The sequence below is a fragment of the Amblyraja radiata genome, chromosome 1 (assembly GCF_010909765.2).
Source record: "Amblyraja radiata isolate CabotCenter1 chromosome 1, sAmbRad1.1.pri, whole genome shotgun sequence".
Lineage (NCBI taxonomy): Eukaryota > Metazoa > Chordata > Chondrichthyes > Rajiformes > Rajidae > Amblyraja > Amblyraja radiata.
The window spans coordinates 34,854,535-34,912,533 of NC_045956.1; the positions used below are offsets into that span (position 1 = coordinate 34,854,535).

General features: G+C 46.1%; 3 protein-coding genes across 4 annotated transcripts; 2 read left to right on the forward strand and 1 right to left on the reverse strand.

Annotated features, from left to right (window-relative positions):
• Positions 1-1,710: 1,710 nt before the first annotated feature.
• On the reverse strand, positions 1,711-14,821 carry nans (N-acetylneuraminate synthase). The gene is made up of 7 exons (XM_033020438.1): positions 14,722-14,821; positions 14,402-14,607; positions 8,273-8,488; positions 5,826-5,925; positions 4,310-4,464; positions 3,061-3,327; positions 1,711-2,036 (listed from the first exon to the last, which is right to left on the reverse strand). Exons 2-7 carry the CDS (start codon positions 14,531-14,533, stop codon positions 1,839-1,841), a joined length of 1,068 nt encoding a protein of 355 aa, XP_032876329.1. The 5' UTR covers positions 14,534-14,607; positions 14,722-14,821; the 3' UTR covers positions 1,711-1,838.
• Positions 14,822-24,599: 9,778 nt separating this feature from the next.
• Positions 24,600-26,143, forward strand: LOC116977828 (carboxy-terminal kinesin 2-like). Its single transcript, XM_033028671.1, has 3 exons — positions 24,600-24,712; positions 25,246-25,464; positions 26,084-26,143. Exons 1-3 carry the CDS (start codon positions 24,608-24,610, stop codon positions 26,141-26,143), a joined length of 384 nt encoding a protein of 127 aa, XP_032884562.1. The 5' UTR covers positions 24,600-24,607.
• Positions 26,144-35,884: 9,741 nt separating this feature from the next.
• josd2 (Josephin domain containing 2) lies at positions 35,885-46,192 on the forward strand. Of its 2 annotated transcripts, XM_033020442.1 has the most exons (4): positions 35,886-36,103; positions 40,613-40,738; positions 45,344-45,538; positions 45,750-46,189. In XM_033020442.1, exons 1-4 carry the CDS (start codon positions 35,889-35,891, stop codon positions 45,847-45,849), a joined length of 636 nt encoding a protein of 211 aa, XP_032876333.1. In that variant the 5' UTR covers positions 35,886-35,888; the 3' UTR covers positions 45,850-46,189. The 2 variants fall into 2 exon arrangements, with proteins under 2 accessions (XP_032876335.1, XP_032876333.1); XM_033020444.1 differs by lacking the exon at positions 40,613-40,738 and having other exon boundaries at positions 35,885-36,103; positions 45,750-46,192.
• The last annotated feature ends 11,807 nt before the right edge of the window (positions 46,193-57,999 follow it).

A 57,999-nucleotide genomic window follows, 5' to 3' on the forward strand; every position in this document is an offset into this window, starting at 1 on the left:
TATAAACCTGCACATCTTTGGAGTGTGGGAGGAAACCGGAGCACCCGGAGGAAACCCATGCAGTCACAGGGAGAACGTGCAAACTCCGTTCAGACAGCACCCCAGATCTGGATTGAACCTGTTTCTCTGCCGATGAAGCAGCAGCTTTTCCTGCTGCACCGCTGAAAAGATTTGTCTTGCATGCTATCCAAGCAAATCATTACCACACACGAGTATAGTATTAGTGCAAAGAGAAAACAAACAGAGTGCAGAATATAGTGTTACGGCTTCAGAGAAAGTGCAAGGGTGATGGGTGAGGAGACACGGATGGTAGTTCACTGTTCTTTACAGTTTAACTTTTCCAAGTAAAGGTAGGATCGCTGTAATAAGCTGTGCTCAGAATGGAAAAAGGCCCTGGGGTAATCAGTTAGGATTTAATTACAGGTGTGATTAGAACATAAAAAGGCACATGAGATAGCTTTGGCAGATTAGGTAAAGGAGAATCCAAAGAGATTCTATAAGTATATTAAGGGCAAAGAGAGAATTGGGCCACTTAAAGTTCAGAAATCCAGTGTGGAGCCACAGGAGATGTGCGAGACGTTAAATAAATAGTTCTCATCTGTAGTTACCATGGAGAAAGAATGGATGCAAGGGAATACAGGCACCTTATTAATGATATCTCAGAGGCCCACATTACAGAAGAGGTGCCCAAAGTCTTAAAACACATGAACATACATAAATTACTGGGACCTGATCAAAGGTATCCTAACACAGGGCAGGAAGCTCAGGAAGAAATAACCAGACCTCTTGTGTCATCGATAGCCATGGATGTTGCTGGAAGACTGGAGGGTGGCTAATGTTGTGCGTTTATTTGAGGCAGGCTGCATGGAAAACACTGAGAACTGAAAAGGACAGAGTGCTGGAGTAACTCAGTGGGTCAGGCAGCATCTCTGGAGAACATGGACACAGTGCTGGAGTAACTCAGCGGGTCAGGCAGCATCTCTGGAGAACATGGACAGAGTGCTGGAGTAACTCAGTGGGTCAGGCAGCATCTCTGGAGAACATGGACACAGTGCTGGAGTAACTCAGCGGGTCAGGCAGCATCTCTGGAGAACATGGACACAGAGTGCTGGAGTAACTCAACGGGTTTTCGTTTTTTAGTTTAGAGATACAGCATGGAAACAGGCCCTTCATCCCACCAAGTCCATGCCAACCAGCGATCCCCATACATTAGCACTATCCTACACACTAGGAACAATGTACTATTTTTACTGAAGCCAATTAACATTCAAACCGGCATGTCACTGGAATGTGGGAGGAAACTTGGAGAAAACCCATGCGGTCACAATGAGAACGAACAAACTCCGTAGAGTCATGATCTAACCCGAATCTCCAGCGCTGTGAGGCATCAACTACCACAGTGCCGCCGTGCTGCCATCAGGAGAACGTGGACAGGTGACCTTTCAGGTCAGGACCCCTCTTCAGATGAATTACAGACCAGTGAGCGATCCAGGGCGATCTAGCCAATTTCATTCAAAATTGACATGAGGAGAGGAGAGTGGGTGGTGGTGGGTGTTTTTTGGACTGGAGGCCTGAGACAAAGTGATGTCCTACAGGGAATAGTGGTGGGTCATTATTTACATTAATGAATTATATGTGAATTAGAGATGTTGGTAAATAATGTTAGTAAGTTTGCAGATGCATGAAAAATCAACACCAGTGGATTCAATATTTGAAGCAGCATTTGGTTTTAATTTCATTGATTCATTCAATAATGTGTGAAATGATTGATTTAATTTAAAGACAGATGCGGCGGGATGGAGAGCGAGCTCACTTGGTTTACACACTCCGTGTGCACCTCAAGAGCTGTGCTCTCCCACCACGTCGTCCGTGATCGTTGCATCAGCACCAACGTTTGCCTTCACCCGCTTGCCCACCAGGTTGAAGATGTGGCTGGGGTCCACACCATTGGGCACTGCCACCTTCACGGTCATCATGTCCAGTGTCAGCATCGTTCCTGCTGCAATGGGCACCTTGGCAACAATAGACTTGCCCAGCTGCAAGAGAACAAGGAGGTAACTCAGGGCTGACACGGTGCCTCTGACCCACCTTCACAGGTCACAGCAAGAACGGCAACAACCTATAGGGCCTGAGTTACAGGGAGAGGTGGGGTAGCCTCGAACTTTATCCTCGGAGCGCAGGAGGATGAGGATCGATCTTATAGAGGTGTACAAAATCATGATTGGGGTAGAGTGCATGAACAGAGTCTTGTACTAGATGGACACCGAGTGCTGGAGTAACTCAGCGGGTCAAGCAGCATCTCTGGAGAACATGGACACAGAGTGCTGGAGTAACTCAGCGGGTCAAGCAGCATCTCTGGAGAACATGGACACAGAGTGCTGGAGTAACTCAGCGGGTCAGGCAGCATCCCTGGAGAACATGGACACAGAGTGCTGGAGTAACTCAGCGGGTCAGGCAGCATCCCTGGAGAACATGGATTGGTGAGATTCAGTTGGAATACGTTCCCCCCTCCCCCCCCATAGTTGGACAATCAAGACGAGCGGGCATAGGTTTAGGGCAAGTAGGGAAAGTTTTAATAGGAACCTGTGGGGCAACTTTCTCCACATCGTATGTATGGAACGAGCTGCCAGAGGAGGTATTTGAAGCAGGGACTATAACAACATTTAAAAGGCAGTTGTTCTCCAGGTGCATGGATTGGATAGGTTTAGAGAGATATGGGCCAAACGCAAGCAAATGGAACTAGCTTAGATGGAGCATCCCGGTCAGCATGGATGAATGGGCTGAAGGGCCTGTTTCCGTGCTGTATGATTATATGAATCTATAAATTCTTCCTCAGAGCAGATTAGACATCAGCCAGGTGTGAGGGCTGCACACAAGGACTTTAGGGATGTTGGACTGATGATGCAGCAACACTGCTATAGCTGGGAGGGGAAGGTTGCTGGAACAGTGAGAGCTGGAGGGGAAAGTTGCTGGAACACTGTGAGAGCTGGGAAAGGAGGGGGAGGTTGCTGTAACACTGCGAGAGGTGGTAGGGGAGGCTGGTTGCTGGGCGGTACGTACCTTGTTGTGACAGGCCACCTCGCAGGGCAGCATTTGTTTGAGGGGAGAGCCCATGGCCCTCTCCACAGTGCGGATGCAGTGGACCAGCTCTCTCAGCTCGGCCGGCTCCAGAGACGCCTGGTGGTCACTGCCCTTCCAGCTCTTGTCCAGGGTCACGTGACGCTCCAGCACCTTGGCTCCGAGGGCCACCGCTGCAATGCTGATCGCTATTCCAGTCTCATGCCCAGAGTATCCAATGGGAATGTCCGGGAACTCCTTCTGATATTCCTGATGGGGGCCAAAGCATAGAGCATAGAACAGTACAGCACAGGAAACTCGATTAGCCTAAAACCTTGATTAGTACAGGTGTCAGAGATTATGGGGAGAAGGCAGGAGAATGGGGTTAAGAGAGATAGATCAGCCAATGATGATGGGCCAAATGGCCTAATTCTGCTCCTATCACTGATGACCTTATGACAACATCAGAACATGGCACCAAGTTACACTTACCTCGTCTGCCTGCACGTAATCCATATCCCTCCAACGCCTGCATATCCATAAGCTCTTAAACACCACTATGATATATGCCTCCACCACCACCCCCGGCACTGCATTCCACTGTGTAAAACATTTGCCCTGCACGACTCCTTTAAACTTTCCACTTCTGACCTGAAAGCTGTGCCATCTAGTCTGAAATTTGCACGCTGGAATAAAAGGTTCAGACTGTCTATCCTATCTAAATCACATTTGTCAGGGAACCCTCTCCCTGCCCCATAAACACGCAACTTCAGGTTGCATCGTGGTGCTTTAAAAACAGAGGAGCTGAGGAATGAAGAGGAGAGCCTGGATGTCAGTGGAGACACTGAGATGACGTTTCCTGTGCAGCGGGACAACTGACCAGAGGACAGGGGTGAACCACGAGGTGGTGGTGTTCCAAGGTCACTGTCTGACTGGAGCTGGTGGACAGGAGGAAGAAGGGTAATATGTTGGGAAATTTCGGATGAATGAGGGACAAACATTGAAACATAGCAAATAGGTGCAGGAGCAGGCCATTCGGCCCTTCGAGCCGGCACCGCCATTCAAATTGATCATGGCTGATCATCCAAAATCAGTACTGCGTTCCTGCCTTCTCCCCAAGTGACGAAGTGAGTGTAGTTGTGCATTGTGGGATCAGTGTGTGGTGGCAGGAGGAAGAGCGGCCGGAGGCAGGAGAGGAAGCCTAGCTTGTCTACGTTGCTCTAACGTGAGGTGCCGTGGGCATTGTACTGACGGTGAGGACTCGCAGGTGGACATCTTCAGGCTCCAAGGGGTAGGCACTAGTACACTGCAGCAAGCAGAAGTTGGGGTTGATGGGCTTCACCGTGTGGTACACTTTCCTCATTGTCTCCATGCTCTGCATGCCACTAGAAATTACCATCGGCCGCCCTGGGGACACAAAGACACCAAAGTCAGTGGGAACAGTGACAGCAGGAGGATAGAAGCGTCAGTGGGTACAGTCACACACACACAGTGTCAGTGGGTAGTCACACACACGCACACACACACACAGTGACAGTGGCTACAGACACACACACAGTGACAGTGGGTACAGTCACACACAGTGACAGTGGGTACAGACACACACACACACAGTAACAGTGGCTACAGACACACACACACACACACACACACACAGTGACAGTGGGTACAGTCACACACACACAGTGTCAGTGGGTAGTCACACACAGTGACAGTGGGTAGTCACACACACGCACACACACACACAGTGACAGTGGCTACAGACACACACACAGTGACAGTGGGTACAGTCACACACAGTGACAGTAGATACAGACACACACACACACACACAGTGACAGTGGGTACAGACACACACACACACACACAGTGACAGTGGGTACGCACACACACAGTGACAGTGGGTACGGGTACAGACACACACACACACAGTGACAGTGGGTACGCACACACACAGTGACAGTGGGTACAGACACACACACACACAGTGACAGTGGGTACGGGTACAGACACACACACACACAGTGACAGTGGGTACGCACACACACAGTGACAGTGGGTACAGACACACACACACACACAGTGACAGTGGGTACGGGTACAGACACACACACACACACACACACAGTGACAGTGGGTGCACACACACACAGTGACAGTGGGTACAGACACACACACAGTGACAGTGGGTGTACACACACACACACACACACAGTGACAGTGGGTACACACACACACACACAGTGACAGTGGGTGTACACACACACACAGTGACAGTGGGTACAGTCACACACACACAGTGTCAGTGGGTAGTCACACACAGTGACAGTGGGTAGTCACACACACGCACACACACACACAGTGACAGTGGCTACAGACACACACACAGTGACAGTGGGTACAGTCACACACAGTGACAGTAGATACAGACACACACACACACACACACAGTGACAGTGGGTACAGACACACACACACACACACACACAGTGACAGTGGGTACACACACACACAGTGACAGTGGGTACGGGTACAGACACACACACACACACACACACACAGTGACAGTGGGTACGCACACACACAGTGACAGTGGGTACAGACACACACACACAGTGACAGTGGGTACGGGTACAGACACACACACACACAGTGACAGTGGGTATACACACACACACAGGTAAAACCCTGTCAGTGGGAACAGGGCAAAGATAGCATCAGCAGAACAGTCCCCCGGAGAAGGGCAGGGAATTTGAAACCGCACTCACCTTTCTTGGCAGCTTTCTCCAGATATGGAAAGTTATTGGTGTCTCCAGAACCAACTTTGAAGAAAGGCACATTAAGTTCGTGGAGAAATTCTACCGCCATCTGAAAGACAAAAGAATATTACTGGCTTTGCCTGCGATCACCCAGAACTACCCCGTCTCTGCATTCCAGGGCACCTTCCCTTCCCTCCTGCTCATTGCTTGCTTACTCCCACAGGCCCGGCCTCGACTCATTTCTGTCAGCACCTTGCAGAAGACAGTAATCGTTAACACTGAACTCTTCGGGACAAGGACAGGGAGCTGTCAGCCACTCTATCTCGAGGGCAGTCGTCCATTCAACATCTACCTGGTCACGTCTCGGAGTCAAGACCCTGCACCTTTGGTGTCTGCCCATTCCCACCTGGTCCAAGCTCATTCCCAAAAGAGACACTGGCCACTGTATCTCGGCAAAGACCCGGAGCCTGTAGAAATCAGGCCCCTGAGCAACACCAATACCAGGTAGTGTAGCCACTCACCTGCGTGTGGATTTATACTTTCAGACTGCAGTCATCACGGTAACTGAAAGCACACTTGAGGGGCGGCACAGTGGTGCAGCGGGTAGAGCCGCTACCACACAGCACCAGAAATCCGGGTTCGATCCTGACCTCAATTGATGTCTGTGTGCAGTTTGCACGTTCTCCCTGTGACCGCATGTGTTTTCTCCGGGTGCTCCGGATTCCTCCCACACCCCAAAGGTTAATTGGCCCTCTGTAAATTTCCCCTAGTGTGTAGGGAGTGGATGAGAAAGTGGCATAACATAGAACTAGTGGGTGATCGGTGTGGAATCAGTGGGCCAATGGGTCTGTTTCATGCTGTATCTCTGAACATACATAGTCTCTCGGACAGGGTTTCAATGTAGCGAAGCAGTGCAGGACCCAGCAGGTACTGAGTGAATTTGACTGCAGCGTCCAGTCCTGGCTGCACAGACAGCACAGCCATTAAAGGTGTCCTCTCCACAAACAGGGGGCTCTTCTTTGCAAGCAATTGCAGGAGGTATACAACAACCTAGGGTGGCATGAAACGTTCCAGTGGGCAGGAGCAAGAGAAATCCCAAAGCTTTAGGTACATTACCAGCAAGAGTAGCCAGGGAAAGAGTGGGAGCCACTAGAGCCCAGGAAGGCAACGTGTGTAGCCAGGGGATGGGGACAAGGAAGGCAGCAAATGTCAGGAACGGCAGCAGGGATAAATAAGCCTGGTGATCGCAGGACTCGGAGTGCATCGTCTGTAATAAGGCCGGAGGAACTAGAGGGGTAGGCTTAATCTACACTTGGAAAGGTGGGGATTAAATCAAAGATAGTCCGTGTGGAGGAAAGAACTGCACATGTTGGTTTAAATCGAAGGTAGACACACAATGGTGGCGTAACTCAGCAGGACAGGCAGCATCTCTGGAGAGAAGGTTCGGGTCGAGACCCTTCTTCAGATTGTGTGGGGTTGTACGTTGGCCTGCATTGCGAGAGGATTTGAGTTTAGGAGCAAGAAGGTCATACTGCAGTTGTAGGGCCTTGGTGAGACTGCACCTGGAGTATAGTGTGCAATTTTGGTCTCCTAATTTGAGGAAGGACATTCTTGCTGTTGAGGGAGTACAGCATAGGTTCACCAGGTTAATTCCTGGCATGGCGGGATGGACATATGATGAAAGAATGGGTCGAGTGGTTACTGGAATTTAGATGGATGAGGGGGGATCTTATAGAAACATATAAAATTCTTTAAAGATTAGACAGGCTGGATGCAGGAAAATTTGTCGCGATGTTGGGGGAGCCTAGAACCAGGGGTCACAATTTAAGAAGAATGGGTAGGCCATTTAGGACTGAGATGAGGAAAACCCTTTTCACCCAGAGAGTTGACTGACCTACCAAATAGTCAATTAATCACATATCACAGAATCAGGCCATTCGGCTCAACTATACCACACCAACAAAGATGCCCACCATTTGTCCATGCTTGGCCCTCTGAACCTTTTGTATCCATGTACCTGTCCAAATCTGCGAAATTTTGATATTGTACCTACCCGAACTACTAATATACACCCACCAGTATTTGATTGATTGAAAGATACAGCATGGAAACAAGTCCTTTGGCCCACCGTTAATGCCGACCATCTATGTTAACCCACTTTCTCATCCACTCCCTACACACTTGGGCCAATTAACCTATAAACTCGCCGTCCTTGGGATGTAGTAGGAAACCCAGAGGAAATCCACGCAGGTCACAGGGGGAACTTATAAACTTTGTATAGACAGCACCTGAGGTCAGGATGGAACCAGGATCTCCGACACTGTGAGGCAGCGGCTCTACCAGCTGCACCACTGTGCTGCCCTTCTATTTTGATGTTGGTTTTACAGCATCTGCACCTTTAATGTCGTCATAAATCAGTCACAAAGTGGTGAGCAGTAACCTACAAATAAACCCACCTCATCCATGCCAGATGCTGTGAAGAAGATGCCAACTTCCTCTGCAAACTTTGCCAGCTCACGGTACTGTTGGTGACTAAACTCCAGGAAGCGTTTGTGGTCTCCGTATGTGGCTCCCCACGAGTGCTGCGATGTGTACGGCTTCTGCAGAGCTGCCTTGTTGAACTTGTGCTCCAGCTCACTCTTCTGGAACTTGGCACAGTCGGCCCCGCATTCCTAGAGCCAACAGCAAGACTGGTCAGACAACTAACCTCCCAGACCTGCATCATGTGGGATTACACAACATTCAGGACATTCCAAAGCCCCCCAGTACGACTGTCGTAACGGTGAAGCATCATTTCATCAGCCAGGGAGTAACACTGGCACAATTACCGACAACTGCCTGTTCTTCAAAATAGTCCCAGTGATTGATTGAAAGATACAGCATGGAACAGACCCTTCGGCCCAGCAAGTCCAGCCGACCATCAATCACCCGCTCACACTAGCTCCGTGTTATCCCATATTGACCAGATTTCTTACATCAGACACATCCATATACGACTTAACGTTCGCGGCCTCAGAGCAGGACAGAACCAATTGTGAAGGGAAATTCAATAAAATGCACACCTCCAACAGCGAGGCACACAATGTTTGATGAGGCCACAATTATTGCAGTGGCAGGAAGTCAGGATAATGGACCATACAGGCAGCACCTAAACTAAAACTAATTAAACATCTGTGGAAAGATAATACTTCAGATCCAGGTCTCTTAACGAGAACGGTTTTAGATTAATTTAGAAATATAGCATGGAACAGGCCCTTCGGTCCACCGTGTCCATGCCAACCTCTGACCATCTATTCACACTAGTTCTATGTTATCCCACTTTGTTCATCCACTCCCTACACACATATTTTTGGGTTGTGGGAGGAAACTTGTGCACCCGGAGAAAACCCACACGGTCACAGGGCAAATGTGCAAACTCCACACAGACAGCACAGGGAAAAAAAAAAACAGGGTGGTTTCAGGAGAGAATAATGGAGATGGATTGAACTAAGGGAATCTCTCGAATAGTACGATGAAATGACTTAAAGTGGCAGCAATGTCTGTGTTGTGCTGTGTTAACAGCAGGGCTGTGCAACAGGCAAAGTGCAAATTAACTGCAGTTGTTAGGTTTAATCTGGAGGTCAGCAGCCTGCAGCGCCCAGATGGAAGCAGTTGTTGCTCCTCAAGGGGTGTTGTGACAGCACAGGACGGTCAGAGGGAGTGGGCTGGAGAGTCACAGGGAAGGCAGTAGGAAGCTCGACCGAGAGCAGCACAGTGGGTAGAGCTGCTGCCTCACAGCGCCAGTGACACGGGTTCCATGTGACACGGGTTCCATCCTCACCTCTGGTGCTGTTTGTACCGAGTCTGTACATTCTCCCCGTGACCGCATGGGATTTCTCCCGGTGTTCTGGTTTCCTCTCACATCCCAAAGACTTTTTGTCAAGTTTGTCTTTATCTAACACTAATGCATGGTTAATTAGCCTCTGTAAATTGCCCCCTCGTGTGTAAGGAGTGGATGAGAAAGTGGGATAACATAGAACTAGTGTGAACAGGTGATCGATCGTCGGCGAGGTCTCTGTGGGCCGAAGGGTCTGTTTCTATGCTGTATCATTTAACTAAAAAAAGTGTGGCCCCAGCTGCCTCCACTTTTACTGTGCTGAAAATCAATTACCCTGCTGTGCTGGTGTGGACCCCGGGGTTCTTGAACAGCAACACTGGGTGGGCCATGTAGGTGGCTCAGTCACCAGGAAGGTGTGTGAGGGGAAGGGTGAATGGACACACCCGCTAATACCTGCCTTTGCAGTAGTTCTGAATGTGACCAAACTGGAATCAGTGATTGCAGCCGCAGGAGATGCAATGCCTGTCCCTGTACCCACCACCCCTGCAACTGCTATCCCCGTCCCTACACCACCTCTGTCACCTCCATCTAGGGACCCCGGCAGTCCTTCCAGGTGAGACGAGGTTCACATGCACCTCCTCTAACCTCATCTAATGGGAGTAAGGAAGCTTGGATGATGAGAGAAATTACAGCTCTGATCAGGAAAAAGGAGGCATGGGACAGATATGTGCAGCAGTGATCAAGGAGGGATTTCAGGAACTTGGGAACATAGTTGTGGAAATCATGAGAACAAAAAGGGGGCAGGAGATAGTTCTGGAAGTTCTGGTAGTTCCAAAACCACGGGAGAGAGACATGTGGGTCACGCTAAGGAAGGGCAAGGGGCAGAGGCAGGAACGAGTGAGTACTCCAATGTCGGTACACCTTGCAAATAAGTACTCCTGTTTGAGTACGGATGGGGGTGACAGCCTACCCGGGGGTAGCAACAGCGGACGGGCCTCCAGCACAGAGACCAGCCCTATTGCTCCGAAAGGTAGGGGAAAAAAGAAGAGGGCAATTGTAATTGGGGACTCTATTGTTAGGGGGTCGGATAGGCGTTTCTGTGGACGCAGTCGGGAGACCAGGATGGTGGTCTGCCTCCCTGGTGCCAAGGTCTTAGACGTGTCTCAACGCATCCAAGATATCCTGAAATCAGAGGGAGAGGAGCCTGAGGTCGTGGTACATATTGGTACAAATGACATAGGTAAAAAAAGTGAAGAGGTCCTGAAGGGAGGATTTAGGGAGTTGGGAGGAGAGTTAAGGAAAAGGACCAAAAAGGTAACAATCTCAGGATTACTGCCTGTACCACGCGACAGTGAGAGTAGGAATGGAGCGAGGTGGAGGATAAATGCGTGGCTGAAAGACTGGTGCAGAGGGCAGGGATTCAAGTTTCTGGATCATTGGGACTTCTTTTGGGGAAGGTGGGGCCTGTACAGAAAGGATGGGTTGCACTTGAACCCGAGGGGGACCAATATCCTGGCGGGGAAATTTGCAAAGGTCACTGGGGAGACTTTAAACTAGAATGGTTGGGGCGAGGGACTCAAATAGAGAAAGCTAGTAGACAGAATGGGAGGCAGGAAGCAGAAAAGGGAAGCACTCGGACACAAGAGGAGAAAGAAAAAAAAGGAAATAAACAGAGAAGAAGAGACGGGGGGTTTCTTAAATGTGCAAATTTTAATGCTAGGAGCATTGTAAGAAAGGTGGATGAGCTTAGAGTCTGGATAGACACCTGGAAGTATGATGTTGTGGCGATCAGTGAAACATGGTTGCAGGAGGGCTGTGATTGGAAACTAAATATTCCAGGATTTCGTTGCTTCAGGTGTGATAGAATTGGAGGGGCAAGAGGTGGAGGTGTTGCATTGCTAGTCAGGGAAGATATTACAGCAGTGCTTTGGCAGGATAGATTGGAGGGCTCATCTAGGGAGGCTATTTGGGTGGAACTGAGAAGTGGGAAAGGTGTAGCAACACTTATAGGGGTGTATTATAGACCGCCAAATGGGGAACGAGAATTGGAAGAGCAAATATGTAAGGAGATAGCAGATATTAGTAGTAAGCACAAGGTAGTGATTGTGGGAGATTTCAACTTTCCACACATAGACTGGGAAACACATTCTGTAAATGGGCTGGATGGTTTGGAGTTTGTAAAATGTGTGCAGGATAGTTTTTTGCAGCAATACATAGAGGTACCTACTAGAGGAGGGGCAGTGCTGGACCTCCTGTTAGGAAATGAGACGGGACAGGTGGCGGAGGTATGCGTTGGGGAGCACTTCGGGTCCAGTGATCACAATACCATTAGTTTCAATATAATTATGGAGAAGGTCAGAACTGGACCTAGGGTTGAGATTTTTGATTGGAGAAAGGCTAACTTTGATGAGATGCGAGATGATTTAAAAGGAGTGGACTGGGACATTTTGTTTTATGGGAAAGATGTAGAAGAGAAATGGTGGACATTTAAAGGGGAAATTTTAAGAGTACAGAATCTTTATGTTCCTGTTCGGTTGAAAGGAAACAGTAAAAATTGGAAAGAGCCCTGGTTTTCAAGGGAAATTGGACATCTTGTTCGGAAAAAGAGGGAGATCTACAATAATTATAGGCAGCATGAAGTAAATGAGGTGCTTGTGGAGTATAAGGAATGTAAAAAGAATCTTAAGAAAGAAATTAGAAAAGCTAAAAGAAGATATGAGGTTGCTTTGGCAAGTAAGGTGAAAGTAAATCCAAAGGGTTTCTACAGCTATATTAATAGCAAAAGGATAACGAGGGATAAAATTGGTCCATTGGAGAAACAGAGTGGGCAGCTATCTGCAGAGCCAAAAGAGATGGGGAGATATTGAACAATTTCTTTTCTTCGGTATTCACCAAGGAGAAGGATATTGAATTATGTGAGGTAAGGGAAACGAGTAGAGTAGTTATGGATACTATGAGTTTCAAAGTAAAAGAAGTACTGACACTTTTGAAAAATATAAAAGTGGATAAGTCTCCAGGTCCTGACAGGATATTCCCTAGGACATTGAGGGAAGTTAGTGTAGAAATAGCCGGGGCTATGACAGAAATATTTCAAATGTCATTAGAAACGGGAATAGTCCCCGAGGATTGGCGTACTGCGCATGTTGTTCCATTGTTTAAAAAGGGTTCTAAGAGTAAACCTAGCAATTATAGACCTGTTAGTTTGACTTCAGTGGTGGGCAAATTAATGGAAAAGATACTTAGAGATAATATATATAAGCATCTGGATAAACAGGGTCTGATTAGGAACAGTCAACATGGATTTGTGCCTGGAAGGTCATGTTTGACTAATCTTCTTGAATTTTTTGAAGAGGTTACTAGGGAAATTGACGAGGGTAAAGCAGTGGATGTTGTCTATATGGACTTTAGTAAGGCCTTTGACAAGGTTCCTCATGGAAGGCTGGTTAAGAAGGTTAAACTGTTGGGTATAAATGCAGGAATAGCAAGATGGATTCAGCAGTGGCTGAATGGGAGAAGCCAGAGGGTAATGGTGGATGGCTGTTTGTCGGGTTGGAGGCAGGTGACTAGTGGGGTGCCTCAGGGATCTGTGTTGGGTCCTTTGTTGTTTGTCATGTACATCAATGATCTGGATGAAGGGGTGGTAAATTGGATTAGTAAGTATGCAGATACCAAGATAGGGGGTGTTGTGGATAATGAAGAGGATTTCCAAAGTCTACAGAGTGATTTAGGCCATTTGGAAAAATGGGCTGAAAGATGGCAGATGGAGTTTAATGCTGATAAATGTGAGGTGTTACACCTTGGCAGGACAAATCAAAATAGGACGTACATGATAAATGGTAGGGAATTGAAGAATACAGTTGAACAGAGGGATCTGGGAATAACCGTGCATAGTTCCTTGAAGGTGGAATCTCATATAGATAGGGTGGTAAAGAAAGCTTTTGGTATGCTAGCCTTTATAAATCAGAGCATTGAGTATAGAAGCTGGGATGTAATGTTAAAATTGTACAAGGCATTGGTGAGACCAAATCTGGAGCATGGTGTACAATTTTGGTCGCCCAATTATAGGAAGGATGTCAACAAAATAGAGAGAGTACAGAGGAGATTTACTAGAATGTTGCCTGGGTTTCAACAACTAAGTTACAGAGATAGGTTGAATAAGTTAGGTCTTTATTCTCTGGAGCGCAGAAGGTTAAGGGGGAACTTGATAGAGGTCTTTAAAATGATGAGAGGGATAGACAGAGTTGATGTGATCAAGCTTTTCCCTTTGAGAATAGGGAAGATTCAAACAAGAGGACATGACTTCAGAATTAAGGGACAGAAGTTTAGGGGTAACATGAGGGGGAACTTCTTTACTCAGAGAGTGGTAGCGGTGTGGAATGAGCTTCCAGTGGAAGTGGTGGCGGCAGGTTCGTTGGTATCATTTAAAAATAAATTGGATAGGCATATGGATGAGAAGGGAATGGAGGGTTATGGTATGAGTGCAGGCAGGTGGGACTAAGGGAAACAAGTTGTTCGGCACGGACTTGTAGGGCCGAGATGGCCTGTTTCCGTGCTGTAATTGTTATATGGTTAAGGGAAATTCATGGAGATGTTATGTACGTTAAGGGAATGGGTAGAGGGGTGGGGGCAGGATCCAGTGCACACGTCCCCCAACCTCAGCGTCCCACGTGCCTTCCCCGGACCTCACACACCCCTCCCTCCTCTCTCTCCTCCCCCCCATCCCTTCCCTCTCTCTGCCTCCCCTCTCACCCCTCCCCCCGCTGCCTACCTTGGCCATGCGGATCATGCGCTTGGCGATGTCCAGGTCGCCCTGGTGGTTCTGCCCGATCTCGGCGATGATGAAGCAGGGGTGCTGCCCGCCCACCGAGCGGCCCGGGCACAGCTCGAACTGCAGCGACATGGCAGCGGGGATGAGGGAGATGGCGGGGCCGAGCGCTGAGGCAGCGGGGATGAGGGGGCTGGTGGAGGGAGCGGGGATGAGGGGGCTGGTGGAGGGAGCGGGGATGAGGGGGCTGGTGGAGGAAGCGGGGATGAGGGGGCTGGTGGAGGGAGCGGGGATGAGGGGGCTGGTGGAGGGAGCGGCGGCGGCGGCGGCGGAGAGAAGCAAAGATCTTAGAGCAGAGCAAGATAGGCCACTCCTGCGGAATACAATGGGCTGACGTGTAGTAGCTACGGAGGGGATCCTGGGCATGTTTCCCCGCCCATTTTAGTAACCGGAGCCTACCTGACCCGACCCGACTCGCAGTGTAATCTGTCAGTTCATACTTCTTGTCAAGAATAAAATTTGACTCTGGTAATTGTCTTTTTTAATGTTTTTTAAATCATTTCTTTTTAAATGGCTCACAAGCAGTGTTTGAGTTGATTTTGTAGTAACCAGAACCGACCCGACTCGCAGGGTGATTGACATTGCGGGGGAAGTGTTTGTGTGTGATATAGGGTTAGATTCATAATTCTGTTAGTTCATAATTCTGTTAATTCTTGTTAAAGAATAAAATGTTTATAAACACACATACATGAATGTGATATAATTGTATATAATCATATAACACACACAACTCTGCTCTAAGATCTTTGGAGAGAAGGAGGGAGGGAGGGAGCGGGGCCGAGCGCTGAGGGCACTGATGGAGGGGGAGGGAGCGGGGTCGCGCCTGCGCCGTCGCCCCGCCCTCCCTAGCAACCAAAGATCCTATAGCAACGGGGCCGCATCTACTTCCGTATCCGATTCCGGCTGCTGTTGCCAAGGCTCCTCTATGATCTTTGGCTGTTGCTGGGAGACGGAGCAAAGATCATAGAGCGGAGCAAGATGCTCCACTTCGACGTAAACCAACGCACTGAGGTGTAGTACGTAACGGAACGTCGCGGCCGCCATTTGTTAATGCAAAACGCGACTTCCGTTATGCCTCCCGCTGTGTAATCCAAAGATCCTCCGCTATAGGATCTTTCGTGTAATCCGCTCTATCATCTTTGGTGTAATCAGTGTTGTAGTGAACAGTGTTTGATATAGCTCATCTATCACATCACACACTTCAGTTAATTTTATTGTAAATGTTTTCCCCCTGTTCCCCCATTTCCCTCCACAGGATCTTTCCTCCCCAGGCTCCTCCTTTGCGTAGTTTCCCTTGCATTGTATTGTGCAGTTTCCCTTCTATTGCTTGAATACACACAGGTCTGTGTGGACGAGGTCCTTGTTCCGGATGAGACCCACTATGGGCCATTATGAGATCATGATGACGGATCAGTAGCGGAAAGATGAGGCTGCCTTGAGAAACTTCACCAGGATTCCCCCTGACCTGTTTCGGGAGCTAAAGACACGAGTCGGTCCTCTTCTGCAGAAAACGGACACCTTCAAGAGGAAGGCACTGGAACCAGGCATGCACCTGGCCATCACCCTTTGCTACGTTTCCTGACACATTTTGCATTTCAATGCAGTTCAATGTCTGTGTGTTTTATTTATCTAATAAATCGAGGTTTTTTAATGTGAGATGCATTCCATGATTAGACGTGGTGGTTTCCATATGAGATCAATGCCATGATTAACAAGCTGTTTTTTCCACTACACGAAAAGGTTACACTTTTGCGATAAATACAAAGACCTATGACTTTATAAGAATTAAATTGGTTATTTAGTGCAAGCAAACAAATAACGTATTGAAAAACACCAAAAAACAAAAGAAGGGTCACGACCCGAAACGTCACCTATTCCTTTTCTCCAGAGATGCTGTCAGACCCGCTGAGTTACTCCAGCTTTTTGTGTCTATCTTCATTTTAAACCAGCACCTGCAGTTCCTTACCACACATAGAAAGCAATGAGATGGATGAACAGTTAATCATTTTTTGATGGTGTTTGCTATGGGAGAACCAATGCTGAGGATGACCTTGTTTCTATATTCACAGGGCTGGGGAGTGAGAAATTGCGAGAGACCAAGCCCGAGGGAGGGGGGGGGGGGGGGGGGGGGGGGGTGGGGGTGGTAGGGTGTGGGAGGAGGGTGTGTCCCCTCCCATTGGTACAGAGCTTTTGCAATTTTCAGCTTGAAATTGTGCAATATGGTGCATATTGTAATGAGTCTTTTAACTGACACTTGAATGCAATATTTATGCTTTAAATTGAATTAGCTATGAACAAGGTTGGACTAAATTACATTCCACAGTAGAGCCCAGGCTATGATCAACACTTGCAGCACATGAATGATCTTACCATATTCATGTATGGAAATCAGATTATAATCAAACACTTGGCCCATGTTGACCAACCTGGGTCTCACTGCACACCTGGTACTACTCCAGACCCTGTCTCACGGTGCGAGTCCACCCACGAGTGATCCCGAGTGAAATAAAACTTGTGGTTGTCTACAAGATTCCAAGTTTATGTTCACGAGTTTAAAAGTGTTCCCACGTGTATGTCTAAGTTTGCCGTTTACTTCTCATTTCTGCGATGTACCAAGTTCCTCTCCCGAGTTACTCTTGAGCCAACCAACGTGTGGAAAAATCATCACATGGTAAAAATGATGTCATGCTGTTTTTTTTTCCACTATAAAAAGACCCAGCCTGAAGAACGATCTCGACCCGAAACATCACCTATTTCTTTTCCCCAGAAATGCTGCCTGACCAGCTGAGTTAGTCCATCATTTTGTGTCTATCTTTGGTTCAAACTAGTATCTACAATTCCTTCCTTCAAACTTTTTGAGCAGTTTGTTTCAAGAAACAATCCTTACAAAATTGCATTCAAAAGTCCATTTGAACTGCATTTGTTCAAGGTCTGGCATCAATCATTGAAAGGCATAGGCTGTTTTGTCTCAGGAGGAACTGCAGATGCTGGTTTACACTGAAGATAGACACAAAATACTGGAGTACCTCAGCGGGACATGCAGCATTTCTGGAGAGAAGGAATGGGTGACGTTTCTGGTCGAGTCCCTTCTTCAGACTGAAAAAACATTTCGACCCTTCTCTCCAGAGATGCTGCCGGCTTGGCTGAGTTACTCCAGCTTTTTGTGTCGAGTAAGATTGTTTTATTCCCTTAATTTATCTCTCATCAAAACGTTGCTAAACTTCTAACAAAAAGATTAGGTAAATTGAACATTAACGTTATTTTTACCCCCAACAGCAAGGTCCGTAGACCAGAGGGATAGCAGTGTGTGTCTCTCTACTCACCCAGTACGTCCGTCAGAGCAATGATATAGTGAGAGAGAGCACGGGTTAAAGCTAACTTGGATGACTTGCAGCCTGGTTGCACTTTGAGGCAGTGGGCAGAAACTGATTCTACAGCTGATGATGAAGTGGGAGATACACTATATTGACCCTCGAGAGGGAGCGAGCTCTGTGATTATACTTGACGCACAGATGGGAGAAATATCCTCTCTCTACAGGGGACCTGAGGGCATTTCACAAACAAACTCTGAGGTTATTGCAGATGCAAGGAATTCAGATTCAGATTCAATTTTAATTGTCATTGTCAGTGTACAGTACAGAGACAACGAAATGCATTTAGCATCTCCCTGGAAGAGCGACATAGCAAATGATTTGAATAAATAATAATAAGTGATAATAAGTGTCCGGGGGGTGGGGGGGTGATTGGCAGTCACCGAGGTACGTTGTTGAGTAGAGTGACAGCCGCCGGGAAGAAGCTGTTCCTGGACCTGCTGGTTCGGCAACGGAGAGACCTGTAGCGCCTCCCGGATGGTAGGAGGGTAAACAGTCCATGGTTGGGGTGAGAGCAGTCCTTGGCGATGCTGAGGGCCCTCCGCAGACAACGCTTGCTTTGGACAGACTCAATGGAGGGGAGCGAGGAACCGGTGATGCGTTGGGCAATTTTCACCACCCTCTGCAATGCCTTCCGGTCGGAGACAGAGCAGTTGCCATACCATACTGTGATGCAGTTGGTAAGGATGCTCTCGATGGTGCAGCGGTAGAAGTTCACCAGGATCTGAGGAGACAGATAGACCTTCTTCAGTCTCCTCAGGAAGAAGAGACGCTGGTGAGCCTTCTTGATCAGAGTTGAGGTATTGTGGGTCCAAGAGAGGTCATCGGAGATGTTGACTCCCAGGAACCTGAAGCTAGAAACACGTTCCACCTCCGTCCCGTTAATGTGGATGGGGGTGTGCGTGCCGCCCCTGGACTTCCTGAAGTCTACAATGAGCTCCTTGGTCTTCTTGGAGTTAAGGGCCAGGTTGTTGTCAGCGCACCATGCTGCTAAGTGCTGGACCTCCTCCCTGTAGGCCGACTCATCGTTGTTGCTGATGAGGCCAATCACCGTTGTATCATCTGCATACTTGATGATGGTGTTAGTACCATGTACAGGTGTGCAGTCATAGGTGAAGAGGGAGTAGAGGAGGGGGCTCAGCACACAGCCCTGTGGAACGCCGGTGTTCAGGGTGAGGGTTGAAGAGGTGTGCTTGTCTAACCTAACAGACTGGGGTCTGTTGGTTAGAAAGTCCAGTATCCAGTTGCAGAGGGAGGGGTCGATGCCCAGGTTACCGAGTTTGGTGATCAGTTTTGATGGTATAATGGTGTTGAATGCTGAGCTGTAATCGATGAACAGCATTCTTACGTAAGTAAGAATTGTTCTATCGTCTACGTTAACGGTCCCGACCCAAAACGTTATCCGTCTATCTATGTTCTCCGGAGTTGCTGCTGCCTGACCTACTGAGTTACTCCAACACTTTGTGTCTTTATAAGTAAAGCAGCATCTACAGTTCCTAAGCCACAAGGTGCTGGTGTAACTCAGCGTGCTGGGCAGCAGTATCTCTGGAAAATGTGGGAAGGTGACGTTTTGGGTCAAACAGTCCTGAGTAGGCCCTTCTGAAGAAGGGTCTTGACCCGAAACGTCACCTACCCATGCTCTTCAGAGATGCTGCCTGACCCGCTGAGTTACTCCAGCATTTTGGTGAGTTATGACCATGTTATCAGTAAAAGGTTCTTGTCATTCAGGACTCACCCACTTTGTAATGCAATCTTTGGTAGAATATAGAACATAGTCTATAAATATTATTCATAGAAGCCTTGCAATAGTTCCATATTGAAATAAAATTGAAAGCCAAGCTCACCAATTCCCTCTCAATAAACGTTATTCCCTTTATCCTGTGTCCGTACACTCTGCACGGTTCGATTGTAATCATATATAGTATTTCCGTTGACTGGATAGCACGCAACAAAAAGCTTTTCACTGTACACTAACTAAACTAAAATAAACAAAAGACAGACGCAAAGTGCTGGAGTAATTTGTTCAAGAAGGATCTGCAGATGCTGGAAAATCGAATGTAGACAAAATTGCTGGAGAAACTCAGCGGGTACGCCAGCATCAATGGAGCGAAGGAAATAGGCAACATTTCGGGCCGAAACCCTTCTTCAGACTGGAGTAATTCAGCAGCTACACAAAAATACTGGAGAAACTCAGCGGGTGCAGCAGCATCTATGGAGCGAAGGAAATAGGCAACGTTTCGGGCCGAAACCCTTCTTCAGACTGATGGGGGGTGGCGGGGAGAAGAAAGGAAAAAGGAGGAGGAGGAGGCCGAGGGCTGAGGGATGGGAGGAGACAGCCCGACGGCTGAGGAAGGGGAGGAGACAGCAAGGGCTAACAAAATTGGGAGAATTCAATGTTCATGCCCGCAGGATGCAGACTCCCAAGCGGAATATGAGGTGCTGTTCCTCCAATTTCCGGTGTTGCTCACTCTGGCTCACTTAGTAATTCAGCAGGTCAGGCAGCATCTCTGGAGAAAAGCAATAGGTGTTGTTTCGGGTCGAGACACCTTCATCGGACTCAAAACCATCACCTGTTCCTTTTGCCCAGAGATGCTGCCTGACCTGCTGAGTTACTCCAGCATTTTGTGTGTATCTTCAGTGTAAACAGGTTTCTGCAGTTCATTTTGATACTCCTTAAACTAAACTAAATTATAGGAAGGATGTCAACAAAATAGAGAGAGTACAGAGGAGATTTACTAGAATGTTGCCTGGGTTTCAGCAACTAAGTTACAGAGAAAGGTTGAATAAGTTAGGTCTTTATTCTCTGGAGCGCAGAAGGTTAAGGGGGGACTTGATAGAGGTCTTTATAGAAACTATAGTCTTATAGAAACTTACAAAATTCTTAAGGGGTTGGACAGGCTAGATGCAGGAAGATTGCTCCCGATGTTGGGGAAGTCCAGGAAAGGGGTCACAGCTTAAGGATAAGGGGGAAATCCTTTAAAACCGAGATGAGAAGAACTTTTTTCACACAGAGAGTGGTGAATCTCTGGAACTCCCTGCCACAGAGGGTAGTCGAGGCCAGTTCATTGGCTATATTTAAGAGGGAGTTAGATGTGGCCCTTGTGGCTAAGGGGATCAGAGGGTATGGAGAGAAGGCAGGTACGGGATACTGAGTTGGATGATCAGCCATGATCATATTGAATGGCGGTGCAGGCTCGAAGGGCCGAATGGCCTACTCCTGCACCTAATTTCTATGTTTCTATGTTTCTATGTTTAAAATGATGAGAGGGATAGACAGAGTTGACGTGGACAAGCTTTTCCCATTGAGAGTAGGGAAGATTCAAACAAGAGGACATGACTTCAGAATTAAGGGACAGACGTTTAGGGGTAACATGAGGGGGAACTTCTTTACTCAGTGGTAGCTGTGTGGAATGAGCTTCCAGTGGAAGTGGTGGAGGCAGGTTCGATTTTATCATTTAAAAATAAATTGAATAGGTATATGGATGGGAAAGGAATGGAGGGTTATGGTCTGAGTGCAGGTAGATGGGACTAGGGGGAAATAATTGTTCGGCACGGACTTGTAGGGCCGAGATGGCCTGTTTCCGTGCTGTAATTGTTATATGGTTATATGGTTATATAAACAAAGTTGCTCACATTTCTTTCTATGAACCTGAATTTTTGAAAAGAGTATCTGAAGCGTTTAGCTCGGGGCAGAAGGTTGCATCTGCAAAGAAACTTGCCCTCATACATCATAGACTGGTAGCTGAATCCCCCCCCACCCCTCCCTCCTTTTTAGTCAGTATTTCCTGACTGCTGACCTTTGCAAATTCCAGCCAGTTCACAGGAAAGGAAACAAAGCAAAACAGAGAGTGTGAGCACTGTCACGGACTCTGCCCATTACTAAAGCAAAGTACATTTTTCTCTTGAGGTTTAGTTTATTTTAGTTTAGGATAGAGATACAGGGCGGAAGCAGGTCTTTCGGCCCAGCAAGCCCGTGCCGTCCAGCGATCCCCGCACACTAACACTATCCTACACACGCTAGAGACAATTTACAATTACACCAAGCCAATTAACCTACAAACCTGTATGTCTTTGGAGTGTGGGAGGAAATGGAGCTCCCGGGGAAAATGCACAATGTACATTGTACTGCCTGAGATCAGCACTGTGATGTATATTTCGTTTATTTTATTGTCACGTAAACCGAGGTACAGTGAGAAGTTTTTGTTTGTTCCGTGCTTCAGTCAGCAAAAAGACAATACATAATTAGAATCAGGCCATCCACAGTGCACAGATACAAGATGTATAGTTTAGTTTAGTTTAGTTTATTGTCACGGAATCAAGCGATATGTGGAGAAGGCAGGCACAGGTTACTGATTGTGGTTGATCAGCCATGATCACAATGAATGGCGGTGCTGGCTCGAAGGGCTGAATGGCCTCCTCCTGCACCTATTTTCTATGTTTCTATGTAAATTAACTCTTGCAATGCGGCTTTCCACACACTGCATGGTTCATTCTTTTTGCCACTGTTTCTCAGATCCCCGGTGAGTGCTTTTTGCTCCTTCACTGAAAATTTTCCATTAAGAGCTGACTAATCTTCAACATTTCACTTCTGGCACTCAGGCCAAACCCACGAGTTACTCACGAGTCACTACGGTAAACTCACGGGCTACTACGGTATTACAACGAGTTTAAAAGTTTCAAATTTTTCCTTCAAGAGTAAATTGGACTCGTGGAAATCTTGCAACATGATGAAAAGTTTTCACGAGTTAACAAGTTTCCCGAGTACCTGCCGTTAGCGTTACGAGTCGCTAAGTTACGTCCACGAGTTCCGACGTTCCCGCTACGTTAATTCTACGTGATTACCACGAGTTTGATTTGTTTTTAACTCGGGATCACTCGTGGGTGGACTCGTACCGTGAGACAGGGGTTTTAGTAAGTCATGAGGGCTATTTTAACACCTGTTAACACTCATGATTTAGTTCTAATGCTACTCTAGACTCTAGAAAGCAGGCACAACAAAGTCATTAAAAGGTTAGTTAACTTTAGAATTAACAATTTGTTTTCATTTTCTTGAAGTTAGTACATAGTTTTTTACAAAATAATGTACATTTTGAAATATATCTAATTGAAGTTTCTTGGATGCGGCCTTCTAAGATTACAGCTAACTTAATGCGGCATTCCAACATGAAAAGGTTCCCCACCCCTGAGCGAGGGGGTTTTTGAAAGGCCACAGAGACATCAAAGGGTTGCCACTGACTGGTGGCTTTGTGCCCGGGTGGTGGTGGTGTGCAGAGTTATAGATGGACATGGCTCTGTCACACTGTCTGTATGGTCCTGACTCCATTGACTCCAGTGTATTTAACACCAGCCTACAGACCACTGCAAAAACAAGTCAGAGCAGAGAGAAAACACACCAGGGTCTGGCCAGAGGGAGCAGCCTCAGCATTGCAGGATTGCTTCCTGCACACTGACTGGGATGTGTTCAGGACAGCAGCATCCTATGATTACCTCATCAACATCGAGGAGTACGCAGGGACTGTATCCAGCTACATTGCTAAGTGCACCGAGGATGTCACTGTCATTTAAACCTTCACTGCACGTGGAAATGAAAAGCCATGGATGACAGCAGAGGTGCGCTCGCTGCTGAGGGCCCGTGATGCAGCCTACAGAGCCGGAGACACAGCTGCTCTTCGATCTACCAGGACTGCACTGGAAAAAGGGATCAAGGCAGCGAAACATGCCTATGCAGAGAAAATCCAGGGACACCTCTGTGACACAGGAGACACCAGGAGGATGTGGAAGGGAATCCAAACACTGACGGGGTACAAGGCAAGGCAGCAGGTAACTGACACTTGACTCCATTGACTGGTGGTGTACAGTGTTCTGGTGGCCCAGAGCTCGGCCACACTGGCTGCATGGTCTCCTGTGGTGGTCAGGCTGAGGGACGGGTCAGTTGTTGCTAACATGGAAACGTGGTGTATAATGTGTAATGGGATTTGATCAAGACCTTGTGCTGAGCTGATGATGTTATTCAATGTTCAGCTGCAAACTGAACTTTCCTCATATTATTTCTAAAGTCTCACACTGGGAAAAACCAGAAAGATGTGGTGAAATATGACCAGTTTTGATCACATTTTCCAGCCAGTGGCAAAGCAGGAAGAAGTGTTTCAAGACATCTCTCAGCTGGTGCAGGTAAGTCTGGTGTACACATCATTGCTCCAGTCATCCTGTGTGTATTCCCCTGCTACTCCTGTCAAAGGCTTCAGTCTAATATTGCTCAGTGTCAGTAGACACCCTTCCACAGCATAAGAAGGAACAGCAGATTGATGCTGGTTTAAACCCAAGATAGACACAAAATGCTGCAGTAACTCAGCGGGTCAGGTAGCATCTCTGGAGAGAAGAAGTTGGTGATGTTTCAGGTCGAGATCCTTCTTCAGATCTTCCGAAGAAAGGTCTCGACCTGAAACGTCACCCGTTCCTTCTCCCGAGAGATGCTGCCTGACCCGATGAGTTACTGCAGCGTTTAGTGTCACCCGTCCACAGTAGGTGGGAATGACAGTAACATAGGCACACCGTGGTCTATGAGCCAGTCCCATCCTTGGTGAGGTGGGTGACAAGTGGATGCTGTCTTGTCACCACTGCGTTGGAATGGTTGACATGGGCATCCAAGAGATTGTGGGCATTATGAATGGATGGACTCTCCTGTCATGATGCTGCCTGCCTTTCTCTCCCAGTCTGCCCTGGATACAACGTTTGCATCTTTGTCTCCGGTCAAACAGGCAGTGGCAAGACCTACACCATGGAGGGACCAGATGAGCTGACGTGTGAAACCAAGGGGATAATTCCACGCGCAGTCGATCAGATCTTCGTCACTGCGCGTAAACTGGAGACCATGGGATGGGTGGTGAATATCTGCAGTGTGGCCGGCAGGCAGGCAGGCAGGCAGGCAGGCAGGCAGGAGTCTAGACACTAAACACTTCACAACTGTGGGAGACGTCCAGATCTCCCTCAACCCACTGTTCCTGTGTAAATAGACATCTCCATCTTTGTGTCGACACCCTGGTGGCCCTGAGCTTGGTATCCGGCTGAGTGCAAGCATGGCAGTGCACTCTCACTGCTGTCAGGCCTGCAGTGGCCTGGTGCAGCTGCCACATGATGTCCCTGTCTGCCCCTCTGCCTTAGACACAGCCGTTCCATTGGTAGCTCGTTCCAGGCACCACCGCCTGGCTCCACACACAAGCTGCACCTCACGCAGAGCCCTGTGGCAGCCCCTTCTATTTGCTCTGGGTTCTGGGTCGTGTTGCAGCCCCTGGCTCTGGCTGCTTCCCATGCGAGCTGCACCAGAGCTGTTTCTCGTTGTCTGGTGATGAGTTAAATGTTTCTGGCCTTGTCTGGTTGCTCTGCCGTTTCCCTAAGCTCACTCTGCTTTGGTTTCAGTACAAGTTCACAGCCAGCTTTCTGGAGATATACAACGAGACCATCCGTGACCTGTTGGTGACCAAATCACAGACTGCGGTCAAGTATGAGATCAAGCAGCGGAGTAACAAGAGTGCACGTGACCAACCTGGACCAACCTGGAGTACATCAGTGTCGGCACAGTGGAGGAGGTATGTACTCACCCCCAGTAACGTTACTCCCTGCCCTGCCCACAGGTCCGTGGGAACAAGCCCACACACTCTAAGTGTCACTGAGTGGATGTTGTTGCTCGCTCCTGGCAGCAGGTCACTACCAACCATTCATCTTTCCACTGTTCCTCATTCCCCTTCCCCTCACTGACTACAGTGTGGTACTGTCACCAGTTAGCCTGGCGGGGTGGTTGAGGGAAGTACTGACTCCTGTTTCACCCACACCCGTGTCTGGTGTCCCCAACTTGCACAGTGGGATGACCCACTGGGGACGGACAGGACAGATGGGACGGTGCAGTAAGTGATGGGATCTCTGGCCTTTGTCCACCATCTGCCTGTCTGAAACTCCCCCCCCCCTCCCCCCCCCATGCTTGTATCCAGCCGCCATGCTTTATCGTGGGCGGCTTGCCTTAGCTACTGTGTGTGCGCTTACCCGTGCTCGCGTTTACACGTGCATGTTTACCAGTGCGTGCATTTACCCATGTGTGTGTTTACACGTGTGTGCAGGCTGTACCATGTTCACTGTGCTGGGGTGTGGAGTTACACACTGCTGGACTGCACTGCACACTGTGCCAGTGTGTGGGTGAGGTGTCTAACGGGACTCTGTGGGCAGGGGATGGTTGTGTCAATGGATCTGCGTGTGGGAGCAGGGCTGGGCAGGCTTCTCCATGCGGACTGCCGAGATGCTCACCATGTTCCTGGCCCTGTGAGGGGGGGGAGGGGGCTGTGTGTGACGGACCCCTGTGAGGGGGAACCCTGTGTGTGACTGACCCCTCGCTCTCTTCCAGGAAGCGCATGTCCCATTCAAAGATGTGAGTAGTCCTCTCATCCTCTGCTGTAACTTGTGCCCTGGGTCGCTGCCTCGTTTGTAACTGACACGTCTGTCCTGCAGGTTGATGTTTGTTGCTGGAGCAGGATTTTAATGAATCTCCATTCACTTTGCGGTTTGCAAAGCAGGTAAGCAGAGTGTGACAATGTGTGGCTGCAGGGGGCGGCAGTGAGCTGTACCAGGTTCCCGACATATTAGCCGGGACATCCCGTTTGTTTGGCTAATTGTATGTTAGACAGCCCCCCCCCCCCCATCCCCATCCCCGTCCCGTATTTGACTGCTACTACTCGGGTGGAGGAGACTATCGGGTCGGATCGCCGCTTCCGGCACCGCCTCACCCGTCCCGACGGAGTGCAGCCCACGGAGTGCAGCAGCAGCACGTCGCCCGTGGCTCGGTCGGTCGGCAGCCTGTCCAGCTGTCTGACCTTCGGGCCTTCGCTTACCGCTGACACTACCACCCCTCCTTCTCATGGCCGATCATCGGTTCATGCGTTGGACGGGGCGTCGGACTTTGCGCGCGACATTGCGTGGTCTCCCGGGCCCATCGTGGGCCGACCGCCAGCACTGACGTGGGCAACGGCTCTCCACTCTCTCCACTGGGGCTGAGACATCAGCCACTTTACTGCAGACTGAGCCTGCTGGTACACATCTGACCATCGTGCCCAATCAGAACAATCCACAACTGTGCCAACTTATCTTCCCTTTCCCAAAGCTGAAGGAGCTAATGGCCAGTGTGGAGGTTACTTTTTATTTCAAAATAGACTTTATTCAATTGATAAATATATACAATTCATGAACCATTCGAACAAAAAATTCATCCGACATTTTTGGAGACTATACAAATTTTTTTCAGTACAATATTTTGACATTTGTCAAATTCCACCAAAACTGTCCCCCACCCGTGCCACTCTGTGGCCCCTGTCCAAGTAATAAATATATACAATGTGTGTACAGTTCGAAAATTCTATCCGACATTTTTTGTAGGCTATAGAGATTGTTCAATACAGTTTATGTCTTTTAAATTCCACAAAAAAATGTCCCCCACCCGTGCCACTCATGTGGCCCCCTGGTGTGGGATACCTTCCCTTAATTTAATTTGAGGGGCGTCTCCACCATACCGTTCCCCCCCATGTCCAGCAGCGGAAGGACCCTAGACTGTGGCCCTCCCCCACCGTGCCTTGGCGTTGGCTGCACCAAGCTTCAGCGAGTCCCTTAGCACGTACTCCTGCAGTCTGCAGTGGGCCAGTCGGCAACATTCCCTGACGGACATCTCGCTCTGCTGGGTGGTGAGCAACGCTCGGGCAGACCAAAGAGCGTCTTTCACCGAGTTGATGACCCTCCAGCAGCACTCGATGTCAGCCTCTGAATGTGTCCCTGGGAACAGTCCGTAAATCACAGAGTCCTCTGTGACGGAGCTGTTCGGGATAAATCGTTCCAGGGACCCTTGCATACTTCTCCAGACTCTTTTTGCAAATCCACACTCTGCAAAGAGGTGGGCAACCGTCTCCTCTCCATAGCAGCCGTCCCGAAGGCAGCGTGCGCTGGTAGTGAGGTTCTGACGGTGCAGGAAGGATCTAACTGGGAGGGCTCCCCTCACCGCCAGCCAAGCCAGGTCTTGGTGCTTGTTGGTCAGTTCTGGCGATGAGGCATTTTGCCAGACAAGCTGGGCAGTCTGCTCTGGGAACCACGCCACCGGATCCATCGAGTTCTTTCCCAGCAGTGCCTGCAGGACATTCCGTGCTGACCACTGCCTGATGGACTTGTGGTCAAAGGTGTTGGTCCGGAAGAACCTTCCCACAGACGACAGATGGGGCGGCAATGTCCAGCTGACTGGCATCTGCGCCAGGCCCATCCTTCGCAACACCGGGTACAGGTAAAACCTCAGCAGGTAGTGACACTTGGTGCCCACGTGCCTTGGCTCTACACTCCGCCTGATGCAGCCACACACAAAGGTGGCCATCAGGGTGAGGGCGACGATGGGCACGCTTTTACCCCCGTTGTCTGCCGACTTGTACATTGTGGCCCGTCGCACCCGGTCCATCCTCGAACCCCAGATGAACTGGAAGACGGCTCGGGTGATCCCCGTGGCGTAGGAGGGAAGGACAGGCCACAGCAGCCCCGAGAGCACCTCACACCTGATGACCAAATTTTTTCCGGTTATGGAGAGTTGCCTCCACAGCTCCAGCTTCTTCCCCACCTTGGCTATCCGCTCCAGCCAATTCTTGTTACTCGCCTCAGCCCCCCCGAACCAGATCCCCAGCACCTTCAAGAAGTCAGGCTTGATGGCTTGATGGCTTGATGGTTGTGATAATTGCATAAAAGGTATTATTGTCTAAGAAATTAGGTGTGGAATGATAATCCATCTCAGTACTCATTTAGGCAAGTCCCAAGCTATAGATAGATACTTTTGCCCCACCCCCACTCCCCCTCGCCCGATCTTCATTGAACCTACCATTTGACCAATCTTTTACTCAGCTGCTGTAACGTTTCCTTCCTTTCAAATTTTCTGTGTAGCATCTCTGTCCCTATCTTCCAATTCCCACTTTGAAATAAAATACAACTTTCGACTTAAAAGTTTAGCAGCTGGATCGCTATATAAATGCAAATATATGGTATTTTATCCTAGCATTCCCCCCCCCCCCCCCTTACCACCACACAAGAAGCATAACTTGAAGCGTTTGCATTTGGAGAATGTCGATACGGTCCAGGAATGAAAATTAATAGCAATGAATCGATTAACAGCGAGCTACAAGGTTAGATGGAAACACCTGTCAGAGGGCTAAGAAACAATCCTGAGTTGACGGCGTATTGTTTTAAGTGAGCATTTTGCAGCGACCTCACCTTATATTCTGGGAAAATATTCTTTCCACGGAAATCTCCTATTTCACTTTGAAATTATATTCATTTATAACCGTTTGTAACATCAATAACCACCTTAATGTTTGTGCATTTAGTACCGGGTATGCTTGAAACAATTTATTGTAATGTACTGTATCTTTTTTTTTAAACTACATCAACCAGGTGTGAAAATTACACTGAATCGAACGATGATTGAAAATGCGTGGGAATCGACTAATACTGCTGCGAAATTTTTAAGTCGAAAGTTGTAATTTATTTGAAAGTGGGAATTTGAAGATAGGGACAGAGATGCTACACAGAGATTTTAAACTCTTGGGTGAACTCGCACAGTGGGACAGGGCTTGAGGCAGCATCTATGGAGCGAAGGAAATAGCCGGGTCTGAAGAAGGGTTTCGGCCCGAAACATTGCATATTTCCTTCGCTCCATAGATGCTGCCTCACCCGCCACAACTAGGTATCCTCTCTCCCACACACCAAATCCCGGCCCATATGCTCTTTCAGCTGGGTGTAAAATGCTCACTGCATTATTTGTAGGGCAGCAGTCAGACAAATTATCTGGCCATTTATTACTTGGCTCTCTGTGGAACATGTCTGACTGCATTTGGCTGTTGTACAACAGTGACTACATTTCATAAGTGTTTCATTGGCTGTGAACATCTTTGGCATTTTCTGAGGTCATTAAGCCACAACATCATTGACAACTCCTCTCCTGTATGTGCTGCTCTTTATATCCAGTACACACAGTAGCAATTAATGGTCAGAGTGTTTCTCAAAAGAAGTGCCATTAGGGATCATTGTAATGGCACACTTTTAGCAAATTCATAGTTAAATAGAGAAAAGCACTGTGTAATTCCATAAAACTTGATGATTATCATCAGATGGTACACAAAATTGCTGGAGGAACTCAGCGGGTGCAGCAGCATCTATGGAGCGAAGGAAATAGGCGACGTTTCGGGCCGAAACCCTTCTTCAGACTGATGGGGGGTGGGGAAAGAAAGAAGGAAAAAGGGAGGAGGAGGAGCCCGAGGGCGGGCGGATGGGAGGGTGGGAGGAGACAGCTAGAGGGTGAAGGAAGGGGAGGGGACAGCACAGGCTAGCCAAATTGGGGGAATTCAATGTTGATGCCATAAGGGCGCAAGGACCCCAGACGGAATATGAGGTGCTGTTCCTCCAATTTCCGCTGTTGCTCACTCTGGCAATGGAGGAGACCCAGGACAGAGAGGTCGGATTGGGAATGGGAGGGGGAGTTGAAGTGCTGAGCCACCGGGAGGTCATGTAGGTTAAGGCGGACTGAGCGGAGGTGTTCGGCGAAACGGTCGCCCAACCTACGCTTGGTCTCACCGATGTAAATTAGCTGACATCTAGAGCAGCGGATGCAGCAGATGTTCCACTCTGCACCATAGGTTGAGAATATCTGTGGGATGGGTCAAATCTGCCCAGCCCACTCCCAGGCCCCACAGCACAGGTACAGACAAGACACTGGGTCAAACCTGCCCAGACCACTCCCAGGCCTCAGGCCCCACAGCACAGGTACAGACAAGACACTGGGTCAAACCTGCTCAGACCACTCCCAGGCCTCAGGCCCCACACCACAGGTACAGACAGGACACTGGGTCAAACTTGCCCAGCCCACTCCCAGGCCCCACAGCACAGGTACAGACAGGACACTGGGTCAAACCTGCCCAGACCACTCCCAGGCCCCACAGCACAGGTACAGATAGGGACACTGGACCTGCTGTCATGGTGTCGCCAACATCATGACCCCTCGATCAGGGCCGGCCTTAGGGGGTGCGGGGCCCAATTGGGAAAACTTTTCATAGAAATATAAATAAATAATTATAAATGAGTCACGCGTCGTGAATAATATGACAATTCGGGGGTGAGTTCCTTTCACAGCGTGTGGGGAGTCTAGCCAGGGGTAAAGTTGCGGGGAGGGAAGGAGCGATGAAACATAGAAACATAGAAAATAGGTGCAGGAGGAGGCCATTCGGACAGTTGATGTTTTGGGCTGAAGAGTTGAATCTATGGGGGGCGAGGGGAATGGGGGGGTGGGATTGGTTGATGTTTCGGGTTGATGCCTTGTATCAGGAGTCTTGAACCTTGAGTCTAAGATCCTCCATTAGATTAATTGTTGCTCCAGATTGCAGCATCGGAAGTCTTCTGTGCGTCTGGGGTACGTTCGATATGTGAGAGATTGGAACACCAACAGGCAGATTTAGCAAGTGAGGGGGAGGGCAAGTGTTGAATTTTAATCTCACTGCAATTATGCAAGGCCCAGTGACACTACAGCGTGACTGCTGCATAAAGGTTTGGTGTTTTATCTAAAAAGTGGTAAATTTGGCACAAAGGCAGGGACAAGATTCACCAGACTGGTTCCAGAGAGCGTGGGTTTACTGAGGATAGAAACCTATATATCCTCTGGGAGAATGAGAGGAGATTGAGCTGGAAAATCAACATGCCCTTATAAATAAATAGCGGAGAAGACCCAACAGGTTAGAGGACCATACTAGGTAGTTCAGAAATAGCTGCATTGTTATCATTTGTTGTCTGGACTTGCATCTACTCCATGCCCTGACCCCATATCTTCATAACAAATCTAAAGACCTCACACTGGGATGGGGATAATGTAACAGAATAAATCAGTAACACTTCCCATTCAATCCATTTTTGTTGAGCACATGGTCATAGATTGGTACAACATGCTGACCTCATTGACATATTGGCCTAATCCCATGTGCATGCATTTGGCCCATATCCTTCCAAACCTATCCATATATCCATCCAAATGTACTTTAAAAGTCGCAATTGCTTCTATTGCTTCCTCTGGCAGCGCATTCCATATACGGACTACTTTCTGAATGAAACAGTTGCCCCCAAGGACCTTCTTAAATCTCTCCCTCTCACGTTAAGCCTGTGGTCTCCAGTTTTAGAATCTTTTACCCTGGGGAAAACTTAAGATGTATGGGATTCACAGTGGCGTGCTTGTATGGATTTGGGACTGGCTTAGAAGACAGAGGGTTGTGATGGAGGATTCTGGATGTTGGTCTGTGACCAGTGGAGTTCTGCAGGGATCTGTGCTGGGACCTCTGCCGTTTGTGACATTTTTAAATGACCTAGATGTAAATGTAGATGGGTCGGTGATTAAGTTTGCTGATGACATCAAAATGGAGGAGTTGCAGATAGTGAGGAAGGCTGTCAGAAGATTAAGCAAGATATAGATCAGCTGTAGAAATGGGCAGAGAAATGGCAGATGGAGTTTAACCAGAGCAAGTGTGTGGTGTTACACTTTGGGAGGTTGAATGTATGGAGAGAGTATAATAATAATAATAATAATACATTTTATTTATGGGCGCCTTTCAAGAGTCTCAAGGACACCTTACAAAAATTGAGCATGTAGAGGAAAAACATGTAAGGGGAATGAAATAAATAGTAGAGACATGACTAGTACACAAAGTAAAGACAGAATTCAATACAAAACACAGTATGAGGCAATTAATGCACAGATGAAAAGGGACGGGGACGTGGGGCTAAGGATAGGCAGATAGGCAGTATAAAGTGTATATTTCAGCTACAGGGAGAGAGGTTGGATATATGTGGATTGTTTTCTCTGGAATGATGGAGGTTGAGGAGTGCATAAAATTAGGAGAGGCATAGATAGTCTAGACGGTCAGAACAGTTTAGTGTGACACAGCTATGCAGCGATAAGAGTTGGTGCCTTACAGCACCAGAGACCTGGGTACAATGCTGACTGTGGGTGCTGTCTTTATGGAGTTTGTATGTTCTCCTCGTGACTGCTTGGATTTTGTCCGGTGCTCCAGTCTCCGCCCACATTCCAAAGATGTTCAGGTTTGTAGGTTAATTAGCTTCTGTAAATTGTTCCTAGTGGGAACTAGTTTAGGGTTGATCGCTGATCTCAGTGGATTCGGTGAGCTGAGGGGCTTGTTTCCATGCTGTGTCTAAACTAAACCAATTTTTCTTCCAGGGTGGAAATAGCTATAAGGACATAGCTATGAGGCAAGGGGGAAGGATTCATGGAAATGTGGCAAGCAAATACTTTTTAAACACAAAGTTCATATGTTCATAAGAGATAGAAGCAGAATTCGTTAATACGGCCCATCAAGCACGGGAGCACCTCAAGGCTGCGTGCTCAGCCCCCTGCTGTACTCACTCTATACCCATGACTGTGTAGCGAACCACAGTGCGAACTCCATCATCAAGTTCGCTGACGACACCACTATTGTGGGGCGTATCACTGATGGGGATGAGTCAGAATACAGAAGAGAGATCGAGCAACTGTCCATATGGTGCCAGCGCAATAACCTGGCCCTCAACACCAGCAAAACCAAGGAACTGATTGTGGACTTTGGAAGGAGTAGGAGGGGGACCCACAGCCCCATTTATATCAACGGGTCGATGGTTGAAAGGGTCAAGAACTTCAAATTCCTGGGCGTGCACATCTCTGAAGATCTTTCCTGGTCCGAGAACACTAACGCAATTATCAAGAAAGCTCATCAGCGCCTCTACTTCCTGAGAAGATTACGGAGGGTCGGATTGTCAAGGAAGACTCTCTCTAACTTCTACAGGTGCACAGTCGAGAGCATACTGACCGGTTGCATTGTGGCTTGGTTCGGCAATTAGAGCGCCCTGGAGAGGAAAAGACTACAAAAAGTAGTAAACACTGATTAATCGGCTCTGACCTTCCTTCCATCGAGGGGATTTGTCGCAGTCGCTGCCTCAAAAAGGCTGGCAGTATCATCAAAGACCCACACCATCCTGGCCACACACTCATCTCCCTGCTACCTTCAGGTAGAAGGTACAGGAGCCTGAAGACTGCAACAACCAGGTTCAGGAATAGCTACTTCCCCACAGCCATCATGCTATTAAACCTGGCTCGGACAAAACTCTGATTATTAATAACCACTTTCTGTTATTTGCACTTTACCAGTTTATTTATTCATGTGTGTATATATTTATATCATGGTATATGGACACATTTATCTGTTTTGTAGTAAATGCCTACTATTTTCTGTGTGCTTAAGCAAAGCAAGAATTTCATTGTCCTATACAGGGACACATGACAATAAACTCACTTGAACTTGAACTTGAAGTCTACTCTGCCATTCTATCTGGGCTGATCTAGCTTTCCCTCTCAACCCCATTCTCCTGCCTTCTCCCCATAACTCCGGACACCCATTCTAATCAAGAATCTGTCAATCTTTGTCTTAAAAATATCTATTGACATGGCCTCCACAACTGTTCGTGGCAAAGAATTCCACAGATTCACCATCCTCTGACTAAAGAAATTCCTCCTCATCTCCTTTCTAAAGGTACATCACTTTTATTCCGATGCTATGACCTCTGGTCCTAGACTCTCCCACTAGTGGAAACATCCTCTCCATGTCCACTCTATCCACTCATATCCACATTTGGTATGTTTCAATGAGGTCTTCCCCTCATCCTTCTAAACTCCAGCGAGTGCAGGCCCAGTGGCCTCATTCCTGGGATCATTCTCAGTTAGATACAGGGGCATTCAGTGAAAAGAATAGACTTTTGTGCCACATTTTGTTCTCAACTACTCCAACTAAATAGATATGTACTGTACGCAGGGCAGGATTACGTATAAGCTTCACAAGCTTAAGGTTAGGGCCTCGAGATCTAGGGGGGCCTCGGCAGGGCCGGATTTACTTATAAGGGGAGAGGACAAGGGAGGAGAGGAGAGGAGAGGGGAGGAGGTGGGACAAGAGGGGTTGAAAGGTGAGGAGAGTGGAGGAGAGGAGGGGAGAGGAGAGGGTGGGAGGGAGACAATAGACAATAGGTGCAGGAATAGGACATTTTGCCCTTTGTGCCAGCACCGCCATTCAATGTGATCATGGTTGATCATCCACAATCAGTGCCCCGTTCCTGATTTCTCCCCTTATCCCCTGCTCCGCTATCTTTAAGAGCCCTATCTAGTTCTCTCTTGAAAGTATCCAGAGAACCGGCCTCCACCACCCTCTGAGGCAGAGAATTCCACAGACTCACAACTCTCTGTGAGAAAAAGTGTTTCCTCGTCTCCGTTCTAAATAGCTTACCCCTTATTCTTAAACTGTGGCCCCTGGTTCTGGACTCCCCCCAACATCGGGAACATGTTTCCTGCCTCTAGCGTGTCCAAACCCTTAATAATACGTCTCAATAAGATCCCCTCTCATCCCCACCCACACTGTTGCTGGGTAGGCTCTGCCAATAAATCATTTTTCAGAAAAGTTTAATTTACTAATTAGAGAGAACATTTATTTTTGTATTTAGAAAGAAAGAAAAGTTTGGAAATATAAAGAAAATTTTTTTATTTTATTAGAGAGAAAAAAGTTTATTTTGGAAATTTAAAAAGTTGATTTTTCAAATAAAAATTAAAAAAAGTTTATTTCAGTAATTAGAGAGAAAAAAGTTTATTTAATTATAAAAAATATATTTCAGTGATTAATGGGAGTGCCGGGAGTTGTAGTTCCCCTGCTCCTTCTCGCTCTCTCTTTGTTTCTCACAATGGTGGATTCCCAGCAGTCACTGCGCTCTCCCCTCCATGTTGAATTCAACCGTGAAGGCTGCCGGGAGTTGAAGGTCGAGGTTCCCTCTCACACATGCGCAGTGATCACCTCCGCCCCCCCCCCCCGGTTCCCACACATGCGCACTGAAGCATTGGCGGCTGCGCAGTGAAGGACCCTCATTCCCCAGACACCTGCGCAGTGTCTCCCCCTCACTGCCACTGTCGCCATCACTCTGACTCCCTCTCAATGCCTCTCCCTATGCGCCCCTCTCCCCCTCCCCCCTCACACCCAGCCCCCTCTCCCTCGGTCCCAGTCTCCCCATGCCCCCCCTGTCCCCCCTCTCCCTCCCCGAGTGTGTACCACGAGAGACAGAGGCTGGAGCTGTGCGCCGCTCACGCCCTCAACAATCTTCTACAGCGAAGCGTCTTCGGCAAAGACAGCCTGGATGAGCTCTGTCACAGGTCAGAAGGCAACGGGGTTATGTTAGGTAAGGGGGAGATACAGCGAGACCTGGGCGTCCTGTAGGTTCACGAGATTGATCCCTGGGATGGCGGGACTGTCATATGATGAAAGATTGGAGTGGCTGGACTTGTATACTCTGGAAGTTTAGAAGGATGAGAGGTGATCTTATTGAAATATATAATATTCTTAAGGGATTGGACAGCTAAATGAAAGAAAATTTGTCCTGATGTTGGGGGAGTCCACAACCAGATGTCACAGTTTAAGAATAAGGGGTAGGCCATTTAATTTAGGACTGAGATGAGGCAAAAAACTTTTTCACTCCAGAGAGTTGTAAATCTGTGGAACTCACTGCCACAGAAGGCAGTTGAGGCCAATTCACTGGATGTTTTCAGGAGAGTTATTTAGATCCAAGGGCTAAAGGAATCAAGGGAGATGGGGAGAAAGCAGGAACAGGGTACTGATTCTAAATGAACAGCCATGATCATATTGAATGGTGGTGCTGGCTCGAAGGGTCATGTTACTAAGCAACATGACCTTGAGTTCTGGCAACATCTTCGTAAATCTTCTCTGCACCCTTTCCAGCTTGACAACATCTTTCCAATAACACTGCCCAGAACTGAACACAATACTCCAAATGTGGCCTCACCAACATCTTGTAGAACTGTAACATGACCCCCCAACTTCTGCACTTAATATGTGTAAGAAGTAACTGCAGATGCTGGTTTAAACCAAAGATAGACACAAAAAGCTGGAGTAACTCAGCAGGACAGGCAGCATTTCCGGAGAGAAAGAATGGGTAACGTTTCAGGTCGAGACCAGTCTAAAGAAGAGTCTCGACCCGAAATGTGACCCATCCCTTCTCTCCAGAGATGCTGCCTGTCCTGCTGAGTTACTCCAGCTTTTTGTGTCAAACTTCTACACTCAATACTCTGACTGATGAAGGCCAATGTGCCAAAAGCAATGTGACCACCTTATCTACCCGCGACTCCACTTTAAGGTAACACTGTACCTGTGCTCCTAGATCCCTCTGGTCTACAACAGTCCCTGTCTATATGTGACACTACTTACCGGGGAAAGATGTACAGGGTCAAAATGTTGTACACATACAGAGATTAGTGGGTTATTTTCATGTGGGAGGGCTGGTCCTCCAACGCAATATTCCACCTCTCCACCAATTCCAATATTGGTGGAGGGGGGGGGGGGCTTTCTGGAGCGCTAGTATGGGTGTTGTGGGCCGAAGGGACTGGTTTCCAGAGGGCTAGCATGGACATTGTGGGCCAAATGGATTCTTGGGGGTGGCAGCTCAGTCACTCAAGCCTGATGTGCTGGCAGCTCACTCACGGCTGGTGGGCTGGCAGTTGACTCACGGCTGGCTATTCCTTGAAATTCCATTTCAAGCAGGGTGAAAGGCCACCAAATTCAAGTGCAGTTTCATACTATTTCAAGCAGGGTGCAACACCACCAAATTCAAGTGCAGTTTCCTACCACTTCAAGCAGGGTGCAAGTCCACCAAACTCAAGTGCAGTTTCCTACCACTTCAAGCAGGGTCCAAGTCCATCAAACTCAAGTGCAGTTTCCTACCACTTCAAGCAGAGGTGCAACGCCACCAAATTCAAGTGCAGTTTCCTACCACTTCAAGCAGGGTGCAAGGCTACCAAACTTAAGTGCAGTTTCCTACCACTTCAAGCAAGGTGCAAGGCCACCAAACTCAAGTGCAGTTTCCTACCACTTCAAGCAGGATGCAGGGCCACCAAAATCAAGTGCAGTTTCCTACCACTTCAAGCAGGGTGTAAGGCCACCAAACTCAAGTGCAGTTTCATGCCACTTCAAGCAGGGTGCAAGGCCACCAAACTCAAGTGCAGTTTCCTACCACTTCAAGCAGGATGCAGGGCCACCAAAATCAAGTGCAGTTTCCTACCACTTCAAGCAGGGTGTAAGGCCACCAAACTCAAGTGCAGTTTCATGCCACTTCAAGCAGGGTGCAAGGCCACCAAACTCAAGTGCAGTTTCCTACCACTTCAAGCAGGGTGCAGGGCCACCAAACTCAAGTGCAGTTTCCTACCACTTCAAGCAGGGTGTAAGGCCACCAAACTCAAGTGCAGTTTCATACCATTTCAAGCGTGGTGCAAGGCCACCATATTCAAATGCCGTTTCATACCACTTCAAGCAGGGTGAAACTACCATAAAGCCACACAAAACACCACATAAACACCACATAAACACCACACTCACACTGCAGTAGACATTCAGCGTGTTCAGTTGATTCACAGCTCAGACAGAGTCGTGACCTCTCCCTCCCCCATCTTGCAGAGACTGAGCCACACCCACACTTTCGGGTTTTATAATCCCTCCCCCCTCCCACTGGAAGGGGTGAGGCCTTCAAGACGTGATTGATAGGAGAGAGATTCTCAACATTTTTTAAACACTGATAGCACTTTTATTTTTCATTGATGGGAATAATCCTCTGCACCAGATGAACGGAGGGGGACTGAGTAAGATGGCCAAAAATCACAGCCGTAAGTGGTAGCGTTTTATCTAAAATCAATCTACAATGCAAACAGGAAGTTGTTAAGTTTAGACTTTTAATAATTTGCTGTACTTTATTTCAAACCAACCACCACCAATCATTTGCTTTGCTTTATTTCAAACCAACCACCACCACCAACCATTTGTTGTGCTTTATTTCAAACCAACCACCACCAACCATTTGTTGTGCTCAAACCAACCACCACCAACCATTTGCTGTGCTTTATTTCAAACCAACCACATTTTCATTTTCAAACCACGTTAAGGGAACTCAAGATCAGTAAAACCACACTCACAGTTTAGTAGACATGTGTTCAGTGTTATTCATAGCTCAGACTGAGAGATGTGACCCTCGCTTCCCCCCATCTTGCAGAGACTGACTGAGGCACCCAACACTTCCAGGTTTTATAGTCACTCCAGAAGGGGCGTGGCCTTCAGGAGAGAGAATCTCAACATTTTTTAAACATTAATAACTCTTTTATTTTTCGTCGATGGGAAAAAACCACAGCGGTTTTAGTAAGGTGGCCAAAAATCACAGCCGTAAGTGGCAGCGTTTTTTCTAAAATCAATATACAGAACAACAGGAAGTGGTCAAGATCAGACTTTTAGTAATATAGATTAGAAACTGGCTGTTCATCCCAACTTGCATATACCGACCAAAACGTCCAGCCTACACTAATCCCACCTGCCCGTAGAATAACATTTCATAACCAACCACATTTTCATTTTCAACACCAACACCAACACCAAGTTACAGAGAAAGGTTGAATAAGTTAGGTCTTTATTCTCTGGAGCGCAGAAGGTTAAGGGGGGACTTGATAGAGGTCTTTAAAATTATGAGAGGGATAGACAGAGTTGATGTGGAATTTTCCCTTTGAGAATAGGGAAGATTCAAACAAGAGGACATGACTTCAGAATTAAGGGACAGAAATTTAGCGGTAACATGAGGGGGAACTTCTTTAGTCAGAGAGTGGTAGCGGTGTGGAATGAGCTTCCAGTGGAAGTGGTGGAGGCAGGTTCGTTGGTATAATTTAAAAATAAATTGGATAGGCATATGGATGAGAAGGGAATGGAGGGTTATGGTATGAGTGCAGGCAGGTGGGACTAAGGGAAAATAATTGTTCGGCACGGACTTGTAGGACCGAGATGGCCTGTTTCCGTGCTGTAATTGTTATATGGTTATATGGTTATAAGTTCTTCAGACTTCTTCGGTTTCCTCCCACACACGAAAGACGTGCGGGTTTGTAGCTGAATTGGCTTCGGTAAAATCGTAAATTGTCCCTAGTGTGTGTAGGATAGTACTAGTGTGCGGGAATCGCTGATCGACGTGGACTCAGTGGGCCAAAGGGCCTGTTTCCACACTGCATCTCTAAACTGAACATAGTGTGTGAACGGGCGATTGCTGGTCGGCTTGGACTCGGTGGGCTGAAGGGCTTGTTTCCACGTTGTATCTAATGAACTTGAACTAAACTCTCCCCCCTCCACTCCCCCCCTCCTCTCCCCCCTGTCCCCCCTCCTCTCGCCCCCCTGTCCCCCTCTATTCCCCTCTCCCCCTCCCCTTCTCCCTCCCCTTCCCCTTCTCCCTTCTCCCTTCCCCCTCCCCCTCTCTCCCCTCCTCACTCTCCCCCTCCCTCTCCCCCTCCCCTCTCCCCTCCCCTCCCCCACTCTCTCCCCTCACCTCCCCCTCTCCCCCCTTCTCTCCACCCCTCACCCCCCCTCCCTCTCCCCCCCTCTCCCCTCCCCTCCCCCCTCTCTCCCCCTCCCCCCCTCTCTCTTCTCCCCCACTCTCCACCCTCATCTCCCCCCATCCCTCTCCCTCCCCCTCTCTCCCATCCCCATCCCCCTCCCCATAACCCCAATCCCCCTCCCCCCATCCCCCTCCCTTCCCCCCATCCCCTCTCCCCCACCCCCTCCCCTCTCCCCCCCCTCCCTCTCCCCTTCTCTCCCCCCCTCTCTCTCTCATTCTCTCTCCCCACTAACAGACTATCTCCCGACACCCTGTTCAACCCACACCGAAGTTTATTAGGGACGGGGAACTATGATGCAAATGTTTTAATGGCTGCCTTACTTACCGAAGGACTTTCTGCAGTGTGGTGGGATAAACGCAGGTAATCTCCCCCTCCCTCTCCTCTCTCCCCCTCCCTCTCTTTTAGGGTTAGGGATATTTAATATTCAGGAGGGATAGACAGAAAGGAAAAGGAGGTTGGGTAGCGTTGTTGGTTAGAGAGGAGATTAACGCAATAGAAAGGAAGGACATTAGCTTGGAGGATGTGGAATCGATATGGGTAGAGCTGCGAAACACTAAGGGGCAGAAAACGATAGTGGGAGTTATGTACAGGCCACCTAACAATAGTAGTGGAGTTGGGGATGGCATCAAACAGGAAATTAGAAATGTGTGCAACAAAGGTAAAACAGTTATAATGGGTGACTTCAATCTACATATAGATTGGGTGAATCAAATTGGCCGGGGCGCTGAGGAAGAGGATTTCTTGGAATGTATGTGGGATAGTTTTCTAAACCAACATGTAGAGGAACCAATGAGAGAGCAGGCTATTCTAGACTGGGTATTGAGTAATGAGGAAGGGTTAGTTAACAGTCTTGTTGTCCGTGGCCTCTTGGGCAAGAGTGACCATAATATGGTTGAGTTCTTCATTAGGATGGAGAGTGACATAGTTAATTCAGAAACAAGGGTTCTGAACTTAAAGAAAGGTAACTTTGAGGGTATGAGACGTGAATTGGCCAAGATAGACTGGCAATTGATTCTTAAAGGATTGATGGTGGATATGCAATGGAAGGCATTTAAAGACTGCATGGATGAACTACAACAATTGTTCATCCCAGTTTGGCAAAGGAATAAATCAGGGAAGGTAGTGGATCCGTGGATAACAAGGGAAATCAGGGATAGTATCAAAACAAAAGATGAAGCATACAAATTAGCCAGAAAAAGCAACCTACCAGAGGACTGGGAGAAATTCAGTCCAGCAATGGAGGACAAAGGGCTTAATTAGGAAAGGGAAAATAGATTATGAAACAAAACTGGCAGGGAACATAAAAACTGACTGCAAAAGTTTTTATAGATATGTGAAGAGAAAAAGATTAGTTAAAACAAATGTAGGTCCCTTGCAGTCAGAAACAGGTGAATTGGACATGGGGAACAAAGACATGGCAGACCAATTGAATAACTACTTTGGTTCTGTCTTCACTAAGGAAGACCTAAATAATATAACCATATAATCATATAACAATTACAGCACGGAAAACAGGCCATCTCGGCCCTTCAAGTCCGTGCCAAACACTTATTTTCCCCTAGTCCCATGTACCTGCACTCAGACCATAACCCTCCATTCCTTTCCCGTCCATATACCTATCCAATTTATTTTTAAATGATAAAATCGAACATGCCTCCACCACTTCCACTGGAAGCTCATGCCACACAGCTACCACTCTCTGAGTAAAGAAGTTCCCCCTCATGTTACCCCTAAACTTCTTTCCCTTAATTCTCAAGTCATGTCCTCTTGTTTGAATCTTCCCTACTCTCAATGGGAAAAGCTTATCCACGTCAACTCTGTCAATCCCTCTCATCATTTTAAAGACCTCTATCAAGTCCCCCCTTAACCTTCTGCGCTCCAAAGAATAAAGACCTAACTTGTTCAACCTTGCTCTGTAATTTAGTTGCTGAAACCCAGGTAACATTCTAGTAAATCTCCTCTGTAGGCTCTGTAGTAAATCTGCCGGAAATAGCAGGGGACCGGGGGTCAAATGAGTGAAATCCAGGTTAGTCGGGAAGTGATGTTAGGTAAATTGAATGGATTAAAGGCCGAGAAATCCCCAGAGCCAGATAGGCTGCATCCCAGAGTGCTTAAGGAAGTAGCCCCAGAAATAGTGGATGCATTAATAATAAAAATAATAATAATAAATACTTTATTGATCCCCTCAGGGAAATTCAGATGTCCAGAAGCCCCCAACCAACAAACCCACAGATTCAAAACGAACGCAGACAGAAAATACATAGAATACAATGTGGACACTACCTGAGAGCAATAAATACTTAAAAAGACCAATAATTAAGTTAAAAATTAAAAATTGCAAAATGCATCCCCCTACAGCCTAGCAGTCCGAATTATAAAGTTTAATGGCTGCAGGGGTGAAGGATCTCCTGAACCGCTCCGTTCTACAGGGCAGGGAGAGGAGCCGGTTGTTGTTCCAAGTGCTCTTTTGACTCTCCAGAATTACATGGAGGGGATGCCCGGGGTTTTTCAGGATGACCTGCACCTTGTGCCTCATACGCCTCTCAAGCACATACAACCCAGAGTCTACTCTCCCCTCCAGCACTGAGCTAGCTCGTTTAACCAGTTTGTCCAGCTTCCTGTTGTTTTTTGCACTAATGCTGTTGCCCCAGCAGACAACAGCGAAGAAAATAACTCTTGCAACCACAGTGTTGTAAAACACGTGCAGCATAGCATGATAATTTAGTGATAATTTTTCAAAATTCTTTAGATTCTGGAGTAGTTCCTGAGGATTGGAGGGTAGCTAATGTAACCCCACTTTTTAAAAAAGGGAGGGAGAGAGAAAACGGGGAATTACAGACCAGTTAGTCTAACATCGGTAGTGGGGAAAATGCTAGAGTCAGTTATTAAAGATGGGATAGCAGCACATTTGGAAAGTGGTGAAATCATTGGACAAAGTCAGCATGGATTTATGAAAGGTAAATCATGTCTGACGAATCTTATAGAATTTTTCGAGGATGTAACTAGTAGAGTGGATAAGGGAGAACCAGTGGATGTGTTATATCTGGACGTTCAGAAGGCATTCGACAAGGTCCCACATAAGAGATTAGTATGCAAACTTAAAGCACACAGTATTGGGGGTTCGGTATTGATGTGGATAGAGAACTGGCTGGCAGACAGGAAGCAAAGAGTAGGAGTAAATGGGTTCTTTTCAAAATGGCAGGCAGTGACAAATGGGGTACCGCAAGGCTCAGTGCTGGGACCCCAGCTATTTACAATATATATTAATGATTTTGACTAGGGAATTGAATGCAACATCTCCAAGTTTGCGGATGAAACGAAGCTGGGGGGCAGTGTTAGCTGTGAGGAGGATGCTAGGAGGCTGCAAGGTGACTTGGATAGGCTGGGTGAGTGGGCAAATGCATGGCAGATGCAGTATAATGTGGATAAATGTGAGGTTATCCACTTTGGTGGCAAAAACAGGAAAGTAGATTATTATCTGAATGGTGGCCAATTAGGAAAAGGGGAGATGCAACGAGACCTGGGCGTCATGGTTCACCAGTCATTTCAAGTAGGCATGCAGGTGCAGCAGGCAGTGAAGGAAGCGAATGGTATGTTAGCATTCATAGCAAAAGGATAGAAACATAGAAAATAGGTGCAGGAGTAGGCCATTCAGTCCTTCGAGCCTGCACCGCCATTCAATATGATCATGGCTGATCATCCATCTCAGTATCCCATCCCTGCCTTCTCTCCATACCCCCTGATCCCTTTAGCCACAAGGGCCACATCTAACTCTCTCTTAAATATAGCCAATGAACTGGCCTCAATTACCTTCTGTGGTAAAGAGTTCCAGAGATTCACCACTCTCTGTGAAAAATATTTTTCTCATCTAATCCTAAAGGATTTCCCCATTATCCATAAACTGTGACCCCTTGTCCTGGACTTCCCCAACATCGGGAACAATCTTCCTGGGTGTCATGGTACACCAGTCATTGAAAGTAGGCAGGTGCAGCAGGCAGTGAAGAAAGCGAATGGTATGTTAGCATTCATAGCAAAAGGATTTGAGTATAGGCGTAGGGAGGTTCTACTGCAGTTGTACAGGGTCTTGGTGAGACCACACCTGGAGTATTGTGTACAGTTTTGGCCTCCTAATCTGAGGAAAGACATTCTTGCCATAGAGGGAGTACAGAGAAGGTTCCCCAGACTGATTCCTGGGATGGCAGGACTTTCATATGAAGAAAGACTGGATAGACTCGGCTTGTACGCGCTAGAATTTAGAAGATTGAGGGGGGATCTTATAGAAACTTACAAAATTCTTAAGGGGTTGGACAGGCTAGATGCAGGAAGATTGTTCCCGATGTTGGGGAAGTCCAGAACAAGGGGTCACAGTTTAAGGATAAGGGGGAAGTCTTTTAGGACCGAGATGAGAAAAACATTTTTCACACAGAGAGTGGTGAATCTGTGGAATTCTCTGCCACAGAAGGTAGTTGAGGCCAGTTCATTTGCTATATTTAAGGGGGAGTTAGATGTGGCCCTTGTGGCTAAAGGGATCAGGAGGTATGGAGAGAAGGCAGGTATAGGATACTGAGTTGGATGATCATAATGAATGGCGATGCAGACTCGAAGGGCTAAATGGCCTACTCCTGCGCCTTTTTTCTATGTTTCTATTTCCTCTCTCCCCCTCTCTCATTCTCTCTCCTTCTCCCCCTCCCAATTCCCCCCTCTCCCTCTCTCCCCCCCTACCCCTCTCTTCCACCTCTCTCCCCCCCTCTCTCCCCCCTCTTTCTCCCCCCTCTCTCTCCCCCCCTCTCTCTCCCCCCTCTCTCTCCCCCCCTCTCTTTCCCCCTCTCTTCCCCCCTCTCCCTCGCCACTCTCTCCCCCCCCCTCCCCCCCCTAAACGCAACTAAGAAAGAAATATAGCAAGTTAAATTCTCTGTGTTTTCTCTCTTCTCCCTCTCCCACTCTCCCCCTCTCTCCCTCCCCCAGATCGCTGGGTTCTCTATCGCTGTCGCAGATTAGAGGCTTCATCCTGAACATTCCCAGTGCGGTGACACTGGGCCCCATCTCCCTCCCTATCCACCGCCCACACTGGATAGCCATTCGGCCCATTGACGGTTCCTACTACAACCTTGACTCCAAACTACAAGCTCCTGCTGCTATCGGCAATGAGGGGCAGCTACGGTGAGGGAGAGGGATGGAGTGGGGGAGCGAGTGTGTGAGAATGTTTGAGAGAGAGGGAGGGGGAGGGGAGAGAGTGATTAAAAGTAATGGGGAAGGGAGTGGAGGCATGTGGTGGAGTGAGAAGGAGGGGAGAGGGAGATATGGAGGGAGGGAGGGGGAGAGAGTGGGAGAGAGTGATGGAGGGTGACTGTGTGTCTGGTGCCGTTTCCAGGACGTTCCTGAGCGGACAACTCTCCCAGGCCTCCTGCGAGCTGCTGCTGGTGGTGGAGAGAAACGTCGAGGAAGATGGAAGCTGGCTCTCCCCCTCCTGAATCCCCACTCTCTCCCCATCTCTCTCTCCCCCAGCACCACAGAGACGGAGAGAGAGAGAGAGAGAGAGGGAGGGATGGGGCGGGGATGAAAGCTGGCTCTCCCGGTCCTGAACTCCCCCCCTCTCCCTCTCCCTCTCCCTCTCCCTCTCCCCCCTCCCTCTCCCCCCCTCTCCCCCCTCCCCCTCCTCTCTCTTCCTCTCTCTCTCTCCCTCTCTTCCTCTCTCACTCCTCCCTTCTTACCCCCTCCCTCTCACCCTTCTCTCTCTCCCTCTCCCAGCACCTCACAAATACAGGAAAAGAGAGGGGGTGGGATGGGAGAGAGGGGGTGAGAGAGGAGAGGGAGGGTGGGAGAGAGAGAAGGGGGAAGAGGGAGAGGCAGAGGGGTGGGATGGGGAGAGAGATAGAGAGGTAGAAGGAGAGAGGGAGGGGGTGAGAAGGGGAAAGGGAGATGGGGAAAGAGGGATGGGGGGGAGATAGAGAGAGGGAATGGGGCGAGCAGCAGGGATGAGGCGGGGAGGGAGAGAGAGGGGAAAAAAGAGGATGTGGGGTGAGATGAGCAGAATTAGGCCATTCGGCCCATCGAGTCTACTTCGCCATTCAATCATGGCTGATCTATCTCTCCCTCCTAACCACATTCTCCCGCCTTCTCCCCATAACCCCTGACACCCGCACTAATCAATAATCTATCTATCTCTGCCTTAAATATATCCATTGACTTGGCTTCCACAGCCGTCTGTGGCAAAGAGTTCCACAGATTCACCACCTTCTGACTAAAGAAATTCCAAATTATCTCCTTCCTAAAGGAACCGCTTTTAATACTGAGGCTATGACCTCTAGTCCTAGACTCTCCCACTAGTGGAAACATCCTCCTCACATCCACTTTTTAAAATCAGTGGTAGACCTGTATATATAATTTCTTAACACTAATTCACTGTAAATATTTGATTAGTGTTCTGTGGAGGCAGTTTTAAAACCTGCCCGTTTTGAAAATGCAGATTTTTGCTGTTTTATATAGTCTTGATATGAATAAATTCTTTCAACAAATGCAAGATTTTCAATTGTATAAATGTTTTAAAATATATTTTGAGTGTTTGCCCATGTTTCTAGCTAATCCAGGCAGCATTGTGGTAAACCTCCTCTGCCCCCTCACCAACCTCTCTCTGCAGTTGATCCAGTCCGCATTTGGTCCATAACCCTCCATACATTCTAATCCAGTCAACGCTTGGTCCATATCCCTCCATGCACCTATCTCCATGCACCTGTCTGACTGTTTCTTAAACGTTGGGATAGTTCCTGCCTCGATTACCTCCTCTGGCAGCTCATTCAATACACCCACCTGTGTGGAAAGGTTACCCCTCAGATTCTGATTAAATCTTTCCCCTCTCACCTTAAACCTATGTCCTCTGTTCCTCGATTCTAAATGCGTTACATTGGACTGAAGTTTTAGTTTAGTTTACAGATACAGCGTGGAAACAGGCCCTTCGGTCCATGCAGACCATCAATTGCCTGTTCAAAGATTCAATTTATTGTCACGTGCCAATTAAGTTACAGTGAAATACGAATTACCATATAGCCATACTAAAAAAAGCAACGGGACACACAACTACATAAAAGTTAGCATAAACATCCACCACCGCGGATTCCCCACATTCCTCACTGTGATGGAAGGTAATAAAGTCTAATCTTCCTCAATATGTTCCTGCGGTCGGGACCATCGAAGCTCATGCGTCGGGATGGTCAAAGCTCCTGCGGCTGGTGCTCTGCCAGCTCCACGATGTTAGGCCACAGTGCGGATGGAGATACGATACGGAAAAAAATTGCATCTCCGTGGAGGTAAGAGATTAAAAAAACTCCCCCAATCCCTCCCACCCCCCACATAAAACAAGCTAAAGAACGTTAAAACATACATTTAACACATACTAAAAAACAACAGGGAGGCAGCCATTGCTGGCGCCACCCAGTGGTGAAAAGATTGTTCATTGGTGATTGTGCAATGATATAATCATTGGTGATCATGCAAACCTACCTGATGAACTGAATGCTTTCTATGCCCGCTTTGAGCAGGACAACTGGGCCTTGACACTTGGCCCTACAGACTCCAGGGTGCCTCTCCCCAGGGTGACTGTAGCAGGGGTTACATCTGCCTTCCTGAGGGTAAACCCATGAAAAGCAACTGTCCTAGACGAAGTTCCTGGCTGTGGCCTTAACAGCTACGCGGACCAGCTAATGGGAGTATTCACGGACATCTTTAACTTCTCCCTACTCATGAAGACCACCATCATTCCAGTGCCGAAGAAAAGCAAGACCTCAAGTTTACACAATTACCGTCCAGTGGCCTTGACATTCACATGCCACATAAACTATTAGCTCGTCAACTGAAAAAACAAGAAAAGGAAAATACTATTACTAAAATTAAATCAGAGAAAGGTGAACTACTAACATTACCCAAGGATATTAATAAAAGGTTTGCTCAATTTTATCAAAATCTATATACATCTAAAACTAAAATAGAAGATAGGAAAATTATAAATTTTCTAGATAACTGCAATCTTCCAAAACTTGACCTCTCAGAACAAGAGGAATTAGGAGCTCAGATCACGTGAAGAAATAAGAGAAACAATAAAATCATTGAAAAATGGTAAGACGCCTCGACCAGATGGCTTTAGTAATGAATTTTATAAAGGATTTCATGAGATAACGGTCCCACGCTTACTTAAATTAATATTCACGCTTTTAACGAAAATAAACTACCAGAAACATTAGCTGATTCAACTATTACGCTTATACCAAAAAAAGATAAAGATTTAGAAGAACCGGGCTCATACAGAGCCATATCACTTTTAAATACAGATCAGAAAATCTTAGCAAAGACCTTAGCAAGAAGATTGAGTAAATATATTAATAAATTGATAAATCCAGACCAAACGGGGTTTATTACCCAATCATTATTAAAAGACAATCATTTAGTAATCTGTTTAACATAATGTACTCACATAAAACGGAAAAAGAAGATATATCAATTGTTTATCTGGACGCAGTGAAAGCATTTGATCAGGTAGAGTGGCAGTATTTATACAAAGTACTCCAAAAATTTAATATGGGAGAGAATTTTATTGTATGGGTAAAATTATTATATGATAAACCGACGGCAAGAATATTAACTAATAATATGTTATCTCCAAAATTCAATTTATCGAGGGGCAATAGGTAGGGATGTGCATTATCACCCCTGCTATTTGCCCTTATGATAGAACCTTTGGCCGAAAGGATAAGAATCCATCCGAATATTCAGGGGTATAATACTAAGGGCTCAAATAATAAAATCTCATTGTATGCAGATGATATACTTTTATATATTACAATTTCACAAACGAGTATTCCAACATTAAATTTAATAGAGGAATTTGGTTCTTTTTCAGGATACAGAATAAATTGGAATAAAAGTGAAATTATGTCATTAATGCCTCAAGAAGCGACTCATTTATTAAAATTCCCCTTTAAGATTGCAACAGAAAAATGTAAGTATTTGGGTATTCAAATTACTAGAAGATACAAATCATTATTTAACGCTAATTTTATGCCGTTATTAAATAAATTAACGCGTTGATTAAATTCTGGAGAACGCTCCCGTTGTCATTAATAGGCAGAATAAATGCTATAAAAATGAAATTTTTACCACAAATATTATACCTGTTTCAATCTATACCAATATATATACCAAAACATTAAAAAAAACTAGATTCTAATATTACCAACTTTATTTGGGACTATAGATCACATAGAATTCAAAGAAAACACCTGTGTAAATCCAAAGATGCTGGGGAACTTTCACTTCCGAACTTTTTGTATTATTATTGGGCAGTGCATATTAAGAATATAATTTATTGGCTGGACAGCCCTTCCCAACCGACAGAATGGATAAGAATGAGAAAGAGGATTGTTCTCCCTGTGATATAGGAGCGGTCCTCTTCTCCCCGATAAAATTGAATAACACAATATACAAGAATAACCCAATTATCCATAATACAATAAGAATTTGGAAACAAATAAAATTAACTTTAAAATTAAGAAACCTATCAGTGTTAATGCCAATAGTGAATAATCCTTCATTTAAACCATCTCTTATTGATAAAACATAAAACCAATGGGAAAGAATGGGAATTAAAAGGATAGGCGACATGTATGAAATGGGAAACCTGTTATCATTCCAACAATTAAAATTCAAATTTAAGCTGAATGACAACCAATACTTTAAATATCTCCAGATCTGTGACTTTATGAAGAAATATATACAAGACATCAAACTATAATTTTAGACCCACTGGAAGAAGCAATGAATATTAAGGCTGACTCACAGAAATTAATATCATATCTATATAATAGTATCTTAAATAGAGAACTACCATCAACAGAGGCACTTAGAGAAGATTGGGAACGAGAACTAATGATAAAAATCACGAAAGAAACATGGGAAAAGTATTTGATATATATACATAAATGTTCGATTAATGTAAGACACAACTTAATTCAATTCAAAATTCTACATAGATTATATTATTCAAAAACTAGACTGAATACATTTTATCCAAATATTTCTCCCATTTGTGACAAATGTCTATCTCAAAATGCCAATATAACACATTATTTTGTTTCCTGCATAAAACTTCATAAATTCTGGTGCGATATTTTTGATATATTTACAAAATTATTCAAGATAAAAATGGAGCCTAACACTGAAATGATTATACTTGGAGTAACGGGAGACGGGAATAAATTAAACACATTTCAAAATTCATTTTTAAATTATGGGTTAATAATAGCAAAAAAACTTATACTCAAATTTTGGAAAAATACACCCATACCAATGCTTAAAATGTGGATTATAAATATGTTGGACAATGCATATCTTGAAGAAATGCGATTCCTCCTAATAGATAAACCAGACCAATTCTTAACGAGTTGGTCTCCATTTATTGACTTCTTGGATACATGTGGTGCAACAGAATCGTAAAAACCAACTGTTACAGGTCTAGGTGAAAGATGGTCAAGAATACAAATACTCATCTCCTATCTCCTATTTTCTACTCTTTCTCTTTCTCTTTCTTTTTACTTTTCTCCTTCACTCTCTGCGTTTTTGTTATTGTTTTTTTCACACACTACACGTTTTTCTACTCTATTATCTAGTTTCTTTTTCTCTCTTTTTAAAAATAAATAAATAAATAAAGCCGTACATAGAATGTAACATGCCAACATATATTTGGCACCTGAAAAAAGGTACCACTGTATTGTACTTCTTATAAAAAAAAAATACATTCACCACCATGAAATGTTTTGAGAGGCTAGTTATGGAATGCATTAAATCCAGTCTACCCAGCGGCGTTGACCCACTGCAGTTCGCCTACCGCCACAACAGGCCCACGGACGATGCCATCACCCTAGCCCAACACTCATCCCAAGACCTGCTGGAAAAGAGACACACCTATGTCGGACTACATTCATAGACTACAGCAGTGCCTTTAATACCATTATACCATCCAAGCTTTTCACCAAAATCAGTGCTCATCTCTGCAAATGGATTCTCGACTTCCTGACCAACAGACATCAATCAGTAAGGATAAGGGATAAATTTAAGCAGTACTTTGGCACAGCGGTAGAGTTGCTGCCCTACAGCGCCGGTGAACCGGGTTCCATCCCGATTGCGGTGCTGTCTGTATGGAATTTGTACGTTCTCCCCGTGACCGCGTGGGTTTTCTTTGAGTTCTTCGGTTTCCTCCCACACTCCAAAGACATACAGTATGTATATGCTGTGGGTAGAGGAGCCTTTTCGTTCAGGTTCGTGACCCAACTAACGGAACTACCTAAATTTTTAAACATATTGTGTTTATATTACATATTACATAAATCATACCTGAAACTCGTCAAGACCAAAACCTGCACATTTTTTACAAATATGAGAAAAACCTCAAATTTTCTGAGTAGTAATTGCCCAATCAATGCCCGTTTGACATTGAGATCGGACGCAAATTGACAACTACCGCACTTTGTTTTATGGTCGCTAGGCAGCGAGGACCCTGGCATCATGGCTGCCTCCTCATTTCATCAAAACAATAACAAGGTTTCCAAGGAATAAAGGTAATGTTCAACTTGCTGTTCATTTTGTTTCTCAATTGATTTATCTTTATAAAGTTATAAAGAACTGTTAAATAAAAGTGATAAATAACAAATGTACAGCTAGGATTAGGGTCAGTCAGTCGGGCTTGTCGGTAGGCCGATGGATGCTATGGAGGATCGGTTGGGCCGCCGGTGGGTGGTGAGAGTTGGGCCGGGCCTCCACCGTGTTGGTGAGCGTCGGGCCGCTGGGTTGGTGAGCGTCTGGCTGGGCCTCTGGTGGGTGCGGCGAGGGGTCCTTCGGGCTGTCAGGTTGCCAGTGTTGCAGCAAGCTTTCTTTTTTCTTCTTTTCTGGTGTCTGTTATTTTTCTATTGTTAAATTCAAAACAAGAAGTTGTACACAAAATGTATTATGTTATAAGTCACGGTGTATACGACTGTATATTGCTTCTAATAAAAATATTTTTAAAAAAAAGGTTTTTAAACATTGTGATAATTTTCTTTAGAGATACAGCATAGAAACCACTGGCCCATTGAGTCCACGCCGACCATCCTTCACACTAGTTCTATGTGATCCCACTTTCTCACCCACACCATACACACATGGGGCCATTTTTACAGAGGCCCATTAAACTACAATTGTAGATGGGATATGAAGGAAACCAGAGCACCCGGAGGAAACGCATGCGGTCACGGGGTGAACATGCAAACTCCACACTTACAACACCCGTGGTCAGCATGGAACCCGGGTCTCTGGCACTGTGAGGCAGTGGCTCTGCCTGCTGAGCCTCTGTGCCGTGCTAAGGGGATACAGCACGGAAACAGGCCTTTCGGCCCACCGAGTCCACGCTGACCATCGATCACCTGTCCACACTAGTTCCAAGTTATCCCACTTACTCATCCACTCCCTACTCACTGGGGGCAATTTACAGAGACCAATTAAACAATTATTGACATTATAATATTATTGAGTGCAAATCAAAGTGATGTAAACCCGTTTGTAGTGTGCTGCAAGATTTGAGACGGTATTGCAACTAAGCCCCACTCTGAATCATTTAGAATTCTATAACTTCTACAGTACATACCTTTAGAAAGGAGATGAGAGGAATTTATTTAGCCATAGGGTGGTGAATCTGTGGAATTCATTGCCACAGACAGCTGAAGAGACCAAGTCAATTAATATTTTTAAAACAGAGATTGCCAGATTCTTGATTAGTGCAGGTGTCAGGGCTTATGAGGAGAAGGCAGGAGAATGAGGTTGAGATGGAAAGATAGATCAACCACAATTGAAGGGTGGAGTAAACCCGATGGGCCCGAATGGCCTAATTCTCCTCCTATGACGTACAAAGTAGTAACTTCTGTGTAAGCCCCAGAAGTTAACAATCAGTAGTTTGTGGATAGATAGAGAAAAAGAGCCCATAAAGATGTAGAAAAAAAGAGACCAGAAAGGAAAAACAAAAAGAAAGAATAGAAAAAAAGGGGGGGAAAATAACAGAACAGAAAAGAAAAGAAAAGGAATATACCTACTTCATATCTTTCCACACCCCTCACCCAGTTCTGAAACGGTTAATTTCCAGTTATGTTGCACCATATTATACTTGTAATAAATCGATTAAAGAAGACCATATCTTTAAGAATTGTTCTGATTTTCCTGCTAGAACGAATCTCATATCTTTGAGATGTAACATTTCAGACATGCTTGTGATCCACATTTTAAGCGTTGGGGTGGGTGCATTTTTCCAAAATTTAAGTATAAGTTTTTTTGCCGTTATCAAGCCTTAGTTAAGGAAACAATTTTGAAATGAAGTTAGCTCAGAGCAGGCTTCCATTGTTCCAAAAGTAATCAATTCTGCGTTCAGGTCCAATTTTATTTTAAATAGTTTTGTGAAGATTTCAAAGATTCCTTTCCAAAATTTATGAAGTTTTATGCAGGAGACAAAGGAGTGTGCTATAGTTGCTTCTTGAGATAGACATTTATCACAGATGGGGGAAACATTTGGAAAAAATTTATTCGGTTTGGTTTTCGAGTAATCTAGTCTATGTAAAATTTTTAATTGGATTAGGATATGTCTTACATTAATCGAGCATTTATGTACATATAGCAAATATTTATCCCATCTGTCTTTAGAAATTTTTATAGATAGTTCTTGTTCCCACTCTCTTCTTATTACATCTGATGAAGGTATCTCTATATTTAGAATAATATCATACAAGTATGATATTAAATGATTTAATTCCGCTTTTTTGTTCATGCCTTCATCTAATAGATCTGACGTCAGAGTTTGGTATTCTTGTGTATGTTTTTTCAAGTAATCTCGAATTTGAAGGTATCTAAAATATTGATTACTTTTCAAATTGTATTTAAGTTGTAATTCTTGGAATGATAAAAGGTTTTCTCCCTCATTTCATACATAGCTCCAAACTTTTTAATTCCTATTCTTTCCCAGTGAGTAAACATTTTGTCGATAGTAGATGGTTTAAACAACGGATTATTAGCTATAGGAGAGAGAAGCGATAGTTTCTTAATTTAGAGTAAATTTATTTGTCTCCAAATTCGTATTGTGCTATGGATAATCGGATTTCTCTTGTATATTGTATTCAATTTTATTGGGGAGAGAAGGATCGCTCCTATGTTAAAAGGAGAACAATCCTCTCTCTCCATTACTATCCATTCTGCCTGTTGTGTTGAATTGTCCAACCAGTGAATTACATTTTTGATATTCACTGCCCAATAGTAGTACAAAAAATTGGGGAGTGTAAGTCCACCGAATTCTTTGGGTTTACATAAATGTCGTCTTTGGATTCTATGGGATTTATAGTCCCAAAAAAAATGTTTTGATGTGGGAGTCGAGTTTTTTGAAAAAAAACTTAGGTAGGTATATTATTATTGATTGAAATAAGTACATTTGTGGGAGGAAAATGGCATTCATTCTGCCTATTAAAGACATCGGAAGTGTTTTCCAAAATTGGGTCAAAGCTTGTAAATTGGTAAGTAAGGGCAAATAATTTGCATTAAATAAACAGTTGTATTTTCTGGTAATTTAAATACCCAGATATTTAAATTTTTCTGTGGCAATTCTAAAGGGGAATTTTAATGCTGTCTGTTGATGTTTTGGATGTATATAAGTTTTGATAAAATTGAGCAAATCTTTTATTAATATCTTTAGGTAACGTTATCAATTCCCCTTTATCTGATTTAATTTTTGGAATCATATGATCCTTTTCCAGTTTTTTCAGTTGTCGTGCCAAAAGTTTATGTGGTTTATCACCGAATTCGAAGTTTTCCTGTTTTGTGATTTGAAATAGTCTGATAACTCTTGCAGATAAAATTCTGTTCAGTTTAAATTTCAGTATTGTTATCTTATTGTGTTTATCTATAGTTGGCTCTTTCGCATTGTCTAAATCCAATTGTCTAATTTGTTCTTCTAGTTGCAATTGTTCAGTCTTATTTTTATTTTGAAAAGCTTGATCTGAAATTATCGATCCTCTAATAAATGCCTTAAACGATTCCCATAATAAAGAGGGTGATATGCCTGGGGTGTCATTAGTCTCAAAAAAAAATTCCATCAGTTGTTTTAGATATGTACAACATATGTTTAGATATGTTTTAAATTTGAGGATTGAACCTCCAAAACAAGTTTTTATTGGGCATTCCTTCTAGTTTTAGAAAAAAAGTTACCGGGGAGTGATCAGAGATGATACTATTATGGTATTTAGGATTAGTTGTAAATGGAATTAATTTCATGTCCACTATGAAGTAATCAATGCGTGAGTAGGTTTTATGTACCATTGAGTAAAAGGAATACTCTCTTCCAGCTGGGTTTGCAATCCTCCATACATCTGTTATATTTGTGTTTTTTATGTATGTATTTAAGAGTTCACTGGATTTTGATTTTATGTTTAGCCTCTTTTGTTGTGCTGATTTATCCAGATATTGATCCAGGACGCAGTTGAAGTCTCCCCCAATTATCACATTTTGATAATTAAACTCGGAGATTATATTCAGGATTTTGTTAAAAAATTGAGGGTTATTTAGGCGCATAAATATTTACCATAGTAAGTGAAGTAGAGTGTATCTCTCCCGTAACTATAACATATCTCCCCCTCTTTGTCTACTATTGTATTCTTTGGTTTAAATGGTATGCCTTTACGAATTATAATTGCCGTGCCTCTAGATTTAGAGATATAGGAGGAGTGATATGTTTGACCGATCCAATTTGCCTTCAGCCTGGTCTGAGCTTGGGGTTTCAATGTGTTTCCTGTAAGAAAATTATATCGGCATTAAGTGATTTTAATTGGGCAAGAATCTTACCCCTTTTGATTGGCTCATTAACACCCCTTATGTTCCAGCTGCAAAAAGTGATTCCTCCAATTTTATTTTGTGTATCATCTTACATTATAAATTACTTTGGTACCTTTATGTCATATGGTGCAACACAATACCTCAGGCTTCTAGGTGTGCTGGCCTTTATAAATCAGAGCATTTTGAGTATAGAAGTTGGGATGTAATGTTAAAATTGTACAAGGCATTGGTGAGGCTAATTCTGGAGTATGGTGTACAATTTTGGTCGCCCAATTATAGGAAGGATGCCAACAAAATAGAGAGAGTACAGAGGATATTTGCTAGAATGTTGCCTGGGTTTCAGCAACTAAGTTACAGAGAAAGGTTGAATAAGTTAGGTCTTTGTTCTCTGGAGCGCAGAAGGTTAAGGGGGGACTTGATAGAGGTCTTTAAAATGATGAGAGGGATAGACAGAGTTGACGTGGACAAGCTTTTCCCATTGAGAGTAGGGAAGATTCAAACAAGAAGACATGACTTCAGAATTAAGGGACAGAAGTTTAGGGGTAACATGAGGAGGAACTTCTTTACTCAGAGAGCGGTAGCTGTGTGGAATGAACTTCCAGTGGAAGTGGTGGAGGCAGGTTCGATTTTATCATTTAAAAATAAATTGGATAGGTATATGGATTCTAGGTGTGCTGGCCTTTATAAATCAGATCATTGAGTATAGAAGTTGGGATGTAATGTTAAAATTGTACAAGGCATTGGTGAGGCTAATTCTGGAGTATGGTGTACAATTTTGGTCGCCTAATTATAGGAAGGACTAGACCAAGTGCAGACCCGTTGGGTCTGTTTCCCCAACGGCGTTTGCGGGGGGGGGGGTGAGAAGAGGGGAGGTAGGGGAGAAGAGGAGGAGGAAACGGGATAGATTTGGGAGGGAAAGGAGAGCGGGTAGGGGGTGAGAGATGGGGAGAGAGATGTGGGGGAGGGGGGATGGGGAAGATGGGGAGGAGGGAGGGAGGGGGAGAGGGGTGGGGGAGAGAGGGGAAAGAGTGGGAGGGAGAGTGGAGGGGAAGGGAGAAGTGGAAAAGTGGGGAGGGAGGAGGAGAGGGGTAGGGGGAGTGATGGAAGAGGGACAGAGGGATAGGGGGAAGGGGGTGGGGGGGAGAGGGAAGGGGGTGGGGTAGAGAGGGAAGGGGGTGGGGGGAGAGGGATGGGAGAGGGAGAGCGGTGAGGAGAGGGAGAGGGGGAGGAGAGAAGGGGGAGAGAAGTGGAAGAGTGGGGAGGGAGGGAGGGAGGGGTAGCGGGAGTGGAGGAAGAGGGACGGGGGAGTGGTGGAAGAGGGACAGAGGGGTAGGGGAAGGGGTGGGGGAGAGAGGGGAAGGGAGGGGGGGTGAGGGAGGGAGAGGGGTGGGGTAAGGGAAGAGAAGTGGGAGAGGGGGGGGTATTGTCTATTTTTTGATATGTGTGGATATGTTTATAACGTAAGGCCGCAGTATGGTATCCTGTCTATTAACATACCATAGATAGACTCAAAAAGCTGGAGTAACTCAGCGACAGGGAAAATCTTTCCATTTCCACTGACTCTCAGTCTGAAGAAGGGTTTCTCCAGAGATGTTGTCTAACCTGCTGAGTTACTCCAGCTTTTTGTGTCTATCTTTGATTTAAACCAGAATCTGCAGTTCCCTCCTAGACCATTAACATACCCTGACAGACATATACTAGAATACTCATTCACCAACTGGCTTGATTTTCAAATAACA

What these genes read in the sequence shown, in the direction of transcription:
- nans (XM_033020438.1), bottom strand. Translation starts at nt 14,533, where the DNA reads ATGTCGCTGCAGTTCGAGCTGTGCCCGGGCCGCTCGGTGGGCGGGCAG. An exon ending in TCCACCTGCGAGTCCTCACC is followed by an intron (nt 3,328 to 4,309) that starts GTCAGTACAATG and finishes GGCCCCCATCAG; the next exon opens with GAATATCAGAAGGAGTTCCC. An exon ending in AGGTGGCCTGTCACAACAAG is followed by an intron (nt 2,037 to 3,060) that starts GTACGTACCGCC and finishes GTTCTCTTGCAG; the next exon opens with CTGGGCAAGTCTATTGTTGC.
- LOC116977828 (XM_033028671.1), top strand. Translation starts at nt 24,608, where the DNA reads ATGGAGGGACCAGATGAGCTGACGTGTGAAACCAAGGGGATAATTCCA. An exon ending in TGGAGACCATGGGATGGGTG is followed by an intron (nt 24,713 to 25,245) that starts GTGAATATCTGC and finishes CTTTGGTTTCAG; the next exon opens with TACAAGTTCACAGCCAGCTT. An exon ending in CCTGCCCTGCCCACAGGTCC is followed by an intron (nt 25,465 to 26,083) that starts GTGGGAACAAGC and finishes GTGTGGGAGCAG; the next exon opens with GGCTGGGCAGGCTTCTCCAT.
- josd2 (XM_033020442.1), top strand. Translation starts at nt 35,889, where the DNA reads ATGCCTCTCCCTATGCGCCCCTCTCCCCCTCCCCCCTCACACCCAGCC. An exon ending in GTGTGGTGGGATAAACGCAG is followed by an intron (nt 40,739 to 45,343) that starts GTAATCTCCCCC and finishes TCCCTCCCCCAG; the next exon opens with ATCGCTGGGTTCTCTATCGC. An exon ending in GGCAATGAGGGGCAGCTACG is followed by an intron (nt 45,539 to 45,749) that starts GTGAGGGAGAGG and finishes TGCCGTTTCCAG; the next exon opens with GACGTTCCTGAGCGGACAAC.